The following is a 71,507-nucleotide window of genomic DNA, read 5'->3' as shown; positions in this document are numbered from 1 at the left end:
GGCAGACTCAGAGGCGGCAGGCTCAGAGGCGGCAGGCTCAGAGGCGGCAGGCTCAGAGTCGGCAATCTATGAGGCAGCAAGCTCAGAGGCGGCAGACTCAGAGGCGGCAGGCTCAGAGGCGGCAGGCTCAGAGGCGGCAGGCTCAGAGGCGGCAGACTCAGAGGCAGCAGACTCAGAGACGGCAGGCTCAGAGGCGGCAGACTCAGAGGCGGCAGGCTCAAAGGCGGCAGGCTCAGAGGCGGCAGGCTCAGAGTCAGCAGACTCAGAGGCGGCAGGCTCAGAGTCAGCAGACTCAGAGGCGGCAGGCTCAGAGGCGGCAGACTCAGAGGCGGCAGACTCAGAGGCAGCAGACTCAGAGGCGGCAGACTCAGAGGCGGCAGACTCAGAGGCGGCAGACTCAGAGGCAGCAAGCTCAGAGGCGGCAGACTCATAGGCGGCAGGCTCAGAGGCGGCAGACTCAGAGGCGGCAGGCTCAGAGGCGGCAGACTCAGAGGCTGCAGGCTCAGAGTCAGCAGACTCAGAGGTGGCAGGCTCAGAGGCGGCAGGCTCAAAGTCAGCAGACTCAGAGGCGGCAGACTCAGAGGCGGCAGGCTCAGAGGTGGCAGGCTCAGAGGCGGAAGGCTCAGAGTCGGCAGACTCAGAGGCGGCAGGTTCAGAGGCGGCAGGCTCAGAGGCGGCAAGCTCATAGGCGGCAGACTCAGAGTCGGCAAGCTCAGAGGCGGCAAGCTCAGAGGCGGCAGACTCAGAGGCGGCAGGCTCAGAGGCGGCAGACTCAGAGGCGGCAGGCTCAGAGGCGGCAGGCTCAGAGTCAGCAGGCTCAGAGTCAGCAGACTCAGAGGCGGCAGACTCAGAGTCGGCAGACTCAGAGGCGGCAGGCTCAGAGGCGGCAATCTCAGAGGCAGCAAGCTCAGAGGCGGCAGACTCAGAGGCGGCAGGCTCAGAGGCGGCAGAATCAGAGGCGGCAGACTCAGAGGCGGCAGGCTCAGAGGCGGCAGGCTCAGAGGCGGCAGGCTCAGATGCAGCATCAGAGGCGGCAGGCTCAGAGGCGGCAGGCTCAGAGGCGGCAGACTCAGAGGCAGCAGACTCAGAGACGGCAGGCTCAGAGGCGGCAGACTCAGAGGCGGCAGGCTCAGAGGCGGAAGGCTCAGAGGCGGTAGGCTCAGAGGCGGCAGGCTCAGAGTCAGCAGACTCAGAGGCGGCAGACTCAGAGGCGGCAGGCTCAGAGGCGGCAGGCTCAGAGTCGGCAGACTCAGAGGCGGCAGGCTCAGAGGCGGCAGGCTCAGAGGCGGCAGGCTCAGAGTCGGCAATCTCAGAGGCAGCAAGCTCAGAGGCGGCAGACTCAGAGGCGGCAGGCTCAGAGGCGGCAGGCTCAGAGGCGGCAGGCTCAGAGGCGGCAGACTCAGAGGCGGCAGACTCAGAGACGGCAGGCTCAGAGGCGGCAGACTCAGAGGCGGCAGGCTCAAAGGCGGCAGGCTCAGAGGCGGCAGGCTCAGAGTCAGCAGACTCAGAGGCGGCAGGCTCAGAGTCAGCAGACTCAGAGGCGGCAGGCTCAGAGGCGGCAGACTCAGAGGCGGCAGACTCAGAGGCAGCAGACTCAGAGGCGGCAGACTCAGAGGCGGCAGGCTCTGAGGCGGCAGACTCAGAGGCAGCAAGCTCAGAGGCGGCAGACTCAGAGGCGGCAGGCTCAGAGGCGGCAGACTCAGAGGCGGCAGGCTCAGAGGCGGCAGACTAAGAGGCTGCAGGCTCAGAGTCAGCAGACTCAGAGGTGGCAGGCTCAGAGGCGGCAGGCTCAAAGTCAGCAGACTCAGAGGCGGCAGACTCAGAGGCGGCAGGCTCAGAGGTGGCAGGCTGAGAGGCGGAAGGCTCAGAGTCGGCAGACTCAGAGGCGGCAGGCTCAGAGGCGGCAGGCTCAGAGGCGGCAGGCTCATAGGCGGCAGACTCAGAGTCGGCAAGCTCAGAGGCGGCAAGCTCAGAGGCGGCAGACTCAGAGGCGGCAGGCTCAGAGGCGGCAGACTCAGAGGCGGCAGGCTCAGAGGCGGCAGGCTCAGAGGCGGCAGGCTCAGAGTCAGCAGGCTCAGAGTCAGCAGACTCAGAGGCGGCAGACTCAGAGGCGGCAGACTCAGAGTCGGCAGACTCAGAGGCGGCAGGCTCAGAGTCGGCAATCTCAGAGGCAGCAAGCTCAGAGGCGGCAGACTCCGAGGCGGCAGGCTCAGAGGCGGCAGGCTCAGAGGCGGCAGGCTCAGAGGCGGCAGACTCAGAGGTGGCAGACTCAGGGGTGGCAGGCTCAGAGGCGGCAGGCTCAGAGGCGGCAGGCTCAAAGTCAGCAGACTCAGAGGCGGCAGACTCAGAGGCGGCAGACTCAGAAGCGGCACACTCAGAGGCGGCAGACTCAGAGGCGGCAGGCTCAGAGGTGGCAGGCTCAGAGGCGGAAGGCTCAGAGTCGGCAGACTCAGAGGCGGCAGGCTCAGAGGCGGCAGGCTCAGAGGCGGCAGGCTCAGAGGCGGCAGGCTCAGAGGCGGCAGGCTCAGAGGCGGCAGACTCAGAGGCGGCAGGCTCAGAGTCAGCAGACTCAGAGGTGGCAGGCTCAGAGGCGGCAGGCTCAGAGGCGGCAGGCTCAGAGTTGTTAGACTCAGAGTTGTCAGACTCAGAGGCGGCAGGATCACAGGCAGCATCAGAGAAGGAAGGCTCAGAGGAGGCAGGCTCAGAGGCGGCAGACTCAGAGGCCGCAGACTCAGGGGTGGCAGGCTCAGAGGCGGCAGGCTCAGAGTCAGCATACTCAGAGGCGGCAAGCTCAGAGGCATTAGGCTCAGAGGCGGCAGGCTCAGAGTCAGCAGCCTCAGAGGCGGCAGACTCAGAGTCAGCAGACTCAGAGGCGGCAGACTCAGAGGCGGCAGGCTCAGATGCAGCATCAGAGGCGGCAGGGTCAGAGGCGGCAGGCTCAGAGGCGGCAGGCTCAGAGTAGGCAGGTTCAGAGTCGGCAGGGTCAGAGGCGGCAGAATCAGAGGCGGCAGGCTCAGTGTCAGCAGACTCAGAGGCGGCAGGCTCAGAGTCAGCAGGCTCAGAGTCAGCAGACTCAGAGGCGGCAGACTCAGAGGCGGCAGGCTCAGAGGCGGCAGGCTCAGAGGCGGCAGGCTCAGAGTAGGCAGGCTCAGAGGCGGCAGACTCAGAGGCGGCAGGCTCAGAGGCGGCAGGCTCAGAGGCGGTAGGCTCAGAGGCGGCAGGCTCAGTCGGCAGGCTAAGAGGCGGCACACTCAGAGTCGGCAGACTCAGAGGCGGCAGGCTCAGAGGCGGCAGGCTCAGAGTAGGCAGGCTCAGAGGCGGCAGACTCAGAGGCGGCAGGCTCAGAGGCGGCAGGCTCAGAGGCGGTAGGCTCAGAGGCGGCAGGCTCAGTCGGCAGGCTCAGAGGCGGCACACTCAGAGTCGGCAGACTCAGAGGCGGCAGGCTCAGAGGCGGCAGGCTCAGAGGCGGCAGGCTCAGAGGCGGCAGGCTCAGAGTCAGCAGCCTCAGAGGCGGCAGACTCAGAGTCAGCAGACTCAGAGGCGGCAGACTCAGAGGCGGCAGGCTCAGATGCAGCATCAGAGGCGGCAGGCTCAGAGGCGGCAGGCTCAGAGGCGGCAGGCTCAGAGTAGGCAGGCTCAGAGTCAGCAGGCTCAGAGTCAGCAGACTCAGAGGCGGCAGACTCAGAGGCGGAAGGCTCAGAGGCGGCAGGCTCAGAGGCGGCAGGCTCAGAGGCGGCAGGCTCAGAGTAGGCAGGCTCAGAGGCGGCAGACTCAGAGGCGGCAGGCTCAGAGGCGGCAGGCTCAGAGTCGGTAGGCTCAGAGGCGGCAGGCTCAGAGGCGGCAGGCTCAGAGGCTGCAGGCTCAGAGGCGGCAGGCTCAGAGGCAGCAGACTCAGAGTCAGCAGACTAAGAGGCAGCAGGCTCAGAGGCGGCAGGCTCAGAGGCGGCAGGCTCAGAGGCGGCAGGCTCAGAGGCGGCAGGCTCAGAGGCGGCAGGCTCAGAGTCAGCAGACTCAGAGGCGGCAGACTCAGAGTCAGCAGACTCAGAGGCGGCAGACTCAGAGGCGGCAGGCTCAGATGCAGCATCAGAGGCGGCAGGCTCAGAGGCGGCAGGCTCTGAGTCAGCAGACTCAGAGGCGGCAGGCTCAGAGGCGGCAGGCTCAGAGGCGGCAGGCTCAGAGGCGTCAGGCTCAGAGGCGTCAGGCTCAGAGGCGGCAGACTCAGAGGCGCTAGGCTCAGAGGCGGCAGGCTCACAGGCGGCAGGCTCAGAGGCAGCAGGCTCACAGGCGGCAGGCTCAGAGTCAGCAGGCTCAGAGTCAGCAGGATCAAAGTCAGCAGACTCAGAGGCGGCAGGCTCAGAGGCGGCAGACTCAGAGGCGGCAGGCTCAGAGGCGGCAGGCTCAAAGTCAGCAGACTCAGAGGCGGCAGGCTCAGAGGCGGCAGGCTCAGAGGCGGCAGTCTCAGAGGCGGCAGGCTCAGAGTCAGCATGCTCAGAGGCGGCAGGCTCAGAGGCGGCAGGCTCAGAGGCGGCAGACTCAGAGGCGGCAGGTTCAGAGTCGGCAGGCTCAGAGGCGGCAGAATCAGAGGCGGCAGGCTCAGTGTCAGCAGACTCAGAGGCGGCAGGCTCAGAGTCAGCAGACTCAGAGGCGGCAGACTCAGAGGCGGCAGACTCAGAGGCGGCAGGCTCAGTCGGCAGGCTCAGAGGCGGCACACTCAGAGGCGGCAGGCTCAGAGTTAGCATCAGAGGCGGCAGGATCAGAGGCGGCAGGCTCAGAGGCGGCAGGCTCAGAGGCGGCAGGATCAGAGTCAGCAGCCTCAGAGGCGGCAGGCTCAGTCAGCAGAGTCAGAGGCAGCAGACTCAGAGGCAGCAGACTCAGAGTCAGCAGACTAAAAGGCAGCAGGCTCAGAGGCAGCAGGCTCAGAGGCGGCAGGCTCAGAGGCGGCAGGCTCAGAGGCGGCAGGCTCAGAGGCGGCAGGCTCAGAGTCAGCAGACTCAGAGGCGGCAGACTCAGAGGCGGCAGGCTCAGATGCAGCATCAGAGGCGGCAGGCTCAGAGGCGGCAGGCTCAGAGGCGGCAGACTCAGAGGCAGCAGACTCAGAGGCGGCAGGCTCAGAGGCGGCAGGCTCAGAGGCGGCAGACTCAGAGGCAGCAGACTCAGAGGCGGCAGGCTCAGAGGCGGCAGGCTCAGAGGCGGCAGACTCAGAGGCGGCAGGCTCAGAGTCGGCAGGCTCAGAGGCGGCAGAATCAGAGGCGGCAGGCTCAGTGTCAGCAGATTCAGAGGCGGCAGGCTCAGAGTTAGCATCAGAGGCGGCAGGATCAGAGACGGCAATTTCAGAGGCGGCAGACTCAGAGGCGGCAGGCTCAGAGGCGGTAGTTTCAGAGGCGGCAGGCTCAGTCAGCAGAGTCAGAGGCGGCAGACTCAGAGGCAGCAGACTCAGAGTCAGCAGACTAAGAGGCAGCAGGCTCAGAGGCGGCAGGCTCAGAGGCGGCAGGCTAGGAGGCGGCAGACTCAGAGGCAGCAGACTCAGAGTCAGCAGACTCAGAGGCGGCAGGCTCAGAGGCGGCAGGCTCAGAGGCGGCAGGCTCAGAGTCAGCAGGCTCAGAGTCAGCAGGCTCAGAGTCAGCAGGGTCAAAGTCAGCAGACTCAGAGGCGGCAGGCTCAGAGGCGGCAGGCTCAAAGTCAGCAGACTCAGAGGCGGCAGGCTCAGAGGCGGCAGGCTCAGAGGCGTCAGGCTCAGAGGCGTCAGGCTCAGAGGCGGCAGACTCAGAGGCGCTAGGCTCAGAGGCGGCAGGCTCACAGGCGGCAGGCTCAGAGGCAGCAGGCTCACAGGCGGCAGGCTCAGAGTCAGCAGGCTCAGAGTCAGCAGGATCAAAGTCAGCAGACTCAGAGGCGGCAGGCTCAGAGGCGGCAGGCTCAAAGTCAGCAGACTCAGAGGCGGCAGGCTCAGAGGCGGCAGGCTCAGAGGCGGCAGTCTCAGAGGCGGCAGGCTCAGAGTCAGCATGCTCAGAGGCGGCAGGCTCAGAGGCGGCAGGCTCAGAGGCGGCAGACTCAGAGGCGGCAGGTTCAGAGTCGGCAGGCTCAGAGGCGGCAGAATCAGAGGCGGCAGGTTCAGAGTCGGCAGGCTCAGAGGCGGCAGAATCAGAGGCGGCAGGCTCAGTGTCAGCAGACTCAGAGGCGGCAGGCTCAGAGTCAGCAGGCTCAGAGTCAGCAGACTCAGAGGCGGCAGGCTCAGAGGCGGCAGGCTCAGAGGCGGCAGGCTCAGAGTAGGCAGGCTCAGAGGCGGCAGACTCAGAGGCGGCAGGCTCAGAGGCGGCAGGCTCAGAGGCGGCAGGCTCAGAGTCAGCAGCCTCAGAGGCGGCAGGCTCAGTCAGCAGAGTCAGAGGCGGCAGACTCAGAGGCAGCAGACTCAGAGTCAGCAGACTAAGAGGCAGCAGGCTCAGAGGCGGCAGGCTCAGAGGCGGCAGGCTCAGAGGCGGCAGGCTCAGAGGCGGCAGGCTCAGAGGCGGCAGGCTCAGAGTCAGCAGACTCAGAGGCGGCAGACTCAGAGTCAGCAGACTCAGAGGCGGCAGACTCAGAGGCGGCAGGCTCAGATGCAGCATCAGAGGCGGCAGGCTCAGAGGCGGCAGACTCAGAGGCGGCAGGCTCAGAGTCAGCAGGCTCAGAGTCAGCAGACTCAGAGGCGGCAGACTCAGAGGCGGCAGACTCAGAGGCGGCAGGCTCAGAGGCGGCAGGCTCAGAGGCGGCAGGCTCAGAGTAGGCAGGCTCAGAGGCGGCAGACTCAGAGGCGGCAGGCTCAGAGGCGGCAGGCTCAGAGGCGGCAGGCTCAGAGTCAGCAGCCTCAGAGGCGGCAGGCTCAGTCAGCAGAGTCAGAGGCGGCAGACTCAGAGGCAGCAGACTCAGAGTCAGCAGACTAAGAGGCAGCAGGCTCAGAGGCGGCAGGCTCAGAGGCGGCAGGCTCAGAGGCGGCAGGCTCAGAGGCGGCAGGCTCAGAGGCGGCAGGCTCAGAGTCAGCAGACTCAGAGGCGGCAGACTCAGAGTCAGCAGACTCAGAGGCGGCAGACTCAGAGGCGGCAGGCTCAGATGCAGCATCAGAGGCGGCAGGCTCAGAGGCGGCAGGCTCAGAGGCGGCAGGCTCAGAGGCGGCAGACTCAGAGGCAGCAGACTCAGAGGCGGCAGGCTCAGAGGCGGCAGGCTCAGAGGCGGCAGACTCAGAGGCAGCAGACTCAGAGTCAGCAGACTCAGAGGCGGCAGGCTCAGAGGCGGCAGGCTCAGAGGCGGCAGGCTCAGAGTCAGCAGGCTCAGAGTCAGCAGGGTCAAAGTCAGCAGACTCAGAGGCGGCAGGCTCAGAGGCGGCAGGCTCAAAGTCAGCAGACTCAGAGGCGGCAGGCTCAGAGGCGGCAGGCTCAAAGTCAGCAGACTCAGAGGCGGCAGGCTCAGAGGCGGCAGGCTCAGAGGCGGCAGGCTCAGAGGCGTCAGGCTCAGAGGCGGCAGGCTCAGAGGCGGCAGGCTCAGAGGCGGCAGGCTCAGAGTCAGCAGGCTCAGAGTCAGCAGGCTCAGAGTCAGCAGGGTCAAAGTCAGCAGACTCAGAGGCGGCAGGCTCAGAGGCGGCAGGCTCAAAGTCAGCAGACTCAGAGGCGGTAGGCTCAGAGGCGGCAGGCTCAGAGGCGGCAGGCTCAGAGGCGTCAGGCTCAGAGGCGTCAGGCTCAGAGGCGGCAGACTCAGAGGCGCTAGGCTCAGAGGCGGCAGGCTCACAGGCGGCAGGCTCAGAGGCAGCAGGCTCACAGGCGGCAGGCTCAGAGTCAGCAGGCTCAGAGTCAGCAGGATCAAAGTCAGCAGACTTAGAGGCGGCAGGCTCAGAGGCGGCAGGCTCAAAGTCAGCAGACTCAGAGGCGGCAGGCTCAGAGGCGGCAGAATCAGAGGCGTCAGGCTCAGAGGCGGCAGACTCAGAGGCGGCAGGCTCACAGGTGGCAGGCTCAGAGGCAGCAGGCTCACAGGCGGCAGGCTCACAGGCGGCAGGCTCAGAGGCGGCAGGCTCACAGGCGGCAGACTCAGAGGCGGTAGGCTCACAGGCGGCAGTTTCAGAGGCGGCAGGCTCCCGCATACCTGCAGCTCCCCCTTTCATCGAGGCAGGGAAAAGTAAAATAAGGCGAAAATAGATCAAATGTTGGTGCATACTTGAAATTAAAGTGTTATTACAACCAAAGACACTTGTACTATATATAACTGGATCAGAACCGATAAGGAACCGAATCTATGAGCGATATCGATAATGGAACCAGAATTGCTACATTCTTATCAATTCCCAACCCTAGGGAAGATTACTGAAACTATTAAATACAAACCCTGGGGTGACTCTGGAATAAGCTCCCCATCCAGCTGCGTCTTATTTCTGACCTGGGCCTCTTCAGATTTAGGCTAAAAACCTACTTATTTAGGATTGATTTTAATACCCAGTAGTATGATGACACTTTTATTTTCTTTGATCTTATTAGATTTTGTTGTATTTTATTGCTTTCACTGTTCTTTTATTGCTTTTATTTGTTTTTACTTCTTCTTCTCTTTATTTATTACCTGCTGTAAAACACTTTGGTACATCGTAAGAATTGTCTGTAAAGGGCTGTATTAATAAAGTACATTTACAGTAAATTGGGGTAAGAACTGTCAAATGTGTTGTTAACACTTGGAGGGATAGTGATGAACCATCCTCTTTGAGGAGGACATATGGAAAGGAGGAATTGTGCCCTAATCAAAGCTGGAGTGGTTCCAGTAAAACTTTGAAATAGCCAAAAACTGACAAAAACTTTATTACTAAGTCAGTATTTTTAGATGCAATTTCATTATTTCTCATGTATTTTTACGGTTCTAAGCATTATTTTAAGGTTTCAATCCCTGTTTTGAACTTTTTAGTGTTCTAAATCAAACATGAACACAGGAACAGAGCACTGAAGTTTATCATGATGCTATGAAATGAAAACGCTTTCAGTAAAACTGGTCATGTTTATACAAAAACTGTCGATTCACAACAAAAGGGTTCCTGGTTCCTGGTGTGGATTTGAATGTACTCCCTGTACATGCCTGGGTTCTCTCCGGGAACACTGGCCTCGGCCCCCAAAAGGATGCATATTAGCTTAATTATTATTAACTATTAGCTTAATTTGGGACTCTATGTTTACCCTAGGAGTGAGTATGAACCACAGGAAAGAGCAGGGAGCTGACAGGTGGGTGACCTCATCCTACATTTGTCTTGATCGAATACAGAGCGGTATCTGCAGTCTGCAGTGTGCCCACCCTCCTTATTATTCTGGAACCTACTTAATTAAGTCATGTTAAATTATTTTGTTCAGTTAAAGTTATCAATGTATAACAATAAATTCATTTTGCTGTATTATATTTCTTGTGTGACACATTTCCATTGGGAGAATAGGTTTATATTAAAATGAGTTTCATTTGCCAAGGCCATGATGTTTAATAATATGGACATTAACAACCATGCTAAAATAACCAGTATGTCTTTCGGAATTTGCAGGTTCTGAGCCTGTTGATCGCCAACTAGGCCGAGCAGTGAAATCATCACAGATCCAAAGATTTTGGTTGGAGTTTTCTAGATTTTTCTGTGGAATGAGTATACTGTTTGGTGAACAGAATGGCATATTGACTGATGTCACCATTTGGGGGAATAATCGATTGCCAATGAAGTAAAGATGAAAATATTGGAAAAAAGTGAAAAAACGCCCGATTTCTTTGCATTAAATTGAGATAAAATCATGTAGAAATGTATTTTAAGAGTTATAATTTAACTGGATGTTATCTCCACATGTGTTCTGTGCATCTGGAATGCATTTATTGACAGCTTAACCAACACACTGAGGATTTGTGGAAAATTGTAATTTTCCAACATTTTCTATCAAAAAATGAAGGGTACATACACTAAAATGGCCACAATTTTTTTTCACGATGTTTCCCAGCAGAGCAGACCCTCTGATTATTGCTTCTTAGGGTCAAAGTGAACATAAAAAACACAAATAAAAAAGTATGGCAGACCATGTCAGGTTCAACCCATTTTATTGAGCTTTCGAGACTTTGGCTCCCTGACTATAAATATTTTCTGACATTTTCAGTTGCGACTGAAATAATTAAACAGTCTATGAACTTAAATAAATATGTTTTAAAATGTTTTAGATCCATTTAATCATCATGAGCATATCGAGCTGTTCCTAATATGTACACGTAGCATTTGGAGAGTATATTTGTGGTGTTTTCTATTCATCCGACATGTTTTGTTAAATGTAGGAGTAACATGAAGAGTAAAGTCTTCATGGAGCAGTGTGGAAGCTTGTTTGCAGTACCTGTAATCCACCACTAGATGGGGTCATTGCCGTACTTGTGGATTCAAACGTTGCAGTCGTTGACCTTACTGCTTTAGCTTCACCTTCTGTTGATCATTCGATGGTGTTTTATCTGAGATTACAGCCAACGCTGGAACCCTTAACTGTGGAGTAAAGTGTTCTGTTTCAGAGTGAACCGATAGATGAGGAGAGGTTTAATAAAGTTAGTTTGAAATCAGCCTGTTGGCCGTTGATTTCTTTTTCTCCACTTACCGAGACTCAGTTCTGGGTCCATCTGCAGAGACTTCCATCCATCTTCAGGGGGTTCATATAACCCAGATGTTGGCTTTTAAATATAAACTGAAAGTCTTTACCTGAGGTGTTCTACAGAGAATGCAGCAGAGCAGGTTTTAGATCTTACTGATCAGAGATGTTTCATCGTTTGAATAAATGAGGTCAAACTGAGACAGAATGAACATGCTTTAAATAACATTTATTACCAACTCTACAGAAAACTGAGCCGACATCAGGAACCGAACCGGCAAACATCAGTCCAGAACACTTTCAGAACATGTGACATCAGAGTCCAGAACACTTTTCAGAACATGTGACATCAGAGTCCAGAACACTTTTCAGAACATGTGACATCAGAGTCCAGAACACTTTTCAGAACATGTGACATCAGAGTCCAGAACACGTTTCAGAACATGTGGAAAGCGTCCTAATACTCCTCCCCCGCTTCCTCCCCTTCCCCTTCAGCAGAGTCCAGGCCCACCTCTTCGTAGTCCTTCTCCAGAGCCGCCATGTCCTCCCGGGCCTCAGAGAACTCCCCCTCCTCCATGCCCTCCCCCACATACCAGTGGACGAAGGCCCGCTTGGCGTACATCAGGTCGAACTTGTGGTCCAGGCGAGCCCAGGCCTCAGCGATGGCGGTGGTGTTGCTCAGCATGCACACGGCTCTCTGCACCTTGGCCAGGTCTCCTCCAGGAACCACAGTGGGGGGCTGGTAGTTGATGCCCACCTTGAAGCCGGTGGGGCACCAGTCCACAAACTGGATGGTGCGCTTGGTTTTGATGGTGGCGATGGCGGCGTTGACGTCTTTGGGCACCACGTCGCCGCGGTACAGGAGGCAGCACGCCATGTACTTACCGTGGCGAGGGTCGCACTTCACCATCTGATTGGCCGGCTCGAAGCAGGCGTTGGTGATCTCGGCCACGGTGAGCTGCTCGTGGTAAGCCTTCTCGGCGGAGACGACGGGGGCGTACGTGGCCAGAGGGAAGTGGATCCGAGGATACGGCACCAGGTTGGTCTGGAACTCCGTCAGGTCAACGTTGAGGGCGCCGTCGAAGCGCAGAGAAGCGGTGATGGAGGACACCATCTGGCTGATCAGCCGGTTCAGGTTGGTGTAGGTAGGACGCTCGATGTCCAGGTTCCTGCGGCAGATGTCGTAGATGGCCTCGTTATCCACCATGAAGGCGCAGTCCGAGTGCTCCAGGGTGGTGTGGGTGGTCAGGATGGCGTTGTAGGGCTCCACCACCGCAGTGGAAACCTGCGGAGCCGGGTAGATGGAGAACTCCAGCTTGGACTTCTTCCCGAAGTCGACGGACAAACGTTCCATCAGCAGGGAGGTGAAACCAGAGCCGGTGCCACCACCAAAGCTGTGGAACACCAGGAAGCCCTGAAGGCCGGTGCACTGGTCCGACTGAGGAAAGGAAGGAGCAGACGTCAAACATTACTCACAGGAATGGGATTCACTTTCATGTTCTAATGATCAGCTTTTAAATTAAGAGTTAAATTCACCCACCAGCTTCCGGATCCTGTCCAGAACCAGGTCAATGATCTCTTTTCCGATGGTGTAGTGCCCACGGGCGTAGTTGTTGGCAGCATCCTCCTTGCCACTGATCAGCTGCTCTGGGTGGAACAGCTGGCGGTAGGTCCCTTTGCGCACCTCATCTGGGCAGGGGAGAGAGGAAAAAGTTAACTGCGAGTTTCAGAGATATTTAGAGACAGAAATGTGTCCAAATCAATTTCAGACCACATGAAATGACACTTACCAATGACAGTGGGTTCCAGGTCCACAAAAACAGCTCTGGGGACATGCTTCCCAGATCCAGTCTCAGTGAAGAAGGTGTTGAAGGAATCATCTCCTCCTCCAATGGTCTTGTCACTGGGCATCTGTCCATCTGGCTGGATCCCGTGTTCAAGGCAGTAAAGCTCCCAGCAGGCATTGCCAATCTGGACCCCGGCCTGTCCTACGTGGATGGAGATACACTCGCGCTGGAGGAGAGAACATTACATCAGTGAATCAGGTTCCTTCTTCACTTGTAGTAGTATGATGACACTTTTATCTTATTTGATTTTGTTGTATTTTATTACTTTCACTGTTCTTTTATTGTTTTTACTTCTTCTTCTCTTTATTTATTACCTGCTGTAAAGCACTTTGGTACACACAATTATTTATTTATTTATTCGGTCATCTGTGCAATAATTCACGTCACTACAATGCAATATCTTATCTATTTATGGTCAGACTATGTGCATACAATGTGTAATTAACACATATGTAGTGCAATATGGGCAATAACTCAACCATAGTGCTATAACTTCTTTTATTTAACTCTTTACTTTGTATATCTTGTATAGCCTATATTCTTTTTTACACTTTGTTTTAGCTTATTCTATATTAATTACATATTAATTATATATTATATTAACTATTCTATATTATACTGTATTTTAGATTTATAGAGATCCTATGTGTGTGTTTGGAGCTAATGGGGACTTGAATTTCACTGAGGGAGTCATCCCAAGGGATAAATAAAGTTGAGTCATGGGGCAAATAAACGTGAAATATTTACGTTTTTATTTTCAAAAATAAATATGGACTTCGTCTATAGTGTGATAATTAGATTGCTACTTTGATGTTTATAATAACCTAAACGTTTGAGAATTAAGCAAGTTATTATTGAATGTTTCACCATCAACACAATGTTGTCGGCGAGAGAGCTGCCTGTGGTAAGATGGCGGCCATCTGCGGACGTTCGACTCCGTTGCCCAGCAACGCGGACGAGACAGAGAGCTGCCTGTGGTAAGATGGCGGCCATCTGCGGACGTGCGACTCCGTTGCCCAGCAACGCGGACGATACATATCTAAACATATCTATGGTTTTAGGCGCCAACGGTAACTCAACTGTCAGGAAACACAGGCTTTTCAACCAGTCGCAATGCAGACGGTTTGGCCCATAAACATAATATATACTATTACGTATATAATACATAAATATATAGACATAATATACACATATATATGTATATATATATATTATGTCTACGGTTAGGCCCGTTCACCATTAAACTTGAGGCCGCCGCGTTCGAAGTGAGACCGTTGACCCCCTTAATCACCAAAGTGTGAATCCTGCTTAAAGTAATAACCGTTAGCTACTAAAGCTCAGGCTAACCGTCGAAAAACCTTTACTAGCATCGACGTGTTCATCAGCCAAATAGTGTCCCTTACAAACATGTTTTCTTACACAGTAGTAAATATATATAATATATTAGTGTAATATATTATAATATATAATATACACATCCTCCCTTTCAGTTAATTAGGCTACAGTTGCTCACAGGGGTAGAATCATTTCTAGCTAAAATGCTACGGCGGTTGGACTCCAAACTCCCTTTATTCCGCCTGTTTTTCAATCCCTCAAATCTGCTTTCGTTCATTCTTCCCTTCCTGGACCAAAAAAAAAAAAAGCACACCGGGACATCTCCTAAAAAAACTTTGCTTTAAAAATATATTTACATATTTAACACAGCTAACGAGCTGATTTAAGACGCACTGAGTATCAGTCGGTTTGATTAGCAAATTACACCCAAAAATACATAAAATCAGACCTCGTATATGGCCAGTTAAACTCTCAACAACTTTCAAAATGTTCTTACCATTTTTGTTGAGTTATCGTCGAGTTAAATGTCAGCAGAAAAATCCTCGATAAAGTGAATCCTTCTCAGGCCGACCGTTAGTCGATGGAAGAAGAAGTTCAACCAGACCATACCACTCCACCGACGGGGGGGTTAGGCTAAACCAATAGCAACAATACAGGGGCTCAAATGTACTACTACTTAGATTAAAATAAACTTGAATAAATAAATAAATCTGTGTAAAGCACTGGGTATGTTGTAATATAATGTGATTATTTTTTATATGATTTAATGCCTATTATTTTGAAGTTAGATTTACTTTTTCGCGCCTTGCCGCCATATTGCCATAGCAACAAGGTCACAGGGTTAGTCCTTTCATGCCGTCAAGGATAGCAGGTTGGCTGAAATGAATAGATAGATAGATAGATAGATAGATAGATAGATAGATAGATAGATAGATAGATAGATAGATAGATAGATAGATAGATAGATAGATAGATAGATAGATAGATAGATAGATAGATACTTTATTAATCCCACTTTGGGAAATTGTTTTGTTTCAGCAGCATACAGTAAAGATATGAAAACAATTAAAGTAGTAAAAACAAGCCAATAGAATATAATAAAATAAATATAAAATAAAATAAATAAATAAAAATAGTGAAACATTCGATATGTACAAATGTACAGTTTTTTTTTTTTTTCTTACCTTTTACCTTTTTTTTTTTTTTACCTTCTAATGTGAATATGATGTTGAATTAAGTCTCAAAACTAGAAATAAGTGTTTGCAACCGTCCATGAACATGAAGATTTCATTTTCTGGGACCAGTGGTGCCAAAACACAGGAACCCAAAAAAAGCTTCCAAGTAAAAAGCACTGATAGTGCAGAAACAGGGCGATAATGGTGCAGAAGCAAACCTCAAAGAGTCTCACTAAAGTAAAGGTGGACAAAGGTTCATCAGTCTCAAAAAAAGAAAAACTACATCAGTGAGTAAGAAAGAAAAAAAAAGGAAAACTACATCAATAAGTAAGAAAAACAACAAATACGAGACGTTTTTGCTTGAAATAAGCAAAAAAAAAATTTTTTCCAGTGTGGTTTCCACAGGCGTCCTGAACTGCACACCTGACCCGATCCCTCCCAGATTCCCCAGTTTCCTGGAAGGCTCCATAACCGCCTGGCACCTCGGTGTCCTGGAATTCATATCTCAATGTTTTCCCTGGATGAGCTCACCCACTTGCCCTCTCACATCCTTTTTAACTATCTTTCAGAGGCTTGACCAGAAAGGCAGACCTCGTCACACATTCAATTCAAAAGCCGGCATCTCTGATGGTATGGGGGTGCATTAGTGTGCGTGGAACTGGGAACCAGCAGCTTGCACATCTGGAAAGGTATATACAGTTTTTAGACCAACATGCTCCCATCCAGACATCTTTTGCATATTTTAGTAAGATATAGGCTGTGTTCGAAACCGCATACTTCTCCTACTACTCATACTAACTTTTTGAGTTAGTATGCGAGTTTGAGTAAGCGAGAAGTTCCCAGATGCATACTAGAGATAGAAATGTTGAGTATGCATCATGAGGTTACTACTCATACTCAAACTACCCAAGATGCAACGTAACGTGACGTCGCCAATCATCATTTCCTGTCAAAACGGCAGTTTCAAGCTAGCTACAACGAGGGTAGGTTCACTTCCTGTTTTCAAAACAAAAGCACCAATTGTATCGTAAAGGCTTTCCCTATGATAAAAGGCAACGGGTATTTTATTTTGTGAAAATAACCAGAAGTGCGTTGCTCACTGCGGCTAGCTTTAGTAGCGCCGAATTCGCGGGAACAAAATTGTAAACAGCCGGTATTTTGTCAGGTTTTCAACACGTTGGGGATCTAAACGACTACTTTCTCACCTGAAAATGTTTCAAATGTTGCTAAAGTTTACAGAGTTTAGAGCTTAAGAGAAATCAGCTTCAGGCCAGCTGATTTCGGCTCGGGCAGGAGCGAAATGCATTGTGGGTAAACGCTCGTTTGCAAGTATGTAGTATGCGGGTCGAACACTGCCATAGAAAATTGCATCAGAGTGGGTTTATAGTAGGCGAGTACAGGTGCTGAACTGGCCCGTCTACTGTCCATTTTCTGCATCATGAGACAGAAAATGTGACCCAGGACTGCTGAGCAGCTGGAATTGTATATTAGACAAGACTGGGACAACGTTCCTCTCCCAGAGGTCCAGCAGCTGGTCTCCTCAGTTCGGACATTTAAAGGGGAAGTTGGTTTTTTTTTTTTTTAAACCTGGACCTTATTTCTGGCAGCGGCGCGCGTCGATGACGTCATGCCAGTAGACGCATGTGTAGAAAGCAGAGATGGGACCAAGTCACACATGTGCAAGTCCCAAGTCTTAGCTTTCAAGTCTCAAGTAAGTCCCAAGTCTTAGCTTTCAAGTCTCAAGTAAGTCCCAAGTAATTTTTTCTTGGGCAAGTCAAGTCAAAGTCAAAGTCACCTTATTATTGCAATTTTACCTGCAGAATCTGATCTTAATAAAGTGAAAAGACAAAGATATAAGTAACTGTCAGTAAACATCATTGTCCAATGTGTCCAACCTGTCCACCCCGTATCATATCAAGCTAACGTTAGCTAACTACCGACTAGGCTAACAGGATAATATTAGCTAATTTGACAAGCACTTACTGGTCAGAATGGATCTTCAAATGACGAACAAAGTTGGAAGTTGTCGTCTGGCTGTCTGAGATGTTGATGCCGCATGTCTTGCACTGCGCTGGTAAAATGGTAATTATGAAAAGGCGAAGACGACGACTCTCGGTCCTGCTCCCGCCGACATGTTGATGCATATCTGATATGAGTTTATTCTCTCCAATAAACACGTAAGGTATGTAGAGAGGGCATGACTGATTGACAGGGTAGGGATCCAATCATGACGCCATTCTCAGCCTGAACGGACCAATCGATATTATTTTTTAAATTCATTAATTAAATTTATATTCAAACTAAAAAAATTAACTGTATAACTCTCAAGTCATTCAAGTCATCGTGTCTCAAGTCCAGTCAAGTGCCGAGTCTTTAACTTCCAAGTCCGAGTCGAGTCTCAAGTCTTTTATTTTTTGTCAAGTCAAGACACAAGTCATCAAAACAGCGACTCGAGTCCCCATCTCTGGTAGAAAGCTTCCTATAAGCTCCGGATAACAACAACACGGCAGCTCTGAGCTAACAGTGCAATAGTAAGCGTTCATTCATTCATTGGTCTTAAAGTATTGGTGAAATAAAGACAGATAATGCCTTATTTAGAGGCTGTATTGTCTCTGCCCTGTTCTCTCCCGTTATATGGATATACGCCGAACTCCAGTGATCTAAATATCTTCCGAAGGACGCCGACTTTCACCAAACTGTTATCGGTGAGTAGATGAAGGTATTTTATGCCAGAAATAAGGTCCACCTTTAAAAAAACAAAAACAACTTCCCCTTTAAAGAGATCCTGCCTGTGCATTAGTAATTTACTGAATACAATTTATTTAATGCTGTGCCAGGGAATCCCAGTGCTTTTGACCATTGAAGAAAACCATCTCTAACAGGATCATTCATACAATGTGTCTGAGAAAGACGAGGCCTAACCATTGAAAAAGATTTGTTTATTTTATGCTTGGAACACCCAGAACAAATTCTGTCGCCTCCAAAGTTTCAGAAACACATACTTCTGCACGGCAAGATATCACAACTGTTGGATGTAAGTGAGAAATTCAGGGGAATTTGGCGATCCGATCCCTCAACAGGACGTGCAGTAAAAGCTGCAAGGCGAGCAAACAGAGAAAGACGGGTTTCACTGAAAAAACGTTCAGGAAACTGAGAGTTACTGAGGTGGAAAGTGGCAGAAAGAGGGAGAGAAAAGCATCAGGCAAACATCAGAAAGGAAGAGATGAGTCAGAGACAGACAAAGAGACTGGGTGACAATCAGCTCAGTTCGCTGGTGTGGTTCAGCCGTCTTCCTGTCAGGGACAATAATAGCTCTGTGTGTTCCTCTCTGCGAGAAGCGTGGGAGGAGCGCAGATATGTGACACGTGGGACGGCAACTTGTTTCTGTCACTACAGGGGAAACGGCAACATCCTCTTTAATAAACACAAAAACTTACACACAGCTACAGGCTCTGTGTTGGCTGACTGTTTATGTGCACCTCATTCTCAGAAGTGAAACACGTCATTGCTAAACAGAATAGTCATAAACTTTCTCTGTAACTCCCATTCACAGCAAAACTGCAGAATTGAGCACTTAGTGCAAGCTCCAGCTCTGTGGGAAAGCTTGCCATCTACCAAAGTGGTCACCACAGAAGAAGAGGAGCTGGCTGGGAATCCTGCACATGAACAAAAGTGGCTTTTAAGTGTTGTTTAAGCGTGTGTTTGATAGGCTACGGCATATCTTTGAGCCATCAGATGCTCCAGCAGAGAACATGCTACTGAAAAAAGAGTTTAAGGCTGTGTTCGAAACCGCATACTACATACTACATACTACATACTACATACTACATACTACATACTACATATTACATACTACATACTACATACTACATATTACATACTTCCATACTACATACTATATACTACATATTACATACTTACATACTACATACTACATACTACATACTACATACTACATACTACATACTACATATTACATACTTCCATATTACATACTACATATTACATACTTACATACTACATACTACATACTACATACTACATACTTGCATACTGCATACTCATCGATCAGACAGTATGCAGAGTGTTTACCCACAATGCATTTTGCTCCTGCCCAAGCTGAAATCAGCCGGCCTGAAGCTGATTTCCCTTCAGCTCTAAACTCTGTAAACTTTAGCAACATTTGAAACATTTTCAGGAGAGAAAGTAGTCGTTTAGATCCCCAACGTGTTGAAAAGCTGACAAAATACCGGCTGTTTACAGTTTTGTTCCCACGAATTCGGCGCTACTAAAGCTAGCCGCAGTGAGCAACGCACTTCTGGTTATTTTCACAAAATAAAATACCTGTTACCTTTTATCATAGGGAAAGCCATTACGATACAATTGGTGCTTTTGTTTTGAAAACAGGAAGTGAACCTACCCTCGTTGTAGCTAGTTTGAAACTGCCGTTTTGACAGGAGATGAAGATTGGCGACGCCACATTACGTTGCATCTTGGGTAGTTTGAGTATGAGTAGAAACCTCATGATGCATACCCAACATTTCAGAGAATCTAGTATGCATCCGGGAACTTCTGCTTACTCAAACTTGCATACTAACTCAAAAGGTTAGTATGAGTAGTAGGAGAAGTATGCGGTTTCGAACACAGTCTAAGACTTTCTAAAAACCGCCTGATGTCTTATGAGCAAAATGTGTCTGATGTGGGGCTTTCGCATGAATTTAATTTAATCCATCTGTAGATCATGATAACAGAACATATAGTTACTGTGCACGTCATTTGAGAAGCTGGTTAGTGCTGCGATACTTGAGTGTCCCTAACATGTTATGGGTACTGAAAATGATACTATACTGTCACAAATCTGCACTAATTCCGTGCATTTAAAACCTGAGAGCCCTGTAACGTCAAACTTCCAGGTCCTGTTGATTGGAATAATGTTAGCGGCATGCTGTAGGAATGATTTCCATCTGATATTAACGTTTAGTTGAGGAGGACTGAAAGAGTGAGGCAGGATCACAGGCACGGCAAGTTTATCTGTACAACAAGGTGATTCAAAGTGCTTTACAGATACATTAAAACAGTAGAAATAAAAAGCACGATTTACATTTGCCGTCTGAAAACTGAAAACACTTCAACCAAAGCACCAAAGAGGTGCTTCTTTTCTTTTGTCTGTTTTGAGGAGGATTTAATGCACATTAGAGGGAATTTAAACAACTCTGTAGTCGAACAACTACTCCTTCTATTGATCTTCTACAACCACCATCACCACAGTTTATACCACCACCCTCCGGCAGCTCTACGCAGCCTGGTTTATTTGGTTCAAACCAGTGAATAAACTGCTATGATTCATGTTTTGGGGTTTTTTTTCTGTGGGGGTTTGCAGCTGTTTAAAAAAAAAAAAAATCAGTCCAGATTTCTTTCACTGCTGAACGGATACGTGAGTAATGACTGTGAGAAACAACAAACAACTGGTATGACTGGCTCAGATGAGACCAGAGCAGCTGTAATTCAACATATTACTTTCATTTACTTAAACAAACAATATTAACTGTAGCATTCATACCATAGAATTCAGAATACCAATCTTAACATTAGATAAATAAGAGTTGTATGAGAATGTATCACAACAGTGAAACTTTCACCAAATGTAGATATTTTTAAATCCAGATTAAAAACATCTCTTTTCTCATGTGTCTATGCATGAAATCTGCACGATATCTTTGAATTTATCTAGACTGTTGCTTGTTCCACGACAGGTGTGAAATTGTACATAATCCACGATAGCGATGCCATAATCCACGATAGCGATGCTATGACAGGTGTGAAATTGTACATAATCCGCGATAGCGATGCCATAATCCACGACATCGATGCCATAATCCACGATAGTGATGCCATAATCCACGATAGCGATGCTATGACAGGGGTGAATTTGTACATAATCCGCGATAGCGATGCCATGTGATGCCATGTGATGCCATAATCTGCGATATTGATGCCATAATCCACGATAGCGATGCCACGACAGGGGTGAATTTGTACATAATCCGCGATAGCGATGCCATAATCCACGATAGCGATGCCACGACAGATGTGAATTTATACATAATCCGTGATAGCGATGCCATAATCCATGATAGCGATGCCACAACAGGTGTGAAATTGTACATAATCCACGATAGCGATGCTATGACAGGTGTGAAATTTTACATAATCCGCGATAGCGATGCCATAATCCACGACATCGATGCCATAATCCCCGATAGCGATGCCATAATCCACGATAGCGATGCCATAATCCATGATAGCGATGTTATGACAGGTGTGAAATTGTACATAATCCGCGATAGCAATGCCATGTGATTCCATAATCTGCGATAGCGATGCCATAATCCACGATAGCGATACCATGACAGGGGTGAATTTGTACATAATCCGTGATAGCGATGCCATAATCTGCGATAGCGATGCCACGACAGGTGTGAAATTGTACATAATCTGCGATAGCGATGCCACCTCAGGTGGTATTTTTTACTGTTGCTTGTTTTTAATTATTTTTAGTTATTTTTATTTGTTTCTCTTTATATTATTTTATGTGTTTTTAATGCTTCTTCCACTCTCTGCTGCAATGCTTTTATTTTATGTGAAGCACTTTGAATTGTTTTGTACATGAAATGTGCTACAAATAAACTTGACTTTTGACTTTGACTTTAACAGTTCCTCAAACAAGCAGGATGTTGTCACTGCAGTACATCACTTTGCCTACATGGAAACACAACCACAAACACATTTGTGTATAAGCCCATCTCCCCCCACCCACAGAAATGACTTTCAATTGAGTTAGTGCCCAAAATATATAATTTTGAAAACCACACATCAAACCACTTCAGACGTCACACTTGAAGTGGCATTAAAACGTGTCAAAGGTGATCCAACAACATCCTGTCAGTCTTTCCTTCACCTGCCACGGTGACCCTTACCCTCAGCGAGGACAAGACCGCATCTACGACTGAAGGTGGAGAAGCCTGCACACCAGTGGCGGCTGCTGATTTTTAAAACAGGGGAAACCCATATCACGCGTTCAGGGTTGTAGTGGCTCGTGCCATCCCAAAGCAGAAGATAGCAAAGTTAAAAAGAATTAGTTATAACATAGCTGTGTCTAGTATGTCAAGTATGGCCAGCAAATACACAGAAAGAAGGTATAGACTTTGAAAATTCACACAGGAAGGCCAAAATCAAGTATGATGGAATCTAAGGCCTGTAAATGGCTGGATCAGAATCTGTGGAGTATTTTTCCCCGTCATAATGAATACTTAGAGTTTGATGGTGGTGGTAAGTATTCTTAAAAAAGGTAACATTTGTGATTGGGCAGCATGAATTCTGGAAAGAAACAACTAAAAGTATTACAGCACTTTCACAGACAACCAGTCTCTTTGGTATCCGCTTTGGGACTGAAGTTCCAGCGTGCTTCTCGCCACTTAAAAATTCGGCTGCCACAAGATCTCTCATGTAGGACAAACACTGACTTCAATCATCCCGACACAGCCCCTCATATTGACACGCCCACGTCTAATCTACCCCCAGAGACGCCGAGCAGCCTCGGAAGTGATGAGTTTTTGTTGATTTAGCCAATGATGACCTAGAATTGTAGAAAAAAACTTGACTCTCCCCCCCCCCCTCCTGAAGCCGGGCAGCCCTCGGCTCGGAAGCCTGGCTGCTAGTGGCGGCTTCATAACATGATTTCCTCAGTGAACGGCGGCGATTTCAGAACAAACTTGCGCACCCTGGATTTACAGTATGCTCAAAGGCATTGTGTTTTGGTAACAGGACTGAAACAAATGCAACCATTTTTGGCTTAAAAACCTTGTAAAAAATTAAATAAAAGCACTTGAGATGGACCGATGCACATTTTGAATAGTTACAGATGTGAGTTACGAGATTCAGTTTTGAAAAATGTATAAAAAAATACTTCATTTTGGGAGACTTACAACAAGCAGATGGCACCCATTCGGTGGAATGACCCATAAGAGTCTGCGTCTCCCTTTGTCTGGTGCCAGTGTGTCGTATCTGTTGGTCTAACGTGCTTCACTCTCGCCTTTCTAAGCCATAGTCCAAGTTCCGAGTTACCATTTTGGTTGTTTTTGTTCTGATTAACTTTTATAATATAGTCTTGCTAAAGTCGAGTTTCAGTTTCATAGCATTCTTGTTTTTCCTCCCAGTGGAGTGATTTTTTTTTTGATCATTTTTCATAGATGTACTTCTCTCATTTTGGGAGATTATATATATTAATAGATAACTTCCATAGCCTGCTTTGTTTCTCTCTTGGAGAGCCTTGTGAACTCCTGCTCCTCATTAAAAACTTTTTTGGATATATCATCTCCTGCTCCTGCAAGTTTCAGAGCAACCTGTTGGTTTCCTTAGCGACGCTACTTTCTTTTAACGGGCTTTGTGTGTACAAATTGGACTAATTTGAACTTTAATTAATTGGATTTGATTGGATTGTATCTTAGAAGTGCCTTGAGATGACCCCCCCCCCCTTTTCTTACATGCAGGGCAGCTATGTTGAATTTTCAGATAGAAACTTGTGGTCCCATTGAAAGTTGAACATTTCAGCCTATGCTTTAGGGTTGGCCCCTTTGTGATTTAAGTTGTCAGCGTTTCATGTCCTTGTAAAACATTGCATAGTGTTAGTGAGATTTGCAGTTCCAGGCCTTACTGTCTGTTAAAGTATTGTTCTGACTGCAGGTTTGGCTGAAAAGAATAGCTCAGAGCTAATTTAAAAGAATGAAAGCAACAAATTTGTTTATTTCTGGTGGCTGTGAACGGTGACTTGGTTCAGAGTGATTTATTTATAGTGAGCTTTGATGTGGCTATTTATTATGTGAACATGCAAACGCTGCACATCTGGTTCTAGAGACATACAGCATGCACCATGCTATGAATAGCCATTTCAAACCAGAGTGGTCAGACTGACACACCGGAAGAGCTCAGAAACTGGCGAGCAAAGGCCCGACGCTGACAGAATGTGTGTTAAAGCTGCCGCTCAGGGGCCACGAAGGATCAAAGGAATAGTTTCAGATTCATCTAAAGTTTGATGAAGGGCAGGTGTTAGCTCTGAAGAGGTTTGTTTCTCGCTGCTCTCATGATACAAACGAAATAGTGAATTTTTGCATCTTTTTTTCGATTAAACAGGTCCGATATTCACTGTGTAACAGAAGAAAACCGAGAGAAAGGACCCAGAATCTCTTTGTAGATTCTTGAGTGTGTTTTTCTTAGAAACTGTGCAGCCGCCAAGATAAATGGGAGCACGGATCAAAGCCTCTCTAGACAAAAAAAGCAATGTTATTAGCTTCTTGGAATGTAGAAAGTCTCAAAAAAACATGAAAAATGATAAAATCCTGTCTTATTTCAGACACCACTTCTGACATCCTTTGAACAGACTTTCTAGGAATTAGCTTCAGACTGTTGCTAATCTACATCCTCCCCCATATGCAAACTGACACAATGTTTAAAACCGACAACTCATGAACATCTTCACAAATAAATAGAAAAACTGTGTTATCGTTGAGAAATTCAAAATCCCCAGGCATGACTTTTATCGTTATTTACAGATAAAGTAATTATATAATACACAAATCAATACAGATTAAGATTTTTGCATAGGATGCATGAGTTCAACACCAGTTTGTCTAATGTAAAACAGAAATTGGCACTCTAACTCATTGTCTTTGGTCATAAGCTGCAGAAATATTGGTCTAATGTCTTCACAGAAATTGAAAAGATGCTGGGATTAAAGCTGGGGATGGACCCACTGTCTCTTATAGCAGGCCTTCCTGCTAAAGGTGTGAGCTTAACAAATCAAAGACTGTTTTGTATTCTTACATTTGCAGCGAGGAAGAATATTTTATTGCAGTGGATCAGCAATAAGGAACCAAATGTTAAGGGACGGCATAAAGTGCTGTTTGAGTTGGTGCCTCTGGAATACTTGACTTTTGTATCACATTCAAACTCCAACCAGTTTTATGAGGTTTGGAAATCTTATTTGAAATACTTTCGCCCCATCTTCCATTCTTTTACAGGGATTCCCTGGAAGGTCATAATAATGGGACACACTGTTGTGCTCCCATTCTTCTTTTCTTTTATTTACCCATTTATGTACCTTTTTTTTACTGTCTTTATCAATATGGATACTGATTGTTATTGTGTGTAACTGAGTGTTGTGTTGGAGTTTTGTGTTTGTTTATGTTGAAAAGGGAAAATGAAGTTCCTGAGAGGCGCCTTAGGTTGTACGCAGAAACAAGACAATCCTTTGGGTTTCATTTGAGTGTTAACTGGTCACACAGCTTTACAACTCACAGGATATGCTGTGAGGACTGTTTATATACGGGTGAAAATAGAAAGTAGCCGTTTCAAAGAGTCTTGGAGTGTATGAAATGATTAAATTCAGTCTTTAAATTCAGCTGCATATGCAGCCTCCGTGTTGTCTAAGGACCCCGACACATTCCACTGAGTCCAATGCAATCCACTTTATTTATAAAGCACAGTTTAAATAAACACAAAGGTTTCCAAAGTGCTGTACAATAAAATAAATACAATGAAACATACTAAATAAATAAACAAACTCTCCACCCCGCCCCAAATAAAATATCTGTGTACATAAAATCAACAGCCTACGTGGTATTAAAAGCCAAGGAAAAGAGTGAGACGGGACAACATGATAGTGACATATTTAATAATGTTTCTCTATTTTTTTGCTTTTACAAAGGAAAGATTAGTCCACCAACTTAAATGCACGAGACAAACTCTCACTTTTATGTCTTAAAAACACGTAGTTTAGGATTAGAAGTTACTAAATACATGTTTTCAGGGCTTTAAACGGGGCCGGTATTTAAGAAGGTTTCATAAAAGGATAAACAGATTTAAGTTTGATGACCTGTGTGGATTAAACTTTTGAGTGTTACAAATCAATTACGAACGTGATAATTGAAAAAACTTCAAGTAAAACTAGTCAAGTCGATGTGAAAACTGTTGCTTCACAACAGGAAGGTTTCTGGTCTGACTCTCGGCTGGTGTTTGCATGTTCTCTGCATGCATGGGTTCTCTCTGAGTACTTAGCTTCCTCCTACTGTCCAAAACTATGCTTGTTAGGTTAAATATTGTTTCCGTAGGAGCGTCTGTGAGCAGGAATGTTTGTTTTCCTTCCTCACAGACTGTGATCGCTTCACATCTCCTCTAAACATTCAAGCTCTGTTACATTATTGTCATTTCATATCGTTCTTTAAAGCAGTTTGAAAGGACTTTTTCATTTAGTGGGAATAAAAAGAGTCTGACCAATACTCCGAATAAAAGGCTTTTGAGTGGTTCACTGCCTGTATAGTAAATTGTTCCATGAATGAATAAACAAAAATAGACAGATGTCACACACGGTCATATTTCAGTGGTAGTCCCTAAACAAAAAAATGTGACGTATCAAATGTCTCTCTGCCCACAATTTCTCTAACATTAGAAAAATAAACAGTTTCTGTGCACATCTGCCCTCCTACACGCATCTCTTCACACCTCCCACATTCTCACCGCATGCTTGTGCATACACCTCCACCTTTCTTATGTCTTTCTCCCCCAAATCGCATCTTCAGAGGAAAACTGCAACCCAGAAATCGCCCTTTGCATGTTGCCTCCCACACAGAAATCTTTAATGAATTGTTTCAAGCAACAAGAAGTTTGCAGGCTGGATCAGTGGTTTCCCCATAACTTCACACACAGAGAGGAAGTGGTGTGAGCTGTGGCAGTCCTAGTTTGATCACTTAGGGTGGGAAACTAAACCGGTCGTCATATAAACATGAGAAATGCACAATCTTCACTTTCTCTGCCAAATTTCCACATAAGGGATTGTATATTCTGGTAAAAAGTTGAACTACTGAGCTAAACATTTCGAATGCCAGCCACAGAATTTAGACAAAAGATGTCCGAACCTGTCGGGTCAGAAATATAAAGCCAACGTGAAATGATTGGCTGGTTTGAAAGGTTACTGAGGCCGTGTCCCTTTATACACAGTTTCTGGTTATATAACTATTCCAGGCTCAAGGCAAGTCCTGCATTTTTTTACTGTTTTGAGATGTCAGAGGCCTCCTGCTAAAAAGAGCCGGTAATGTTTTGTTTTGTAGTGGACAAGGAGCAAACTCCAGAGAGATATTCCATTTTAAAAGATATGATTTGGGATTACATAGGTGGTGCGCGTGGGGCTCATGTGCGATCAAAAGTGCTCGGTGAAAAAACTACTCCAGTACTGAGTAACTGTTGAGTAACGTCTGATTTATTTTTTAACACAAGCATTCAATCAGACAGACAAAAATACTAAATAATCATCTTTAGCCAAATTAGAGTTCATCCAATTGATAAAATAAATTAAAATGAATTAATTAATTACAAAATAGCTTAAATTAAAATAATCCAGGTAAATTCAAGTTCTTCAATAAAAAATAAAAGAGACTTAGGAAATGTTTAAAACATATGTAACCCATATGTAACCTAAAAAACAAACATTCATCTATCCATGGGGGGAAAAAACGAGTTTAGGAAACTTAGCGCTACATGTTTCCTCAAGTTAGATGTTGAGTTTCTGCTGAAATGTGCGTTTGTTTTGGTTGACACAGAAGACACATAATATAGCTGCTGTTTCTCACTCTTTGTAAGGTAAACATGCTTTCAGTATGAGGCCTCGTCTGCGTCTTCATTTCCCACCGTTGGTTCTGACATTTTTCATCTGTTTCTTTCTTTGTTTGCTACGACTGCTAATGCTAAAGCTAACCCGTCCCGCCGCTGAGATCGAGTACGGTCACGTGACCAGACCGCACGGCTGCGTCTGATTGGTGGAACACAGTCAGGTGGTAGAGCCTTTGGTGGAAGTCTCTCTCTCTGTCAGAATAAAACATTAAAATGAGGCGTACGCGGGGGGATAAAAATAATGAGGCGTAGAATACCAAAGAGGTAAGAAGAAAAGTAACCAGCTCATTGTAGCCTAATGTAGCGGAGTAAGAGGACAGTTTCTGCTGCACACATCTACTCAAGGAAAAGTAAAAAGTATAGAGATTTAAAACTACTCCTAGAAGTACGATTTTTTCAAAAACTTACTCAAGTAAATGTAACTCGTTAGTACCCACCTCTACTTGAGATGACATTTGTTGTAATTTGGCACTATTGTGGCTGCAGGAGGTCAGCTGCTTCAAAGGAACGAAGAACGCACAGAATATGCCGTGAAAATCCCACTCTGGCGAACAAAAACGGCGCCTTTTATGCAGGTAGCAAAAACTTTAGTCATCCAGCGTTTGATAAGCATCAGTTCAAGCAACTGATGATGAAAACAGACGTAACACCAGAGACCCAGTGGTCCACTCAACAAAATGCATTTAAAATGTAAGGACCGAGCAACAACCCTAGGTTCTCCCCTGAGAACAAGACCAAAAATCTTATGTGCACCCCTGATTATGACATATAAATTGCATTGAAATAAGTTTTTTCACACAGAAACTCGTATTTTTGAAGGAAAGAATGGGCAGTGAGAGTGTGCACGTGCACTCCAGACCACACAGGTGAAGTGGAAGCTGAAAAAAAGGCTTTTAATTTAGTTTGATTTTAAACATTTAGCATACAAATGTGATTAATTGTGATTAATCAGGGAAATCATGTGAATAATTAGATTAAAAATTGTAATCGTTGCCCAGCCCTACTAATAACATGTTACTTACCACTATTATCAACTTCTTTAACTAAACACATTTGCAAAAAAAAAAGATTTTACCCCTAGCTTATGAATAAGTTTAAAAAGAAAGAAAGAAAGGGAGTGGATTTTATTCTATATTTGTCTAAAAAGGGCAACACAAAGCAATGGAGAAAAAAAAGGGAAAATGTTTTCCAAAGAGGACAAAAGTTCTGATTTTCCTGTTAACTCATTAAAGCAGTGAGAGCTTTGCTCCAGAGATGGGAAACTAACCAAAACTCAGAGTTTTGTGGGCACTCTGAGCCACTGAGGTTTACGCAGGCTGATACAAATGAAGAGTTGTAGGATCTATAATGACTGGTTAGAAATCCATGTGCTGTGTCTACTCTGTTTTAGTTGGGTTGCTAGGATACTGGTTTTGAGATGAAAGAGCTAAATTTAAGCAGACCTAAACCCACAACATTCTACAGGCACTGTTATGCTGACTCATAAAATTATTTCTTGGCAAACCGAAACAGAGCAAACTGAGGTTTGTAGAATGATAATTCGAGGTGCACTTTTGCCCTTAAACTTCAGTGTGCACGTGGTTCTCTCTGTCAGCCTCTGACTTTTTATTAGCCACACAACTACAGACGGTTTTACCCCAGTTAATCCCTTTCATCTGTGGGAGTCTTTCATATTACACATCACACATTTAAGAATTGGTTAAACTAAATGACGTTTCAGCAAAAACTTTGGCACAGAAACAAATTACTGCACACACTCTCACTTACAGTCACAGGTTCACCGTACACATGTTTAGGGACTGTGGGAGGAAGCTGAAATGTACCTGGAGAAAAACTAGCCACATGAGAACTCCACAAAGAAACCAGGAATCACCTTATTGTGAGGCTGCAGTACCCTAGGCACGTGCAAACTCCACAAAGAAACCATGAATCACCTTATTGTGAGGCTGCAGTACCCTAGGCATGTGCAAACTCCACAAAGAAACCAGGAATCACCTTATTGTGAGGCTACAGTAACCTAGGCACGTGCAAACTCCACAAAGAAACCAGGAATCACCTTATTGTTAGGCTACAGTAACCTAGGCACGTGCAAACTCCACAAAGAAACCAGGAATCACCATATTGTGAGGCTACAGTAACCTAGGCACGTGCAAACTCCACAAAGAAACCAGGAATCACCTTATTGTGAGGCTACAGTAACCTAGGCACGTGCAAACTCCACAAAGAAACCAGGAATCACCTTATTGTGAGGCTACAGTAACCTAGGCACGTGCAAACTTCACAAAGAAACCAGGAATCACCTTATTGTGAGGCTACAGTAACCTAGGCACGTGCAAACTTCACAAAGAAACCAGGAATCACCTTATTGTGAGGCTACAGTAACCTAGGCATGTGCAAACTTCACAAAGAAACCAGGAATCACCTTATTGTGAGACTACAGTACCCTAGGCACATGCAAACTCCACAGAGAAACCAGGAATCACCTTATTGTGAGGCTACAGTACCCTAGGCACGTGCAAACTTCACAAAGAAACCAGGAATCACCTTATTGTGAGGCTACAGTACCCTAGGAACATGCAAGCTCCACAAAGAAACCAGGAATCACCTTATTGTGAGGCTGCATTACCCTAGGCACGTGCAAACTCCACAAAGAAACCAGGAATCACCTTATTGTGAGGCTACAGTAACCTAGGCACATGCAAACTCCACAAAGAAACCAGGAATCACCTTATTGTGAGGCTACAGTAACCTAGGCACGTGCAAACTCCACAAAGAAACCAGGAATCACCTTATTGTGAGGCTACAGTACCCTAGGCACGTGCAAACTCCACAAAGAAACCAGGAATCACCTTATTGTGAGGCTACAGTAACCTAGGCACGTGCAAACTCCACAAAGAAACCAGGAATCACCTTATTGTGAGGCTACAGTAACCTAGGCACATGCAAGCTCCACAAAGAAACCAGGAATCACCTTATTGTGAGGCTACAGTAACCTAGGCACATGCAAACTCCACAAAGAAACCAGGAATCACCTTATTGTGAGGCTACAGTAACCTAGGCACGTGCAAACTCCACAAAGAAACCAGGAATCACCTTATTGTGAGGCTACAGTACCCTAGGCATGTGCAAACTCCACAAAGAAACCATGAATCACCTTATTGTGAGGCTACAGTAACCTAGGCACGTGCAAACTCCACAAAGAAACCAGGAATCACCTTATTGTGAGGCTACAGTACCCTAGGCATGTGCAAACTCCACAAAGAAACCAGGAATCACCTTATTGTGAGGCTACAGTACCCTAGGCATGTGCAAACTCCACAAAGAAACCAGGAATCACCTTATTGTGAGGCTACAGTACCCTAGGCATGTGCAAACTCCACAAAGAAACCAGGAATCACCATATTGTGAGGCTACAGTAACCTAGGCACGTGCAAACTCCACAAAGAAACCATGAATCACCTTATTGTGAGGCTACAGTACCCTAGGCACGTGCAAACTCCACAAAGAAACCAGGAATCACCTTATTGTGAGGCTGCAGTAACCTAGGCACGTGCAAACTCCACAAAGAAACCAGGAATCACCTTATTGTGAGGCTACAGTACCCTAGGCACGTGCAAACTCCACAAAGAAACCAGGAATCACCTTATTGTGAGGCTGCAGTACCCTAGGCATGTGCAAACTCCATAAAGAAACCAGGAATCACCTTATTGTGAGGCTACAGTACTCTAGGCACGTGCAAACTCCACAAAGAAACCAGGAATCACCTTATTGTGAGGCTACAGTAACCTAGGCACGTTCAAACTCCACAAAGAAACCAGGAATCACCTTATTGTGAGGCTGCAGTACCCTAGGCATGTGCAAACTCCATAAAGAAACCAGGAATCACCTTATTGTGAGGCTACAGTACCCTAGGCACGTGCAAACTCCACAAAGAAACCAGGAATCACCATATTGTGAGGCTGCATTACCCTAGGCACGTGCAAACTCCACAAAGAAACCAGGAATCACCTTATTGTGAGGCTACAGTAACCTAGGCACGTGCAAACTCCACAAAGAAACCAGGAATCACCTTATTGTGAGGCTACAGTAACCTAGGCACGTGCAAACTCCACAAAGAAACCAGGAATCAGCTTATTGTGAGGCTGCAGTACCCTAGGCATGTGCAAACTCCACAAAGAAACCAGGAATCACCTTATTGTGAGGCTGCAGTACCCTAGGCACGTGCAAACTCCACAAAGAAACCAGGAATCACCTTATTGTGAGGCTACAGTACCCTAGGCATGTGCAAACTCCACAAAGAAACCAGGAATCACCTTATTGTGAGGCTGCAGTACCCTAGGCATGTGCAAACTCCACAAAGAAACCATGAATCACCTTATTGTGAGGCTGCAGTACCCTAGGCATGTGCAAACTCCACAAAGAAACCATGAATCACCTTATTGTGAGGCTGCAGTACCCTAGGCACATGCAAACTCCACAAAGAAACCAGGAATCACCTTATTGTGAGGCTGCATTACCCTAGGCATGTGCAAACTCCACAAAGAAACCAGGAATCACCTTATTGTGAGGCTGCAGTACCCTAGGCATGTGCAAACTCCATAAAGAAACCAGGAATCACCTTATTGTGAGGCTACAGTACTCTAGGCACGTGCAAACTCCACAAAGAAACCAGGAATCACCTTATTGTGAGGCTACAGTAACCTAGGCACGTGCAAACTCCACAAAGAAACCAGGAATCACCTTATTGTGAGGCTGCAGTACCCTAGGCATGTGCAAACTCCATAAAGAAACCAGGAATCACCTTATTGTGAGGCTACAGTACCCTAGGCACGTGCAAACTCCACAAAGAAACCAGGAATCACCTTATTGTGAGGCTGCAGTAACCTAGGCACGTGCAAACTCCATAAAGAAACCAGGAATCACCTTATTGTGAGGCTACAGTACTCTAGGCACGTGCAAACTCCACAAAGAAACCAGGAATCACCTTATTGTGAGGCTGCAGTACCCTAGGCATGTGCAAACTCCATAAAGAAACCAGGAATCACCTTATTGTGAGGCTACAGTACCCTAGGCACGTGCAAACTCCACAAAGAAACCAGGAATCACCATATTGTGAGGCTACAGTAACCTAGGCATGTGCAAACTCCACAAAGAAACCAGGAATCACCATATTGTGAGGCTACAGTAACCTAGGCACGTGCAAACTCCACAAAGAAACCAGGAATCACCATATTGTGAGGCTACAGTAACCTAGGCACATGCAAACTCCACAAAGAAACCAGGAATCACCATATTGTGAGGCTACAGTAACCTAGGCACGTGCAAACTCCACAAAGAAACCAGGAATCACCATATTGTGAGGCTACAGTAACCTAGGAACATGCAAACTCCACAAAGAAGCTGATCTCCCTCATGTAACTTTGTGTTACTTTTCTCAAACAGTTAAATGACTGAAAATCAGCCCATTAAAACTATGTGTTCCAGTATTTCCAGACTGTCGCGCTGCTCTAATAAAATCCTGTTTTTATAACTTTCAGCCAGCATCACAGCAGCAGACACCATTGACGTTGACACCCTTCACATGCAGTTGCCTCCACGACCACTGGAGGTTGCATGTTCTTGAAACATAATCGTTGGTCACCCTTCCTTGCATGATTAACCTGTGTTTGAGGAAAGTCTTGAATATTTACGGTTCCATTTTTAGATCATTTGTTTTGTCAGTTAAAAATCACCAAACACTGGAGAAATTTTGAATCCTCACATTTTAGAAGCTGAAACCAGAAAATAGTTGACAGTTTTTGCTAAAGAGGAAACTCGCGGTGCATGGTCCATCACAGCGGGTGTTAGTGTGAATGTAAAGCAACAGATCTCAGGTTATACACAGATGCAACATATTTCCTGATCAAAAGGAGTGGCTTTGCTACACAATAAAGAGGAAGTTTATCATGAATTTCTGGCTTCAGTCACACAACTACTGAAACATGGCCCTGGATATGAGCTGAAGTACATATGATATGTCTTAAGAAACTGTTGCACTATGCACGTGAGTAAGTTTCCCTTTTTTGCACGGCCTCTGTTTGTCTGCCGGTCTGTGTTTGCATGAGGGCTGCAGCCAGTTTCTCTTGTGGTTAAAGGGAGGGTGTTGTGACACTGAGCAGCAGCTCTGAATAGCCGGCCCAGGAAGTGAACTGGGCTGAAGTAGAGCTGTGCGGGGCTCAAACCACCGATGACACAGACAAAGACAGAGGAGCTGGACAGCTGACACAGCAATCCATGGGTGAGTTTCATTGAAAAGTTTTAATGCTTCATCGAAAGTTGTATTTTTATGGACTTTCTGCTCATGTAAAGACTTTCAAATGAGGGATGCATGGCTGCTGAATGCTTTGTAAGAGAGAGCCGGTGCCACTGTCTCTGGTTTGTGTGCTGTTACGGTTCTTTGGATGTATTTCTTAATACTTAACGGGAGCTGCCTTCTTCTCCATAGCACCTAAGGACTATGACTATTTTTTAGGGTTGAAATACCACAAAACACTCGATGTGTGGGGAAGATTTATCCAAAGACTTTGACCGGTCCACTATATCGACATGATGCAGCCAGCAATTCATCCCGTAATCCTGCTTTAGGTATTATATAATTTAGAGATAATGCCATTTCACTCAAACTTCATGCTAACCATTCAAACCAAAGGTTTTCAGTCAGAAGCAGACATGAGCAGCTTCCCGGTTTAAGGCGGCGAGGGTAAATGTTGCTAATTGAAATAAGTTTTATCAGTTGGAAACTGACCAGCTGTCTTCCCCTATAAAAGGATGCAGTAGAGAGGAAGTAGTTTTGATGAGAAGAGCCACTTAGAGTCCGCTGCATTGTGTTCTGTGGCATTGTTCAGATGTGTATTCCAGAAAAACAAGCTAACATCACAAGCAAACTGCCTGTTTATTCACTTTGAAGCATTTTGTTTCCAATTTTATCCCTTTTTTCTTGTTTGTACTGAAGTACTGCATACATTGAAGTACATTGAAAACCACAATGATCCCTTTCCGTTGGAGCTTGAGCACTTGAAAGGCTGGCAGTGTGTTTAATATTGCAGCTGTGCTGCTGTATTTACCCTCTTTTAACTTTTTTAGCAATCAGCTACTGTTTAATTTATTTATATTTTTGCACATATCTCACAAAGGGTATTTGATACTGACATCAGAAAAGATACTGAATAATATTCTGTGTGCACTTGTACCACCCACTCACACAAAAAGCATTTTTTCTGCTTAGTTCATGTAAGATGTATGCAGGGTTTTACTTATAAATGCAAGCATTTACATTAAGCCTGTATCTTTTAGAGGTCCTATGCCATTGGTGGCATCACTGTGGGGTCACAGCAGTGTGTGGATCTGATTTTCACTTTTTATTTTCATGTTAATAGGCCTATTTATGGTAAGAACGTTGTAAACTTTCTTCTTTATTTTGAGGGCCTCTGTTTGAACTTCTGCTTTATATGGAACCATGTGAAGTCAGACAGTGGTTTGATCATTTCATAGCCCTTACTGTAGTCTACCAGATGATTCTGCTGTTGCTTAGCTGCTAGTTATTTACACTCAAACAACATTTTTCCAAGTGAAGCAGCAAAATATATGTTTTATAAAGGAGGTTAGCCAAAAATTAAGACTAATGACAAACTGACAAATGCCAGCATTTACATACCTAGGTTTGCAACTAGCATGATGAGCCTATAGCAGCTAACTGGGCTAGCAACTGGCTCAGCTGGTCATTAGCATGAGTCTACACTGGCCTCTAGCCATCATGCAGCTAGTGACAAGTGCCTGCCAACAGCTGCGCCTGTTACAGTGTTTGCTGCTCGGTCTGCACGGTTTACACAGCAGGCAGTGATACGAAGGGAGAGAAAATAGGGCCAAGCGATTGTGAGGTCTGACTTTTTCCTGGAGAACTCTTTTGTGATGCAAATGTATTACTCTGTTGAACACATATTGTTTTGAGAAGCAAAACACTTTATTTTTGTGGCCCCTCAAACTAGCCAGACAACTTTCATCAACACCAAAACGAGGCTGGAACTCTGCTCACAGGACGCAGCAGGGGGTAAGAAGATGTTCATAAATGATGTTGCTGATATGGGATGTCATACAGCTTCATGTCAAAAGAGGCGAACTATCCCTTTAATCCAGAGGGTTTAATATGAGGTCGGCCCACCCTTTGCAGCTATAACAGCTTCAACCTTTCCACAAGGTTTAGGAGTGTTTATGGGAGTGTTTGACCGTTCTTCCAGAAGCACATTGGTGAGGTCAGACACTGATGTTGGACAGAAGGTGTTCTATCGGGTTGAGGACTCTGTGCAGGCCGGTCAGGTTCTTCCACACCAGTTCTGGAGCTAATCTGAAGGTCCCATGAAGGTTGGAGGTCTGTAGGGATTGACTCTGCAGAAAGTCGGCGCCTCAGCATCCGAATACGAGGCCTACCAGTTCGTGTAGCTCCCAATCACTTCCACTTTGTTCTAACACCACTGACAGCTGAATATTCAGCAGCGACTGGACTTGTTATCCTTTCACGGCACCACGCTGGAATTCACTGAGCTCCTCATCTCCTGAGAGTGACCCATTCTTTAACAGTTGTTTGCAGAAGCAGTCTGCATGCCGAGGGGCTTGAATTCATACGCCTGGGCCATGGAAGAGGTTGGAACTCCTGAATTTAATCATTTGGATGGGTGAGTGAATACAGCGTGAATACATATAAGGTCAGCCAGGTTGTGAATGGTGCGGTGCTTCCTGTTCAAAGGGAGTCGTTCCTCTCCACAGTCGCCTCAGGCACGCTGGACTGAAGACAAGTTTCAGTGCAGTCTGTTGGTTTCCTTAGCTAGGAAATAGTTTTTGAATTGGCTCTACATGAATGAAATGGATTATTTTATAAATAATTATGATTACAATTAATTTAATTCCAATTGGCTTGAATTGGACTTTATTATCTAAGTGCCTTGAGATGACATTTGTTGTATTTGGCGCTATATATAAATAAAAATGAATTGAATTGTTACGGTAACACGATGAGCAGCAACAAAGTCTTTGTGATTTCCTCCGCGCAGCGCTGCTGACATCAAAGCCGTCTCACGCTGCTTTCAGATAAAGATTATAAGTCAATGATAGAACCAAATACAGTATGAGTCGCAGCCCGATGTTTCCTTTGTCGGTTTGTTGAGAGAAAGGTTTTGCTTTGACTCACTCTACTTGCTTTGGCACAGCGGTTAGATGGAGTGGGCGACTAACTAACAGGAACCAGCGGTCCTCACTTTTGTGAATATCAAATGTCACATTGTCTCCATAGTTCTTGACAGTACTGCTCCAACCTTTTGTTTAGCTCATACCGTATGTTACGTTTGACATTCTTATTTTATTGTTTAGCAGCGTTATGGGAGTCCAGCTTTTGGGTGTTTTGGGAGGTGGGGATGTGCTTACGGCCAGCAGAAGCTGCAGATGAGAAATAAAATCATCATTAGACTTCAGATTTTGTGCGTAGCAACTGGATTTATTCTAAAAGGGAAATTGGTTTACTTACTGACTTCTTGATGGTTGTAAAATTGCACAAGCATAGGGTTAATTTGTTTATTTGTAGAGCACGATTCAAAGTGCTTTACAGCTACATAAAATCATTAAAACATGAAAATAATAATTAATTCATTCATTTAAAAGCGCAGAGTGCAGACAAAACACTTTCAGGTGTCATATGCACAGCTAAATAGAACTGTTTTCAGCCTGGATTTAAACATTGTCAGAGTTGAGGCCTGTCTCACATCTTCTGGAAGACTGTTCCAGATTTTAGGAGCATCAAACTGAAACCTTGTTTAGTCCTGACTCTGGGCCCAAGCAGGACACCCCTCCCTGGGGCAGGAGACCCCTCCCTGGGGCAGTAGACCCCTCCCTGGGGCAGGACACCCCTCCCTGAGGCTCTCAGCTGGTTCATGTGGCTCTAACATGTCAGAGATGTGCTTTGGCCCTACACCATGAAGAGCAGAGCTGTTTTAAAGTCTATTCTCTGAGCGACAGGAAGCCAGTGCAGAGACCTGAGCACTGGACTAATATGGTCGTATTTCCTGGTTCTAGTCAGGACTCGAGCAGCAGCGTTCTGGATGTACTGCAGCTGTCTTACAGCCCGTTTAGAGAGCCCAGTGAGCAGGCCGTTACAGCAGTCTAATGCATTCTAGTTTTTCAGTTCGGTAGGGAAAGTTATGGATTTGCTAACTAAGTTTTTGACTTCTTAAGATTAAATGATCTAACAGATCTTACTGTATATTTATCTACTTCTCTGCCAGTTTTATCAGCAACAACAACAGAAAACATCGTATTTGTGAGCCTGCTTTGGGATCAGAGCATATTGGCTGCAAATGTGGGGCACAAGTGTTTGTTAGAGCTTAAACACGGCCCAGTTTCAGGCGAATGAGGCTGTATGAACATACAGTTTATCCTGTAAATAAGTACAGACAGTAAGAGAGAAGCAAACAGATGAAAACCATTGGCAACGTTGCACCCACCGGCGTTCAGATGGGGTGATAACGCACACTGGATTCACATCTAAAGCCACTCAAACTCTTTTGCATCTACTACACTCACACAATCGTCCTCTTTCACACAACGTTGTGCTGCATGTTCATTTTCTATAAACTGCCAAATAAAAACTTTAGATAACTAAAAATAAAAACGCAGAAACAGATCAGCAGCCGCGGTACCTCTGGCTTCACCAGATTGTGAGATTTGCACCTTTAAATACTTCTGCTCTGCCATGAAAATGATCCAAATATTGACTTGCACATTGTGCTTATCTCCCAACCATCCTGCTCTCTAAAGCCAAAAAGCTTTTTGGACCTATATAACACCAATGACATTTTTCCATTACATGGTGTAGTGCAGTACAGTAAAGTTAGGTTCAACTCGACTGCAGTGATTTGTTTTCCCTTACAGACAGAATTCCCCCCTCACTGTGCTGAGTACAATCTGTAAATCCATCCTCAGGTTAATCCACATGCTTGTGTATTTAAGACAAGTTTATTTGTACAGTTTACTTCTCAGAGCTTTACGGCTACATAAAATCCTTAAAACATAAAAATAACAATCACTCAAAAGAGTCATACATCTTCCAAAGTACTCACAGTCAGTGGCAATTGAATTTGTGACTTTTTACTGTTAAATTCAAATAGATTTTCACAGGGTAGATGCTCGGGCTGTAGCGATACACTAATTATATGATAGGATTCGATACAATTCCATACAATTCGATTCAATATGATATGATTCGATACGATTCGATACAATTCGATACGATTCAATTCGATTCAATTCGATACGATTCAATTCGATGTGATACGATACGATTCGATTCAATACAATTCGATTCGATATAATTTGATTCAATATGATTCAATACAATTCGATACAATACAATTCGATACGATTCAATACGATTCAATTCGATACGATACAATTTGATGTGATTCGATACGATACGATACGATTTGATACGATACGATTTGATACGATACGATACGACACAATTCGATACGATTCCATTCGATTCGATACGATTCAATACAATTCGATACAATTCGATACGATTCCATTCAATTCGATGTGATTCGATACAATTCGATACAACACGATACGATAGGATTCGATACACTTACATAATTTTCTGAAAAAAAGGGAGAGTGTGATTTGACATGAATCGTCGCTGATTGGACCAGTGGTCCGACCTTTGAACCGGAAGGACAACACCGCCAGACAAACAGAAACAAACGAACATGTCACAAACGTGAGAGCTGTGCACTTTATACATTTATAAATTTTTATGAACTAATTTATCACTGTTTTGTATAATGTGACCCCCCGGCATTGTATTGTATTACCTTAATGTTCTGTGTTTTCACTAATTGTAACGTCTGACTTTTCAATAAAGTTTGTTTTAAAAAAAAAAGTACTATATTAAAAAAATAAATCGATACTTTATCGGGAAACGAAATATCGATATATATCGCAGTATGGATAAAATTGCTCAGCCCTAGTAGATGCACATAATGATGTGCCTCTATTTATTTTAATTTGCAATAATAGGTACAGAAGGATGTTGCTGCATAGTTGGGCACTTTAGATGCTATAAACTAGTAAAGTAGCTGGAAATCCCACCGGGGCAAAGCGTTTTATCAGGTTGTGTTTGGAGAAGTGTGTGTGTGCGCTTGCTTGACCACTTTATTGTTCCAGTCTGATGAGATGGAAAGTCCCGTCTTTCTCAGGTAATGTGTGTCCGAGAGTGTGAAGTGTGTGTGCGTGGGCTGCGTCCCTCAGCCAATCGTGTGCAGCCTCTGAGGAAGCAGGAAGGAACATGGCAAAGACGGCCCGCCAATCAGAAGCCAGGCCGGGAGGAGGAACCCCCTTCAGGAAACGTCTGGCAGAGTATCAGGGGTTCAGAGCTCCAGCAGACTTCCTAAGCGACCCTGCTGAGACTTCTACCAGCTCGCCTTATGGCTACATGTGTCTTTTAATTTTAAGCTGCATCTCCGTCTCTGGTCCTGTTTGCGTTCCTCTTCGAGATTGAAAATTATGGTGGTACGTTGCACCGTGCTGCTGCAGTCGAGTCCGCCGGCATGTCCGCTCCTTCGATGAGGAAGAAAAAGTCCTTTTCGCAGAGTTCAAAGCTCAGCACCAGGATGTGTATTCGGGAACAGAGGGAATTCATGTAAGTTCTTGCTGTTTTTGTCTCTCCTGAGCCTGGCACAGCCGGTGTCATTTACTTCATCTTCCTGTTTTCATCGCTTTCTTCCTTGATGGATGTGTTCCCAAAAGACTTCCTGCAGGCCCTGGTTTGGAGATAAATCCTCAGACTTCCTCGAGCGATCGAAGGAACATCTCATTGTTGGTCTTTTGGGTTTATCTGGTGCCGGATATTTGGAATTGAATGATTCTATTGGTCAGCCTGGGTGTCGCCTTGAATGGCAGGTGTGCTGTGCAACCACTCGGTTTACATCATTCGGATTGGTTAGTGTTGGCTGTTCATTAGAGCATTCAAAGAGTAGATATTTGGGGGGGAAAAATCTCTAAACTGGTTACTTTTTGTCTTTATTCACGTTGGAAATGTTGCTGATGTCCTAGAATGGTTATAAACTGTTGTGGAATATGTCGGGCTGCGAGCCGGGAAGAGTTCAGCCCTGTTTGTCAGACGTAAACATTTCTATAGACATGTCAAATAGAGTTTTTTCACCTTTTATCAGGTGAAATTAGTCTGGGAACAGACATTAAATCCGACTAATCCCAGCAGGATAGAAAGCAACACCTATGCTGCAGTGTAAGTAAGTTAAAAAATAACTCTTACAATCGTTTCCTGATTGGAAAAAGCACCGTTGATAACGTTCTATAAGTGCTGAAGCAAGACAGCACAAACACCAGAGAGAAGAAAGTAATATTCCAGCTGCACTCAGTGAGGTCCGGCTCGGTCATAGAGGCTGTAAAATACATAAAAGTGGGTTTTTCTGTGGGTCACATCCAATTTTAAGATACTTTTACGACATGAAAGCAGCATCCAGATGCCGAAGGTGAGGATCAAGGGCTGAGAGGTCAGCAGTGAGATGTATTCCCTGGCATTAATGGCAAAATAAAGGACAAAAACATGGATGTCAGACATCGTGATTGGCCAAATCATTACTCCTAACATCACAGCATCGACTCAGTTATCAGGCTTAGTTTTTTACCTTTGATGCAGGTCACTAACTTGTGATTCACTCTTTGAATCTGTGGCTTCACGAGGGTTCAACCGCCATGTAATGAATGACAGGTGACACCTTACAGTGGGTGGCGGAAATCAACCACATCACCTACTCACATGTACACATTTCTGCCAGTGGCTACCCAGATCTGAGCTTCTTTCAGCATTTATGGCTCAGTTATCTGCACTCTTTGTTATTCAGATATATGACGCCCTAAGGGTAAAGCCTCATTTTGCAATTAATCCCACCCAAGTCCTTCATTCAGTTAGTGAGTAACAGCAGCTAAATGTAAAGTGCATACTGGATTCATTCCACAGTAAATGTCCCCTGTGAGTGTAATTAATGTTGCGTTGTGTTGATGATGCATTAATGGGTAAACAGCTGGTAAAGGTGGAGCTGCTTTGGACCACAGAGTGATAAGAACACTCCCCAGGGCTGCAGTGTTGTTGTTATAGGCCTTCAATGGCTCCCTGCCGGCTTTCGGGTGAAATTTAAGGTTTTATTGATTGTTTTTAAGTGTTTAAACTCCATGGGCCCGTCTTACTTAATTGAGCTGCTCTCAGTCTTTAGTCTTCAGTTCAAATCCAGACTGAAAACATCCTTTTCCCTGGCCTTCCACTAGCTGAAATGGAGTTTACCTTGGCTAGCTACTGTTATTGTTATTTTATTGCTAATTTTATCTCAAATTTTATTTTTTATCTGTTATGAAGTTATTCTTATTACTATTTTATTGATGACTCTCTTAACATGTGATGCAGTTGCTATTGTGAAGCACTTTGGTCAGCTGAGGTTGTTTTAATTTGCTATATAAATACATTTTGAATTGAATTGAATGGGTCAAAAAGTGAAATATTACTTCTAAAATCACCAAATAATATCTTGTTTTTCACACAACGGTTAAACTCTAAGTGCAAGAACCTCAGAAGCGAAGTTACTGTTAGTAAAGTACATACAAAGGCTACAGAGTTTAGATTTAAATCGTTTAAATTGGGTATGACAGGTATTGGAGGCAAATGGTGTCCAGTGAATCGTTGGCTTTTCTCAGAAAAACAAACCCACCGTATTTTCCGGCAGAGATGATGAATCTGCCCAAGTCACGTCAGCTGGCAGTTGTTGCCACGGTAATTCCTCTGCAGGGTTTGCATTAGAGACAAAGAGGAGTTTACAGGAAATGTGCGCTCGTTTTCAACCCCAGTTTCGGGGGGAGTAAGAGGGGATTGGGCCTGTAGTCAGAGAGACAAATCTCAAAGCCTTCTCTTCCTGTCTCACAGCCTCGCTGCACCTCTTCTTACCTCTCCATCAGTGCGTTTTTATCTTTATTTTAGACGGGATATGCAGCTACAGCTACGTGTGTTTAGTCTGAGAGGAATCCTTCCTCAGGCCGTTGTTATGGGAGCCTGACGACAGGGCAGTTCCTGTTGAGTGCTTCTGCCATATTTGGACACAGGAAGTGATGATGCGTTGGAGACGCAGGTAGAGAAAGAGGACCCGGTTTTATTGTTCCTGCTTTCTGTGGGTCCACTGCTGCAGGTGTGAGTGTGTGTGTGTGTGTGTGTGTAAAAGTTAACTTTCTGTTTCTGTTCTGTTTTTGTATTTCGAATGAATCATTTGTGCTCTGAAATAATCTCGCCAAATTTATCTCCGGCTATTTTTCACAGGGTTGATGTGCAGTCTTTCTGTATGAAACTCCAGCACACTTTTTTTTCTGTTGCAGCTTCGAGTGTTTTAATGTTGTAAAAACCCTTAAAGGGACATTTCGCCTCTTTTGACATGAAGCTGTATGGCATCCCATATCAGCAACATCATTTATGAACATCTTCTTACCCCCTGCTGCGTCCTGTGAGCCGAGTTCCAGCCTCGTTTTGGTGTTGATGAAAGTAGTTCCGGCTAGTTGGCTGGGGTTTAAAAATAAAGCGTTTTGCTTCTTAAAACAATATGCGTTCAACAGAGTAATACATTTACATCACAAAATCATTCTCCAGGAAAAAGTCAGACCTCACAATCGCTTGGCCCTATTTTCTCTCCCTTCGTATCACTGCCTGCTGTGCAGACTGAAGTGCAGACTGAGCAGCAAATACCGTAACAGACGCGGCTGTCGGCAGCAGGCAGTGATACGAAGGGAGAGAAAATAGCACCAAGCGATTGTGAGGTCTGACTTTTTCCTGGAGAACGATTTTGTGATGCAAATGTATTACTCTTTTGAACGCATATTGTTTTGAGAAGCAAAACGCTTTATTTTTTAAACCCCAGCCAACTAGCCGGAACTACTTTCGGGGGTAAGAAAATGTTCATAAATGATATTGCTAGTATGGGATCTCATACAGCTTCATGTCAAAACAGGTGAACTATCCCTTTAATGTGTGCTTTGAAGATAAGATGTGAAAACCAGCCTGGACCAATTTTCTTTCGGTCACATGTATTTTAGACTCTGGCCATGTTCTAAAGGTCGTAAACCGGCTACATGTTCATAACATCAATTGGAAAGAGCAACTCACTCTGGACAATAAGACGTCTGTAAAAACAGGGACAGTCTTAGAGAAACTGAGCTTCGACCACAACATCAGATTAAAGATTCTGATCTGGACAAGTGGACTGAAGTTGAAAAGGAAGCCTGATGTCCGTCCCTCCTCATGCTCAGTTTCATTTCGTGCGTTCAGACCTGCACAATGAAGTAAAAGAATTGCAATTAAAAAACAATGTGAGAAAGGAAAAGGTTTCAGGCCATTGTGGCTGGAGGACGGGGGACAGGAAGTGAGCTGCAGGTGCAGGCTGAGTCTGTTTCGTGGACGATCTGCTGCAGCGGGGTCTGCGGTTCACCTTTGACTTTTGCGTTGTGCACTTGTGAGAGTTGTGAAGGAAACAGCGGGGGCTTCGTGATTAAGACTAAAACATGCATATTATTCATACGGTTCGCCACATTCTGCTCTTCTGAAGCCGACACCTGGCAGCTGTGGAAATCTGCGCCGTGATGTTGCAGATACTGAAGACTTCGGTTAGATGTGGGAATCTACAGCAGATTTTTGTTTTGATGCTCTGCAGCTTGATTTCCAAAAGCACACAAAGCAGGTGCCTCTGAAACAAGCCTCATGTATTTATTATAGGGCTGGGCAACGATTAAAGTGTTTAATCTAATTAATCACATGATTTCCCTGATTAATCACGATTAATCGCATTTGTACGCAAAATCCAAAAATCCAAAAGTAGTGTATAGCTTTTAGCATTTAGTTTTATTTTAAATGTGCTGCCATATGAATGAAAGTGCCATAACATTTGTTGTGCAAACACACTTTTAACATCAGCATCTTTCTGTAGTTTTTATGTAGAAGCCTCGCTCCACTGTCTGTTTCCTTGAATGACTTGCTGCTATCAGTTGTGTGTTTTGCCTTTAAGTGATATTTTAGACTGGAACTACTACGCTGAGAAGACAATTCAACTTGGCAGTGTTTACAGATGACTTTGGTTCTGTGGACTCCGCCGTCTGGAAGAACTTTAAAATGAAAATGGCCGAGTAAAAGTTCCGTACCCTTCTCCATGTTTGGTGGATCCGCCGATTACTTTCTTTTCCTGTTCCACAGCAGACAGCAGCAGACTTTTACAAAATAAAAGCCTGTGAGTGACAGACTTTTACAATAATAAAATAAATAATTGAAAAAAAATAAAAACGGCCATGTACTGCATGCATTGCAAACCAAACAGTTTAACACACCACTCAGCTTTGTGACTAAACTTGCAACAGTTGTGCTGTAATGAGGTCATTTAACAGAAATACAGTCCTGAGACATGATTCATCGGGGGTTTTCCACCTCACAGCTGCACTAGTTTCAGTTTTAATTATCCACAAACGGTGGTCAGTCTGCTGCTCTTCCTTTTTCTTTGCAACAGATAAGCGTTTTATTTATTTATTCTTTAATGTTTTTGTCATGGTTTTTGCCTTCTCTTGCCATCTTGCACTTGACTTTTTAACCTTTTAAAGAGGAAGATTTGTGCGTTCTGTCCTATTTTTAAAAATTATTATGCTTAATCCTCCATTTTGGGAAATTGAAACTCCCATGAGGGTCACACCCATCCATTTAAATACACAGAGCATACACAGAGGGTTTTTTTTAGAATTAAAAGGAAGGTAATTTAGAGGTTGTCTAAGAGATTCCTAAATAAAGCTATATTAATTGCCTTTTTTACTTATTTATTTAGATAACCATGCTGGTTTTAGCATTCCCACTCCATCAGCTATCAGTCGTCTTGATGAGGTTTCCTCTAATCTGATGATACCGATCAACTCAGTTTCTGATTGGAATCAGAAATTGAATTCACTTGAAATCACAGTTTTAGCTCAGACATTATTGCATTTGTGTGTGTTTTGTGTGTGTGTGAGAGCTGAGAGGAAATATGTTTGAATGCGTCTGGTATGTGTGCAGCCGCTGTGCCTCCCTTCCTATCAAACAGAAGTTCTCTGATTAGCATCTCTGGCTCACAAACATCAGCGGGGTACAGGATGGAGAGATTTAAAAGAGGAGAAAAAAAACAAGAGGCTAGGTGAACGGATTCAAAGCTCGAACACACGTTCCTTTCAAGTAAAGTTAGAAAGCTGGAAAAAGAAAAAGAAAAGGGCCGATCAAGGCTCTGTGATTAAATATTTTAGGTTGTGTTATTCATGGAGTAATGAAAGAGCTGAACTAAAACAGCACACAGGAATCTTCCTTACCAAGAAAGAATTTTTTAAAGCTAGAGATTAATGTACAACAATAGCTTCATTATAAATAACCCATTTTAATAGTTTTATTGAGACAATTAAACATGTGTTTGTATCAAATCTGAGACAATTTGGTTGCTGTTGTGAAAAAAACTACAAGTGTGACTGTTTTATATTCATTTAAAAGAGGTTTTTTAGAGAATTTTTAGTTTTAACTTTCCTTTAAAAAGGTTTTTGCGTAAAATTTAAGCAGTGACCTCGAGAACTACAATACAAAAAAGCAAGAAAAAGTCAAATCTGTTCCAGTGAGTGTATTCAAACATGCAACAACTAACAGAGCTGGGAACAGGCAGGTAGAAACGAAATAACACAGAAAATGTTTGTTCTGGTCTTTGAGTTTGCAACTTTCTTGATTGGAAGCAGCTGAAAAGTTTGAGTCCTGAATTTAAACACTGAAAGTTGTGACCGCTAACGTTAGCTTCCTGCTAACATATGAGCTAATCATGAACGTTCTAGCTTAGTGGGAATCCCCCAGCCTCACTCCATGCCCATCTTCTCCTCTGTCAGTGGACAACTGTAGCGCACTTCCTATGAAAAACATGAAACTGCTGAGCACACAGTGACAACGGCATCGTGTTATTTCAGTATTGCTCGCCGGCTCTGCGTCTGCTGGTGTGGACGAAGACTTCAGGAAATCCTCATGTGGATGATAAGCAGTCGGTGACTCAGATTAGGTTGCTGCAGAGCCGTATATATAAGTTTATCTGTGCGTTTGTGTCTGTGTCGGCTGCTTATCTGTAATCATGGAGTAGTGAGAGAACAGACCTCGCGATAGTCTTTGGATTCCCTCTTGAAGTCCTCGGGTCACCAACAGGCCACAGCTCCACCCTGGTGATTTACTGTTGCAGACAGCAGTAAATCACCATCTTTTATCAACTGCCTGTTCCCACTCCCCCCTCTGTGTCCAGACTCCTATGGCTCAAGCTCCCGCTCTCCATCTTCATGTGAAATTCTTGCCGAGTGACATAATGTTGAACTTTTTGCCAGCATAGTTTGAACCTTGTTGAATTCCATCAGAAGTTGTGGATGGATCGTGATGCTGGTCAGCTGTAGGCTACTATCTCTCATATCAAAATTATCTGTAATAGCCTTTAAATGACTGGAGAGATTTATTTAAAATGTTCTCAGTTTTTATTTTTACCAAGAGAAGAATTTGAAAAAGGAGTAAATGTAGGTGTGGCTGTATTAGCTGATATTATTCACAATTAAATGAGAACCTAAAATAATGATTTCACTGTTTAGACACGGTGCCTAGTTTATCTTGGCTAGAAAAATATCATTTAGCAACCTGCTACATTGTAGCTTCTCCTAACCAGTTGTGAGGTAAGAGCTCTTAAATCTCATGCACTGAGCTTTTAAGCTTTAAAGGGATAGTTCGCCTCTTTTGACATGAAGCTGTATGACATCCCATATGAGCAATATCATTTATGAACATCTTCTTACCCCCTGCTGCGTCCTGTGAGCAGAGTTCCAGCCTCGTTTTGGTGTTGACGAAAGTAGTTCCGGCTAGTTGGCTGGGGTTTAAAAAATAAAGCGTTTTGCTTCTCAGAACAATATGCGTTCAAAAGAGTAATACATTTGCATCACAAAATGGTTCTCCAGGAAAAAGTCAGACCTCACAATCGCTTGGCACTATTTTCTCTCCCTTCGTATCACTGCGTGCTGCCGCCTGCCAACAGCCGCGCCTGTTTCACGGTGTAGACCGAGCAGTGGACACCTTAACATAGCCAACTAGCCGGAACTACTTTCGTAAACGCCAAAACGAGGCTAGAACTCGGCTCACAGGACGCAGCAGGGGGTAAGAAAATGTTCATAAATGATATTGCTCATATGGGATGTCATACAGCTTCATGTCAAAAGAGGCGAACTGTCCCTTTAAGACACAGACAATTCACACTTTTTAAACACTTTTACACCACACACACATTTTCTTACGCAGTAAAAAAGACAAACTGACGTTGCAGCATAATAAGAGTTGACTATTGCTAACCTTGTGATGTAAACAGGTTTCTTACCTGCAAGAAAGGCACAAAAACCAGTCAGCAGTCTCAGGATTGTAATAGACTTCCTTAATAAACACACAGTTTCATCATAATGTAAGTTCCTGTTAACTCAGTAGTGACATAATTCAATGATAAAACTTGGACAATGTAAGGTTTCACTATTCCTGAAGGAATTTACACGGTTTCTGGATGCTGGTTGTGTCTCCCTTCTCCTTATTTGTCCATTTCAGCAGCAGCTGTAGTGACGTTAGTTGAGATCACAGCACAGATGCTGTTTTTAACTCATGTGGATGGGTTTTTTTTTGTCAGATAAGGCTGCTGTTACATTAGGGTTTTATCAGAGCCGAGCACCTGTTTCAGTATACGCTCGAAATAGTGACCACAAAGTCATGTGTAGTCTCAATGGACCAATCAAATGTGTGAACGAGAGCAGCTTAATCAGGCTTTTAGCTGTATTAGTACACAATATATGTCAGTGATAGGAGTAAATTATTTATTATTAGGGCTGGGCAACGATTAAAATAATCTAATTAATCACATGATTTCCCTGATTAATCACGATTAATCGCATTTGTACGCAGAATCCAAAAATGAATTCAAAAGTAGTGTATAGCTTTTAGCATTTAGCTTTATTTTAAATGTGCTGCCATATGAATGAAAGTGCCATAACATTTGTTGTGCAAACACACTTTTAACATCAGCATCTTTCTGTAGTTTTTATGTAGAAGCCTCGCTCCACTGTCTGTTTCCTTGAATGACTTGCTGCTATCAGTTGTGTGTTTTGCCTTTAAGTGATATTTTAGACTGGAACTACTACGCTGAGAAGACAATTCAACTTGGCAGTGTTTACAGATGACTTTGGTTCTGTCGACTCCGCCGTCTGGAAGAACTTTAACATGAAAATGGCCGAGTAAAAGTTCCGTACCCTTCTCCATGTTTGGTGGATCCGCCGATTACTTTCTTTTCCTGTTCCACAGCAGACAGCAACAGACTTTTACAAAATAAAAGCCTGTGAGCAACAGACTTTTACAAAATAAAATAAATAATAAAACAGGGGTGGTCCGTGGCGTAGTGGGCTGAGCAGGCGCCCCATGTACAGAGGCTATAGTCCTCGCTGCAGCTGGCCCTGGTTCGAGTTCCGCATCTGATGGCCCTGTGCTGCATGTCGTTCCCCCTCTCTCTGCCTACTGCTTCCTGTCTCTCTGAACTTTCCTATCCACTAAAAGCATCCCCCAAATTTTTTTTCATTTTTTTTTCATTTGTATGCGTTAATGCGCGATATTTATCGGCGTCAAATAATAAATACATTAACGCGACAATAACGAGTTAACTTGCCCAGCCCTAATTATTATATGGATTTTTATTTCTGTGAAAAAGGTGGTATTTTGGTACTTCAGACACACACAGAGACACACGCCCTCTCTTGGTCTGAGGTCAATAGATGTTGCTGATAAGCTGGAAGTTGCATAAAAGTACGTTAGATGATGAAGACCTTCATTAGGGGGTGTTTACTTTTACTCTCTTTTGCATGCGCGCACACACAAACACACAGTTTGAATCTTAGCCCTAAACTCCTGCAAAAGGGCTCAGGATGTTGTACATTTCCTGTCTGAACTGAATGTGCATTCGTGCATGAATCAGTGTGTACGTGTAGCCCACTATCTCAGTTTGACTGTGTTTATGTGTGTGGGAGAGCGAGAGAGAGATAAAAATCAACCAAAGCAGCCAGAGAGAGAGGCTTCAAAAGACACTGGAAAGAGATTCGGTCTGGGTTTGGATTAGATGAGGTGCAGCAGTGAACCCAGAGAGGGCAGAAAGAACAGAAAGTCCAGCCTGTCATGGACCTCCTGCCGGCTTTAGCTTCGACGGTGTTGTCCTCCACGGTCAGCCTGCTGAGGGAGAGCCCGGCTGTTCAGAGCATTCACAAGAGGCTCAACCGGAGGTAGGCGGCACCTGAGCAGGGCTGATTAAGAGAAGAAAAGACTTTAGAAAAGGTGGGAAATGCCATGTTTCTCATGCCATCGGACTGTCGGGGGTATTACGGAGCACCACATCGAACAGAGAAAGGCTATTATTGTCACATCTTCACTTTTATTTCTCTCCGCTCTGCTCCTACAGAACCATGTCGTCTCCAGAGGTGTGCTGGCCAGTGCCGATGCGAGCCATCGGGGCTCAGAACCTCCTCACCATGCCAGGAGGAGTTTCCACGGCAGGGTACCTGCACAAGAAGGGAGGGAGCCAGTTCAGCCTCATGAAATGTGAGTGCATCGTGAAAAGATTGCTGACGAATGGAGATAAAAAAAAGATCATTATTCTCATATTTAGTTATATAACTGTGTTTTTAGTGATTCTATATCAAGCATTCAAATCAAATTTATTTATATAGCACATTTCATGTACAAACAATTCAAAGTGCTTCACATAAAATAAAAGCATTGCAGCAGGGAGTGTAAGAAGCATTAAAAATACATAAAAGAATATAAAGAGAAACAAATAAAATAATTTAAATGAATTTAAAAACAGGCAACAGTCCAGATAAGTTAAAAGATATTTCATGCATAGACACATGAGAACAGAAATGTCTTTAACTTGGATTTAAAAACGTCTCCATTTGGTGAAAGTTTAATCTCCACTGGCAGTTTGTTCCACTTGTTTGCAGCAGAACAGCTAAATGCTGCTTCTCCATGTTTAGTCTGGACTCTGGACTGGACCAGCTGACCTGAGTCCTTGGATCTCAGAGCTCTGCTGGCTTTATATTCTCTGAACAGATCACAGATTGTAAACCATCAGCAGGCTTTTAAAATCTATTCTGTGACTGACTGGAAGCCATTCAATGGGTTAAAATGATGTTGATATATATGTTCTGTGTTTCAGGGCCGTTGAGGTACATCATCATCCACAAAGGGTGTGTGTACTACTTTAAGAGCAGTACCTCTCCTGCACCGCAGGGGGCGTTCTCTCTAAATGGCTACAACAGGTCAGTATAAATGCATCAGCTGCCAAAAGTCTTCAGTCTGTAACGTTGTTTTTTTTAACTCGCTTCTCGTACATTTGAAATCGGAAGCTTCGGGCTCGTGTCTGACAGAGCCGAGGATTGCAGGTGCATTGGCGTTCGAGTGGGCTCTGGAGTTGAGCCCTTTGCAGGGTTGTTTTAACTTAATTCTGACGAAAGAAACATGGTTTTTGATGTTTTTTTTATGTCAATAAACGTGTAATTTCCTCAGACATGAGACTCACTCTGCTTCGCTTTTGTATTCAAATAGTTAGCTTAGCTAACTAGCCCTGGTGTACTTGGAATGGCACCATTGTGGATTTTTACCTCCATCATTGTGGTTATGCAGAGGGTTTTTTCCTTGTTGACCTCTGACTCACCCAAGATGTGCTTCATGTCCCAGAGGATCCCAATCTTGAGGGTGCTCTCTACTTTTGGGCTCTTTGATTATTGGGTGTAAAAGTCGGGTTAAATATCTTTTTAGCTCTCTGAGACCAGGAAATAACCACTTTGGTTCACATGTGAATTTTGAGCCATTTTGACCCAAAAGTTGCTTAGAACTAGGACTGGGCGAGTTAACTTGTTAATTATTTAACGCCGATAAATATCTTATTGCGCATTAACGTAGGTTTTATTTTATTTTTTTATTTTTTATTTTAAAAAATATATATTTGGGCTTGGCTTTTGTGCCTTTAATGGATCGGAAAGTTCAGAAAGACAGGAAGCAGGGGGCAGAGAGAAGGGGAACGACATGCAGTACAGGGCCGTCCGATGCTGGACTCGACTATAGCCTCTGTACATGGGGCGTCTGCTCAACCCACTACGCCACGGACCACCCCTGTTTTATTATTTATTTTATTATTGTAAAAGTCTGTTGCTCACAGGCTTTTATTTTGTAAAAGTCTGTTGCCGTCTGCTGCGGAACAGGAAAAGAAAGTAATCGGCGGATCCACCAAACATGGAGAAGGGTACGGAACTTTTACTCGGCCATTTTCATTTTAAAGTTCTTCCAGACGGCGGAGTCGACAGAACCAAAGTCATCTGTAAACACTGCCGAGTTGAATTGTATTCTCAGCGTAGTAGTTCCAGTCTAAAATATCACTTAAAGGCAAAACACACAACTGATAGCAGCAAGTCATTCAAGGAAACAGACAGTGGAGCGAGGCTTCTACATAAAAACTACAGAAAGATGCTGATGTTAAAAGTGTGTTTGCACAACAAATGTTATGGCACTTTCATTCATATGGCAGCACATTTAAAATAAAGCTAAATGCTAAAAGCTATACGCTACTTCTGGATTCATTTTTGGATTTTGCGTACAAATGCGATTAATCGTGATTAATCAGGGAAATCATGTGATTAATTAGATAAAAAATTGTAATCGTTGCCCAGCCCTAGTTAGAACCTAAAGATTGTTCCCACCATGAACCAAGTGTCAGTCAGATGTGGATAAGGATCGCGACGACAGTGCCGGCATAAGTCGGTGTGTCCTAAACCCGGAAACCAAATAACCTAAACCTACTTGACTGATTTGTGGAAATGGTTCCCTGTAAAGGCCAATCGATTGTGTGGTTCCCAAACAGAATTGGTAGATGGAATAACCTGCTTTGTAAAGCAGATTTTCCCATATGACCCATTGGTAGAATGGAAAGGTCTATATATACTAATGAGTAGAAATACTTCAGAGCATAACTCCTGAATTTATCTATTTCCTCAGAGTGATGAGAGCCGCAGAGGAGACAACATCCAGTAATGTTTTTCCTTTTAAGATCGTCCACTTCAGCAAGAAACACAGAACGTGGTTATTTTCTGCAGCCAGCGAGGACGAGAGGAGGGTGAGAACAGCACTGGCTTTATATACACAGAAATATATAACAAAATTACATTTAGTCCTCACCAAAGTCTATTTGTAATTGAAATATCACACTGTAATTAATTCAATGCTGGTTCATATAAAAAACAGGGTTATTTAAGTGTGTTTTATATTTTGATTGCTGTCTTTCAGAAATGGATGCGGTACCTGCGAAGGGAGATAGATCACTATAATGACAGAAAAGAGTCCCACCTTCCCAGGTAAACTCACACAATCATAGTTTATCAGGGGATGTTTCGCTCTGAGTGTCCTTAGAAAATAAACTGCAGCTCAGTCGTTATAACCGAGAAAACACGACAATTGAACAGTTTACAAATTCACATACTGAAAAGGAATATGCATTTGGTATAACTCTAATTAAGTGAGTCCAGAGTGATCCCACTGACCTTTAACAATTGAGTGAGACAACAGCAAACAATCTTACAGGTTGTAACAGCCTGGTGCCGTTTTTTCATTCACATATTACCTGTAGTATGACATGAAACATGATTCTGGAGGCAGGTTTTAGCTTCTGGCTAACAGTGTGACTGATATAGTAAATCAGTAATGACACGATAGTGAAAAAATCTAAGTTAGTGACCATAATCGTGTCATTCACGGCAAATATGACAGAAAACTTGATTAAAAATGCTAGTTTATGCCTAAAAAAGTGTGACAAGAGTGACATTGGTCTTTTTTTCTTCCTTTTTTAGCTAGCTAGCAAGATAGCTTGCTAGCTAACTTATTAGCATTTCCAGGAAGCTGCATGGAGAAAATTCTATCTAAAATTCAGGAAAAACTTTCAATTTCAATTTTCTTTTTTAGCTAGCTAGCAAGATAGCTTGCTAGCTAACTTATTAACATTTCCAGAAAGCTGCATGAAGAAAATTACACCTAAAATTCAGGAAAAACTTTCAATTTTCTTTGTTTTTAATTTTTTTATCTAGCTAGCAAGATAGCTCGCTAGCTAACTTCTTAGCATTTTCAGGAAGCTGCATGAAGAAAATTTTACCTAAAATTCAGGATATGTGCATATCAGGCTACTGGACTAATGCTACCTTTTCTTTATCGCTACAGTGACTCAGATTCAGATGCAGACAGCTTCTATGGCACGATTGAGAGGACCATGGATATCAAACATGCTGTTGATAACACAGAAGATGGTAAGACCTTGATGATAGCTACAGAAGTATACAGTCATGTCTCAGGATTTTATGTATCAGGACATAATACGTACCCTTTCAAACAAACCATACTTGTTCAGTCTTTTTCTAGCTGTGCTGCCATGAACTTAAACATTTAACATGCTAACTGAGGCCTGTAGAGTCTTAGATGTAGCTCTTGGGTTTTTTGGCGTTCCTCTGAACGTTGCACAGTCTGACCTTGGGGTGAACTCCTGGGAGTTGTCCAGGCAACTGTCTTAAATGTTTTCCACTTGTAAATAATCTCTCTTATAACCCAGCCTGATGGGCAGCAACAGTTGCTGCTCTGAGATCATTGCTGATGTCTTTCCTCCTTGGCATTGTGCTAACACACACCTGAATGCTCCAGACCAGCAAAAATTCTGATTTTATAGATGAGTTGTTGGCCATACTGTTCTGTACTTTGCCCTAGTTTATGTTCAGTAAACAGTGACACTGTAATATGTCATCTTTCCTTGTTAATCTGAGGTATATATAACCTTAGCATTTTCACACGACTTACGGGAATGGGTGATGTGTGAGACTTCTTTATAACGCTTCCTCTTTTTGTGTGAAGATTACGTCGTTGAGGATGACGACGACGACGACGAAGAAGACTATCTGAAGCCAGACAGTGACTGCTCGCCAACATCTACAGGTGATGTGTTTATGTTTATGTTTATGCATTTGGCAGACGCTTTTATCCAAAGCGACTTACAGGTAGGCAGATTGAATCAAGAATCTTTATTGTCACTATGCAGGCATAATTAAACTTAATTCAGGAGCTCTTGGCTTTGGATACATAAAGGATATAAGGCACACAGTATAAAGATATCTAAATAATATACAAGAAAATAGAAATAGTAAAAGTTAGAGTAAAAAGTTCCATTGCAATCCGATTGTTGTATGACTGTATTGCACATATTGCAGCATAAGTAAGTCAAATAAAACTAAATGAACCTGTGAAGAGTGTTAGCCTAAAAGCAACAAACCATTCGGATTTTCTGACTGACTTTAGATAGAAAGCGCAAAATATACCATCACTGTAAAATACTGAAAAAACATAGACTGTTGGACTGGGATAACTAAGTTAAATATAATGATTCAATTTTACTTTACAAACTTCTTCATGGCCTGGCCCCTCCTCCTCTACAGAAATTTATTACAAAAAGCACAAACAGGGTAACCAGAGCCAGTTCCAGGGGTGATTGCTCTGTCCCATTTAGTCAGGCTGTATTCTCCCACAGAGCCTCTCACACCTGGAACATAATTCCCAGCACAATTAGAGAATTGCCAACATTAAATTCATTTAGTAAACAGGTAAAATCATGGCTACTGGATAAACAATACTGTCAACATAATTCGATATAGTTGGTACTGGCAGTTGTTCTTAACTTATTGTTGTATTGAACTTTGTATTTGTATTTTGTATTATTTATTTTAAAATGAGTGAGATATCTTTGACTTTTTCATTTTACAATTGTGTGCAACACTTGTTTTTTATTTCTTTTTTAAGGAACATCAAACCTGTCAAGGGACTAAAGATGGAAATTAGCCTAATGGCTACAATCTTGTATATTTTGTAGGGGTGGGTATTGGCAAAGAAGTCACAATTCGATTCGAATCACGATTCACATGCCACGATGCGATACTATCACGATGCATTGCGATATTTTCACTGAACATACTTTTGGAGGTATTGCCATTAAAACAAATATTACTGGACACAAATATTACTATTACAGGACACACTCATCACAAAAAGTGCATAGGATTTATAAAACTTAAAATAACAAAATAGGGATGATCACTACAGACAAAAAAAAAGGGCATAGGCTTAAAATATATGTATAGATATAGATATATATCTATATATATCTATATCTATATATATAGATATAGATATATATTGCAATTGTCCCTTGCAGCGAAATGCATCAATTGCATGTGTCCTATCATTAAAGGCATAACCCCCCCAAAAAACATTTTTAAAAAAATTTAAAAAAAAATAAAAAAAATTGATACTTGGCGTCAAGAATCGATGCAGTAGATCGCGAAAATTAGAATCGCGATGCATTGTCATGACGATTATTTTGCACACCCCTAATATTTTGCATTTTGTTTTAAATGCTAGTAATATATGCTGTCCCTTTGTTAAATAAATAAACTTGAAAACTTGAAACTTGAACTTGACTGTCGTTTTTGTACCTCTGCAGGTCGACCCACAGGACCGCCCCCCTCCTACCCTCCTCCCCCGGTGCCGGCAGTGTTCCCGCTCCATCCGGACTCCACTCTAGGCTTCCCTAAAGGCCTTCCTCCGCCCCTCCCACCACTGAACAGAAACCCCACCAGCCCACTCCCCAAAAAGCCCTCGCTTTCTGTCTCCACTTCCTTCTTCCAGAAGGATGTTGCAAAAGGTCCACCTCCTCCGCTACCTTTTGCCCCCCACCGGCAGAATCCTCTGTCTCCCACACCTCCTCCCCCTCAGAGATCTCCTCAGTGCAGGAAAACCACCGTTGGGGGGCCTGGGAACGAAAAGAAAGTCTGGAAGCCTCATTCAGGGGTGTCGATCCACTATCCTGCCACTCTGCCCATCTGTAACGAGTTAGAGACCCGGTTGGCTCTGAATGGTCCGGTCCACAGCGCCCTTAATGTCGGAGAGAGCCAGTCGCTGGGAAGGAACTGCCATCGCAGCAAGCCAAGTATACCGCCTCCACAATCTACGCACATCGAAGGGCCCGCTGCGCTCTTCAGCCAGGCGCCTTTGCCTGGCAAGCCTCCGGTCTCTCCGCTACTTAAGAGTGGACTGCACTGTAAGCCGGGGACGCCCAGACCACCTCCACCAACAGCCAAACCTCCCCTGCCTTCAGTCAAGTCCAAGCCAGCGGCACCTCTTCAGTAAGCTCAACTCAGAATAACCAAGTTAGATTTAGCCGTCTTTTTTAACACAAAACAGAAGTGGAGAGGCAGTTAGAAAAGCTGCATCTGTCTGAGGCCGCCTCTCTAAGAAATGTTTTCTGTCAGAAGAGCATCTCCGGACGGCCAGAGCTTCCGCTCACTGGGAGACGAGAGCCCCCCCGAGTACCGGAGGAAACGGGACTTGGCCAAACACGGCGGCGGAGAAGGAGACGATTCTGACGACGACTACAAGAATGTACGTATAGATCTGGAAAACGCCAATCAGCTTTCATCTTGACTGAATGTTAAAGGGACAGTTCGCCTCCTTTGACATGAAGCTGTATGACATCCCATATCAGCAACATCATTTATGAACATCTTCTTACCCCCTGCTGCGTCCTGTGAGCAGAGTTCCAGCCTCGTTTTGGCGTTGACGAAAGTAGTTCGGCTAGTTTGCTAGGGTCCCGAAAATAAAGCGTTTTGCTTCTCAAAACAATATGCGTTCAAAAGAGTAATACATTTGCATCACAAAATCGTTCTCCAGGAAAAAGTCAGACCTCACAATCTCTTGGCCCTATTTTTGCCTCCCTCCATATCAATGCTTCAGCCACCTAGCGATAGCCGCGCCTGTTACGGTGTTTGCTGCTCGGTCTGCACAGCAGGCAGTGATACGAAGGGAGAGAAAATAGGGCCAAGGGATTGTGAGGTCTGACTTTTTCCTGGAGAACGACTTTGTGATGCAAATGTATTACTCTGTTGAACGCATATTGTTCTGAGAAGCAAAACACTTTATTTTTTAAACCCCAGCCAACTGACCGGACTACCTTCATCAACACCAAAACTCGGCTGGAACTCTGCTCACAGGACGCAGCAGGGGGTAAGAACATGTTCATAAATTATGTTGCTAATATGGTATGTCATACAGCTTCATGTCAAAAGAGGCGAACTATCCCTTTAAGAACTCCTCCATCTTTTCCAAAGCCACGTAAACTACGGTTTTATTCTTCATGAAGTTGTATTAACCGGGTTAAATGATAAATTCTGTCTCGGCCGACCCCAATTTGCATTTATAACTTGTTTACAAAATGTTTATCCAGTTTGTTCTTTTTTTGCAGGTGCAGCTGCCAGACTCCGTGTTCATCGACTCAACTGAAACCAGCTTTGTAGAAAAGTGCGACTCACACACACTTACTTTTAAAATAGATCTGAGAGCTGAAACGTTCCCTTAGCAACAACCAGCAGTGCTGCTCTGTGGAGCGTTTCTGCCCTCTAGTGGGGAAAAGATTTCTTTTTTTTCTTCAGGCTTACTAATATGAAGTATTTCATCACTTGTTACATCATTACAGCCACCAGAAACTGTGTTTATTCACGTAAACTGTAACCTGTGGTGATGTTTGTCCTCACAGGTTATTCAAAGAGGGTCCCGTTGCTCCACAGGACGGGCTGTATGGCATCAGAAACTCAGGAACCAAAACATCAAAGGTGAAAAAAAATGAAATCTGCCTGGTCAATACATAACAGTAGAATAATTCCTCTTATAACTAGATCTGTGTGTACACATGCTGTAGTTGTGACTCAAATCCCAGCCCATCATGAGACCAAACCATGATGGACTGGAATCTTTTACGGAGAAAATCGCAATGAATTTTGGTACAGTACTTAAAAAATAATCTTCCAAATTTTAATGTAGCGCCGTCCCCAAGTTTATCCATTACACTTTGGTTTGCCAAATACATGTATGAATGTAAAATATCAAGAGTAAAGTCACACATATGATACTATATACAGTACTGTTGAAAAGACGTGGTCCATCCCTCGTATGTCTCCTCCAAGGAAGCGGACTTTCTTGTCTATATTATAGTATTTTGAGCAGGAGTTCTCCAGGTTCTCTGAAGGATTTCCAAAGTTTCTCATTGACATCGGCTGCATTTTCACCCATAAGCCCAGTCCTTGTTCTTCACCATTTTCAAAGAGAATCTGCTTAAGTCTGACTTATGAATAAACGCTTTAGGCTTGCTAGCAGCCTGTTGCAAAGACACGTCCTTTGTTCCCATTTCTTTTGGTTCCATTTACAAAAAAAAGGCCAAAGATAACACAGTTTGACAGACATGAAATAGTATTTTTGCTCAAGGAGCTTTTAGCTGAAAACTTTGCACATCTCAGCATCCAAAGAAGAGCTTTGGGATGTCTGGAGAACTATTCCTGAAGACTCCTTAAAGAAAGGACAGACAGCGCGTCTGAGAGGGTTCAGGCTGTGTTGGAGAATAAAGGAGCTCAGACCAGATGTATTGTTCAAACTCTATTTTAGCCTTTTATAATGAATTCACATTTCAGTTTATCTCTAAACTAAAGAAATGAGGTGTGGCTCAAAATGTTTGCACAGTACAGTACTTTCAACACAAACAAACCTCAGCAAGTTGTCAAAGTGAAAACATTAGCCATCTAAAGTCAACATTTGTTTGCCTAAATAGAGCTTAAACTTACACAGAGTGGCTGTATGCACAGATTTCTATCATCAAAGTGTCTACAATCTATCACAATCCAGATAACATCATAACAAAATAGCATTGGCTGCATGTTGTAACACATGTGCAGCATTTCAATAAAGCAGTTAAAATAAAATGATCCTTTCCAGCACCCAATCTAACCAAACTCCAACTAAAAATGAGACGTAATGGAGAAATATAGTGTATACAGGCAGCTTGCCTTGGGGGGAAAGTCCCACGCTTTCCCCTATCGCCCAATGCAGCCATCTGTCTCTCACTGTTATGTCTCTTCTGTTTTCATCTTCCTTATTTCTCTCCACTTCTCAAAAAGATCTAAAACCAACATTTGAACCTTAATAACTAGGGCTGGTTGAGTTAACTCGTTATTATCGCGTTAACTTGTTAATTATTTAACGCCGATAAATATTTTATCGCGCATTAACGCAGGTTTTATTATTGTAAAAGTCTGTTGAATGCATCACATTCACACAGTTACAGCAAACACCACGAAGCATGGAGTAATGAAATAAAGATAAACTAGCAGGTAACATCACCGCTACAGGTGCTAACCGGCGCTACTTCCTGTTTTATTGGTTTCAACATAAAAGCACGTATTTCAAATTAAAATAAGATAAAAACTCCTGCATTTACAGCCAAGTTGAATTGTCTTCTCAGCGTAGTAGTTCCAGTCTAAAATATCACTTAAAGGCAAAACACACAACTGATAGCAGCAAGTCATTCAAGGAAACAGACAGTGGAGCGAGGCTTCTACATAAAAACTACAGAAAGATGCTGATGTTAAAAGTGTGTTTGCACAACAAATGTTATGGCACTTTCATTCATATGGCAGCACATTTAAAATAAAGCTAAATGCTAAAAGCTATACACTACTTTTGGATTCATTTTTGGATTTTGCGTACAAATGCGATTAATCGTGATTAATCAGGGAAATCATGTGATAAATTAGATTAAACACTTTAATCGTTGCCCAGCCCTAATAATAAGTATTGAACACATTGAGTAAATCTGAATAAAACGACTGTTTTGTGTCCTCCAGGTGCTGGTGGTGTGGGACGTCAGCATAAACAAAGCCAGAAACTACAGACTGTTTGAGGAGGTGAGAAACCTACTCATCTATCTTGTATCTTGACTCCATTTCCGCATTTATATTCATAAATAACCTGTTCGCTGTTGGCTTCTCAACAGGATGACTGCATATTTGTGGAAAGTGGAGTGACCTTCCCTAACCTGCCATCTCTGATCGAACACTACTACGGCCATCCTCTTCCTCAGCACGGCTCGCTCTGCCTGCAGAAGCCCTTCTCGAACACACTGGACACATGAGCTCATAAACGGGCAGCTAACACCAAAGCAGAGGATTCTCATTCAAAAAGGGCTGGGCGTTCTTTCTTTATGAGGCAAACTGGACTTCTATTTTTACCTTGTGTGCAATCCTTATAATCAGGGGCGTCGAGAGACCTGGTCAAGCCCCGAATCTCCGGGGTTCAGCCCCGAATCTCTCTGGACTGACATAGAGACCAATAAAAGAAGCGGGAGAGTATTTATTTTATGTTTGCATCGGTAAAGTTTAATGTTCCTGTTGCATTTGAATGCACCGCACAGTTCGTATGACCCCACGTGGGGAGTGCCTCAACAGCCAATCAGGGGCTACGCAGGCCACGTTCAGCCTCTCAGCTCGGAGGTGAACTGCAGGCGCGCGATTTTTACGTTATTTTCTGACCTTAACCAGAGAAGTAAAGCGCAGCTACTTGTGAAAAGGACAGAAAAAGGAGAAAAATCCCGAGTTACACAGAAAGAAAGTCAGAGCACATACCGATTGGAAGTCCGGAGACAAGTACGTCGGTAAGACGAGTCAGTTATCAAAATAAAGGCTTGTTAACGCTTACCGTCGTCCATGCTAATGCTAGCTCTGTGTCTAACAGGCTAACACTCACCTGTTACCTGTAGAGCCGCTGCAAGCTCTGTGGCTAACAGGCTAACACTCACCTGTCATCTGTAGAGCCGCTGCTAGCTCTGTGGCTAACAGGCTAACACTCACCTGTTACCTGTAGAGCCGCTGCAAGCTCTGTGGCTAACAGGCTAACACTCACCTGTCACCTGTAGAGCCGCTGCAAGCTCTGTGGCTAACAGGCTAACACTCACCTGTCACCTGTAGAGCCGCTGCAAGCTCTGTGGCTAACAGGCTAACACTCACCTGTCATCTGTAGAGCCGCTGCTAGCTCTGTGGCTAACAGGCTAACACTCACCTGTCATCTGTAGAGCCGCTGCTAGCTCTGTGGCTAACAGGCTAACACTCACCTGTCACCTGTAGAGCCGCTGCAAGCTCCGATATCGACGTACTTTGAAATACAGAGAGAAACGGTGAGAAACTTGTCTTTTTAGCTGCTCTGAGGCTATTTTTCTGTTGTTTCTCGGTGTGCTAAAGAAAGTTGTGGTGATATAAAAGTCTATGAGAGTGAACTGAGGTTGTTAATGGTGTGATATTTTGGAACTTGTGTTTATTGAGTCTTTTATTTTATGCCGATATATATAGACATATATTTAAGGGGAAGTTGTTTTGTTTTCCTAATGCCAATTTAAAAGGAAAAAGAAAGCAATTTGATATGTCATGATGAATGTAAAAGAATATTTCGCTATAATTGTCCTGTTGATTAAAAGCCAACAAGGCTTTTTTAATTAACACCCCCTTTTTTAATTTTTTTTCATTATTTTCATGTCTGGGCTACAGCCCCGAATGTTTGCTCAAGCTACAGACGCCCCTGCTTATAATTATAATGCATGTAATGTATTTTGTCCACGGGGGGGGGCGCTGTGCTGCTACAGGATAGCTTAAATCCTATTTCCGCAGTTCAGGAACACACTTGTCAGTCTTTATTTGTGTGTAAAACAGACATAGCATCATATATCATAACTGTACCTATAAAAGAGACATTTTATATTCTTTTTCCACAATACACAGATATTTATTAATGGTAACAGTCTCGTGATTTATAGATTTATAAACCTATTATGGCTCTGGAATAAAAAGTGTATTATTTAGCATACTATTTAAAATACACAACGTAACCAGATGTCGGTGGGGGTTCAGGAACAGAGTCCTGATTACGTGCCTCATGTTGATTCCAATCCAGCTCCTTGAAAAGCCAAATGACACCTCAATGTGTCACCTTAAATAGATGCAGATACCGTGAACCTCAACAGCCAAAAGCATGAATGAATGAATATTCAGGCTTATCTTCTCGCATTTAGCAGGCTTTGCTGTTTAGGTGCAAAGTCCAAAAATTGTAACTGGGATTAATGCTTCAGTTAAATCAACAGTGTTCTGACACCTTGAAAGGTGAGAAAAAATATTGTAAACATGGAACTGAGCGTGAACAAAATGCTTGTTTTTGTGTGTGTGTGTGTGTGTGTGTGTGTGTGTGTGTGTGTGTGTGTGTGTGTGTGTGTGTGTGTTGTTGTCAGCTGCAAAATTCTGCAAATACAATTTGTAAAGCACTGAAATTGATCCAGTAAAATGTTTCTATATTTATATGTAAATCTTGTACGTACTGTATAAAAGCATGACTGTAAAAAATGTAAATATATGGTTTTTTACAGAAATATATGTTAAGAATATATAAAGAAACGCATCGAGTGTTTTGTCTCATTTTTAATCTGTTTTCAAACTGAACAGTGTATATATTCATATTAACACACATATATATGTATATAAATGGTATAAGACATATTGATAAACATCCGATGTGATTAACTATTAGCTAATTGTACTTTTTTAACCAGTGATTTCTGTCATTATTAAGACCCTTTCTCTTTTAGGAGACACAAGTAAACACAAGGAATTAAAGTCTGGACTTTAACAACTCAAGAGCAGTCATAAATGTGTCCCTAAGTCTGTCCAGTTTCGTCTGGTCTGTATCATTTGTAGTATCTGCATTTTGCTAAATATGGTCCTTCCCTGAGCTCTGACTATTGCACCTGTTACTCAGACATACCCCCGTTGCATCACACTCCCACCACCATGCTTCACTGTGTAGCTTCATGTCAAAAGAGGCGAACTATCCCTTTAAGGTGAGCACTTCTGATTACCAGCTTTTCATTAATGGATTTGCATTTGCAGATTTCCCAGAATGTTTGTGGTCATGCAAAAAGATGCAGAGCACAATGCACGGGTGCAGAGCAGAGATGTTGCAGTGCACAGTGGGTGTCTTTACTTCTGTTCCAGGAGCATCTATCCTCTGATGGTTAGAAACAATGCATTTTTTATAATGAAGGACAGCCAAATATTCAAAGTTTCAGATTTCATAGTCCACATCCACTTATGTTTAAGTATTCAACCTTGTAACATGTGCATGAGATGGTTTTTATGAGTTGCAAGATATGTGCATGATGAGCTGAATAAGCCATTAATGCTGAGGCTGGGGATTTCTGCTTGGAATTTGTAATGTGGGGAACCGATTAAATCAGAAGCTAGCTCAATCTACAGGAGAAGTTAGCGCATGTTAGATGGAGAAAACATTAAAAACAAGGCCAAGTGAGACCTGAGAGACTGGAAGAGCTGCCATGTTCGCCGATGGGAGGGCTGTGAGAGCCAGGGGAGCTAGCTGGTGATGAGTCGTGCATTCCTGCTACTGCACAAAGCAGCTAAAAACTGATGTTCCTGATGCTAACTTTTACACAGAGTCAAAGTAAACAGGGTGAGCAGCGTCATCTGGTGGCAAGATGATATACGGGCGAGTCAGACCAGCACATGGAATAAAGTAAAGAGTTGTACCCCGAGCCATTTTACAGCCATTTTGTAACTGCTGTAAAAACAAACCTCTGTCTGAACCATGTGCATGTACAGCTGTACAATGCACGTGAATTTGTTGTCATGCTCGAGAGGGTTACAAAACATCTCTAAAGACAGTAATGATGTCAAAAGACAAGGTTGGGTAATATGTTACACACTGCAAAAAGCCAGCTTTCAAAAACAAGAAAAAAAGTACAAAAATTAGGTGTATTTTGCTTAAAAAAAAGCAAAATTATCTGCCAATGGAACAAGAAAATGTGGCTTGTCAAGATTTTTCAAAACAAGTAAAAATATCTAATCTCAATTAACCCACAAATACCTTAGAATTAGTGTATTTTAACTAATAACAAGCACATTTTTCTTGATTCTAATTAAATACACGTGGCCTATTTTCTCAATATATTGAAAAATATTCTTGAATTAAGTAAATGCTAGAGCCATTATCTTGACATAGTGGTATGCACTAGGCCTTATATTTCTTGAAACCAGCTTGGAAACTGTTAATATTCTAGCTTCAAGCATGTACTTACTCAAAACAGGTCATAAAATCTCAGTAACAAGCTGTAAATATCTTATTTAGATTAATTAAGGACAGAAACACTTAAAACAAGTGAAACAGTCTAACATAAAAACTGCTTCCTAAGAAGAACTATCTTATCGGACAAAAAATAAGCATATGTCCCTTTGATCTAAGATATTTCTTTTTACTTAGATTTCACTTTTTGCAGTGCAGGACCTGACAAAAATAAGATTGCATAGTTTCACATACTATGATTACAGAAGCCCAGAGCGGACGTAAACTTTTTTTTGATGGTTTTCTCGAGATAACGAGTTACTTTACCGATGGTTTTCGAGGCCACTTTTTCTCCCCAGTCCGCCCCTGTTTATATGTGTTTATATGTATTTCTGGCAAAGGTTTTTACCCATCTTTGACCCCCTTTCATTGAAAACTGAATAAAGTCGCCTATGAATCAAACATGGAATGTGGAGCGTTTGTGTAACAATTCTGATGTGAAAATGCACAAAGCAAATCGCCCTGTTGTGACAAGCATTTCGTGCATCATCCGGTAACCATGGAGACGGCCTGGTTCCCTCATCTGGTCACTGATGAAGTCGATTATATCAACAGGATCACTGAGGTGTAAACGCCTGCTGAGCTGCAGTCGAGCCGGCCGTCTCCTTAAAGGACGCGGGCCGAAATGAAAGTTATCTCTACAAGACAAACAAACTGCGAACACATAAAACACATATAAACAGGGGCGGACTGGGGAGAAAAAGTGGCCTCGAAAACCATCGGTAAATTAACTTGTTATCTCGAGAAAACCTGGCCTAGAAATCTAGACGCCCCTAGCGACCGCAAATTGAATTTGCTCCCTGGCTAGTCTAGTCACTTGTAGTCGTTTTGCGAGGCTGAAAATCGAATCTTAATCGGGCCAATCAAATCGTGAGGAGCGGGGTCGGAGGCCCGGCTACCCAGTGACGACAGAGGTGCGACGTTTCAGTGTGTAGATCCAGATAGTCGTAAACAATGGCTGCGCCCAGCGAACAGTCTTTCGAGTTGGCTTTGGCAGCGACTCTAGAAGATTTAAATATACATTTTTCTTTGCGAGACGAACAGATAACTGCACTTAAGTTTTTCTTGAAAAAAAAGGACGTTTTCGGAGTTTTGCCCACCGGGTACGGTAAAAGTTTAATTTACCAGCTTGCTCCGTTGGTGGGACGACGCTCTGATTGGTTGTTGCACCATCCTATTGCGTGGCATTGAGTGCAGAGGCAACTTGACAGACAGCCGTTTATCCCGCCCACACTGCTATCCAGCGTCACTAGACCCCTGTACAGCTTTTTGCTGTACGGGTCTGGCTTGCTAGGCTAGAGAAAACCATCAAAAAAAGTTTATACGTACCATGTCCGCTCTGGGCTTCCGTATATGATAGATATAAATGTTCTAGTTTGTCTTTGATACAATTTGCGAGTGGTGTATGTGTCAAATAAAAAACTGTGTAATGTTATACGTAGATATGACAGCGCCATGTATTGCAAGATGGCAGAGAACATTTGGAAAGGCTGCAAAGTTCCAAGAGTTTGGTCTGAAAGGAGGAGGAAAGAGGAGGAAAACTAACTTCCATGTTAGTCTGAAACAAAACTGGAGGCTTGATCTATGAGGAAGAGACAATCATTATGTAACTAACGTATCAATTTCTAAGGAAAAACACAACACGGATGAACACGCTGCTGTTGTAATGTCGTGTATGACATGAAACGGATCGCTTAAATAAATGTCTGGAGAATATAAACATGCTTAATCAGTTTTATTACCGGAATAAACCTGGCTGCAGTATTCTCTCATTGACAGCGTACACGGAGCGGAGGGGGAAATGATCGTGATCATGTATTTTTCACGATCATAAACCAAAGCAAAACAAACATTAATAATAGATTATCATTTACTAATGGCAACAATGAAGCTAACTCTGCATCTGTCTGTCATCCTGCTTCCTTCTCTGAGCTTCTCCAGCAGTAAAATGTAATATTTATCATTCTGTCTCCGGGGAGAAGTCATCGCTTGTCTTGCTTGTGCACTTTTTATCTTGTTCTTCAGTTCCTCTCATACTGTTGTCTTCAGTCTCGGTGCTTTATCTGTCATGATGTTTTTTTGTTTTCCCTTTTAATCTTATTTGAGCTGCTCGGCAGTGTGGTGGTTTGGCCTTCCTCCCACCGTCCAAACATGCATGTCAGGTTAATTGGTGTCTCTAAATTCACCCTAGGACCACCTCACAGTGGACTCGCTGAAGCAAGTAGATGATGGCATCTTCAGCACCAACTAAATAACTTATAATAACTGCTGGAATGAAAGTTATAAACCTTCATTAGAAGTTAGTGGGAATGTAGCATTATGGATCATTGATCGGTGTGGAAGTGTCATTCTTACTGCCACAGTAGTCTCTGGCCTTACACGTAGGATTCCCACCAAGTAAGTGCGATTTTAACCAGGGTAAAATGGAGGAACATGGCACTGAAAGGATCGGATTATTGGCTAAATTACAATCAGACTGAGTTATTAAGTGCATGTAGACACCTTAATCTGACTATGAACTGGATCAGATCGGATTAAGACCCCGAGATAACTGGGTTAAAGTCACTCTAAACCTGTTTGTAGACGCTGAAGCACGTGGTGAATCAGACTTTGCGTTCTGCGCATGCTCCAGATGTTTTCCCGGGGTCGTGACCCGGAAGTCAAAGGAGACGATATTCCTGTTGATATTCCTGTTGTTGTCGCCGTCAGAAAGAAACACACAACGCGATGGAGAATGCTCCGTTGGGCATCGAGTTTGTGCAACAAGCAGCTCATCACAGAGCAAATGTAGAGGGACGTAGCTTCATCTGGCTCTGCGTTCTCCATCTTTTTCCAATGCCTGAGTTTGTTGTTGTTGTTGGTGGTGAAGAGGTCAACAGGAAGTGGCTCTATTAGCAACAGCTGGAATGGGTACAGCGCCACCTATCATACCGGGGTATGACACGCTTTGTGCCTCTGATCCCATTCATTCACCGCCATATATCCAAGGAGAATTACCCTCGCTCAGATAAGGAGCATAACCCAACTATAGCTATAATGGAATTAATCTCACCATGTAGACCCACTGACTGAGTTTTGCATTCAATATCTGCAGATAAGCAACAACTGGAATGAGGTGAGATAGAAGCGAGGCGCATCACAACAGCAGCAGAGGTATCAGGCTCTCATAAGTTCCACGTGTGGCAGCTGAATCCTCAGTGGCTTCAGTTTTTCTGAACTTCTCTGTATATCATCATGAATGCTGGGATCATCTGTTTATCTACACTCTGGAGGCTGCTAAGCAGCAGAATAGAAATCATAGATCAAATGTTATGGGTCTTGTATGTGTCAGTAATGTATTTTCTGTCTGTGGTCACTGCAACATTTTCAGATGAGCTTTGACTGTCGCTGTCTGTGGTGCTGAACTGCATGTCAGGTCCAATAGAAAAACACATTGCGGGTGTCCTAACCCGCAAATTAATCTTCAACTGTATGTTTTGATGAATCCTCGCGTTTGACTTTTCTTTTATTCTCCAGCTGCGCTTTTTCATTATTGATTGTTATATTTATTTGGTGGAAGATAAACGGGGGGGGGGGGGGGGGGGGCTTGTGTTACGGGTCCAATCGGCCACACTTCCAATCAAATCAAATCAAGTCAAATTTAATTGTAGCACATTTGATGTCCAAAACAATTCAAAGTGCTTCACATAAAATAAAAGCATTGCAGCAGGGAGTGGAAGAAGCATTAAAAATACATAAAATAAGATAAAAAGAAAGAAATAAAACCAATAAAATGATTAAAAACAAGCAGATAAGTTCAAAGATATCGTGCAGATTTCATGCATAGACACATGAGAACAGAAATGTTTTTAACCTGGATTTAAAAATGTCTCCATTTGGTGAAAGTTTAATCTCCACTGGCAGTTTGTTCCACTTGTTTGCAGCATAACAGCTAAATGCTGCTTCTCCATGTTTAGTCTGGACTCTGGACTGGACCAGCTGACCTGAGTCCTTGGATCTCAGAGCTCTGCTGGCTTTATATTCTCTGAACAGATCACAGATGTATTGCACTTCCAAACTGGTTTGGGCCAACGCGGAGGATAACAAGTTTGAAAACAGGTCGTTGGGAGTGGAATCTCTTCTCCCCTCCAGAGGAGAAAATGAAAACCCTAAACATTGTGTCCTAGCCAGCTTTCTTCTCTCACATAGAGATAAAAAAGCTCCCCTCTTGGCTATGAGCATCTTCAGAAACTTGGCCCAGATCCGGGCATGATTAAGTATCTGCAGTCAGCTTGTGGTGAGCTCCTGCAGCTTTCTGCTGGTGAGATAATAAAGCTGTTTCGTCGGAGCGAGTGTTGATATCCCCAGGCTGCGTGAAACCTTCCGCTTTATAAATGTGTCCTCTGTGTTAGATATCAACACTTAGTGTGGGTTCATAATTTCACACGATGGAATGAATGTTTTTAAAAACCAAACCCCTCCTGGGAGCCGGTTTCATGAAGAATCTGTTGCAGAACTGCTTATCCTTCACTGTCAGTTTGCTGCTGGACATTTACACTTTTCTATTTTACCGTTATCGACAGTTCTTTTTGCTATGAGACAACAAAGTGGAAGACAAAGCATCCCGGCAGTGTTAAAAAGTAATGAGGACATTTGAGATGGATTAATCAGTCCTAGAAATAGCAAACCTCTGAGGTTAAAAAGGAAAAAAGTGAAAGTTTGTCAAGATCATGACGGTGGCTAGCAAAAAAGCCATTACTACGAAATGGATGAAGGCAGAGGAGCCTAAAAGGGAAGATTGGGTTGACGTAATGCAGAGTATTTATATGATGGAAAGGTTGACATTTTCCATCAGATTAGAATCCGGCAAATTTAAGAATTACTGGAAAAATTAGTTGGACTTTGTTTCACCATTGAGGTCAGATTTTGTTGAATAAAACCCCGGGGACAGGAGGAACCCTTACATAGCTACAGGTTGTTTATGATTAATTTGCAGGTAAATTTAAATGAGAAGAAAGGAAAATTAGGAGACAGGTTGGAAGAACGAACAGTAAATGCCAGGTATTGAAAGTGTTCGGGCAGGTTGAAGTACATAAAGGAGAGAAAGGTTATTAATGCTTCAATACAGATACAGAATGTGGGCACAAAAGTTTGTTGAATACGGGAAGGATATTGTGAAAAATGTGGAATTGTGGTTGTTCACCTGTATGGAAAACAAAAACTCAATAAAAATTTGCAAATTTAAAAGAATAATTTAAAAAAGTGTCGGAATTTTGTGTCGTGCACCCTCACTCTAAATGCTGAGGAAAAAATATCCCTTTTATTCTCTACCATTCAAAAACATTTCGTATTGACTGACAGCTGTTTTATTCCTCATGCAAGAATTAAATGAATTACAAGAATCGAAGAATCGTTTGTTGGTGAAGAAACGGACTTTCCAAACATTCGTGAGGCAAGTTCAACCAACATTTCCTCATTTTTACTTAATTTTTGGCTATCTTTTGCAGTGGAACGGGGGCTTTGTTTGGCTCTCTAGAAATCCTTTGAGCCCGATTGTTGAAACATTTTTGTGACTTAAATGGTTCCTGTTAACTGTTATTTCTTAATGATGTAATGAATTAAGGGCAGAGCTACCTATCTGCTCTGAGACGTTGGTAAAAGTCATCTCCATGCTACATTTTCCCCTTATTCTCCACATTAAACAAAACAACATGCTTATCTTGCTTAAAATTGTGAAATGATCTAAATTCCCGAGCTAATTACCTAATTTATTTCTGCAGGAAAACAGGGACTAAGAGATTTACTGTAATTTGTGGAACCATATATGGAGACTAAAAGGCAAAAAGAACTTGCTTAGTCTGAGCTCCTTTCTCCTCCAGCACAGCCTGAACCCTCTCAGACGAGCTTTCTGTCCTTTCTTTAAGGAGTCTTCAGGAATAGTTCTCCAGGCTTCTTGAAGGACATCCCAAAGCTCTTCTTTGGATGTGGGCTGCCTTTTGTTCCGTTCTCTGCCAACATGATCCCACACTGCTTCAGTAATGTTGAGCTCCGGGCTCTGGGGAGGATTAATCACACTGATTTTCAGCCCACTTCTTATGTCCTTTGGCACAGCTCAGCCTTTTCTCCCTGTTTCCCTTCCTTAAGAACGGCTTCCTGACAGCCACCCTTCCATGGAGCCCATTTCTGATGAGGCTTGGGCCAACAGCAGATGGATCAGCTGAAGGTCCAGATGCATCTCTCAGCTCCTATGTCAGGTCTTTGCTGGATTTTTTCCTCTTTCTTAAGGACATCACTTTCAGATCCTGTTCATCTGCTGTAGATAGTTCTGGGAACAAAAACGAAAAAGCAACAAAGAGACAAAACGACACAAAAGTGAAAACAACAACTAACGAAATAGCAACAAAGAGACAAAATTACACAAAAGTGGGAAAAAAAACTAACGAAATAGCAACAAAGAGACAAAATTACACAAAAGTGGGAAAAAAAACTAATGAAATAGCAACAAAGAGACACAAAATTACACAAAAGTGGGAAAAAAAACTAATGAAATAGCAACAAAGAGACACAAAAT

The 71,507-nt window shown here is 43.8% G+C and overlaps 2 protein-coding genes across 6 annotated transcripts; one reads left to right on the top strand and one right to left on the bottom strand.

Annotated features, from left to right (window-relative positions):
* Positions 1-11,046: 11,046 nt before the first annotated feature.
* On the bottom strand, positions 11,047-12,596 carry LOC142372933 (tubulin alpha-1B chain-like). Its single transcript, XM_075455946.1, has 3 exons — positions 12,380-12,596; positions 12,130-12,278; positions 11,047-12,027 (listed from the first exon to the last, which is right to left on the bottom strand). Exons 1-3 carry the CDS (start codon positions 12,498-12,500, stop codon positions 11,047-11,049), a joined length of 1,251 nt encoding a protein of 416 aa, XP_075312061.1. The 5' UTR covers positions 12,501-12,596.
* A 21,258-nt stretch (positions 12,597-33,854) lies between these two features.
* sh3bp2 (SH3-domain binding protein 2) lies at positions 33,855-63,228 on the top strand. 5 transcript variants are annotated; one of them, XM_075456008.1, is made up of 13 exons: positions 33,855-33,943; positions 50,283-50,422; positions 51,039-51,141; positions 52,874-52,991; positions 53,162-53,229; positions 54,086-54,171; positions 54,767-54,847; positions 56,406-57,087; positions 57,214-57,343; positions 58,203-58,258; positions 58,494-58,569; positions 60,631-60,690; positions 60,780-63,228. In XM_075456008.1, the coding sequence occupies exons 2-13, from the start codon at positions 50,287-50,289 to the stop codon at positions 60,915-60,917; spliced, it is 1,734 nt and encodes a 577-aa protein (XP_075312123.1). In that variant the 5' UTR covers positions 33,855-33,943; positions 50,283-50,286; the 3' UTR covers positions 60,918-63,228. The 5 variants fall into 5 exon arrangements, with proteins under 5 accessions (XP_075312123.1, XP_075312121.1, XP_075312120.1 ...); XM_075456006.1 differs by lacking the exon at positions 33,855-33,943 and adding an exon at positions 40,141-40,387; XM_075456005.1 differs by lacking the exon at positions 33,855-33,943 and adding an exon at positions 49,760-50,106 and having other exon boundaries at positions 57,217-57,343.
* Positions 63,229-71,507: the final 8,279 nt, after the last annotated feature.

The sequence above is a fragment of the Odontesthes bonariensis genome, chromosome 22 (assembly GCF_027942865.1).
Source record: "Odontesthes bonariensis isolate fOdoBon6 chromosome 22, fOdoBon6.hap1, whole genome shotgun sequence".
In the NCBI taxonomy this organism is placed as follows: domain Eukaryota; kingdom Metazoa; phylum Chordata; class Actinopteri; order Atheriniformes; family Atherinopsidae; genus Odontesthes; species Odontesthes bonariensis.
The sequence above is the reverse complement of the archived record's forward strand: the minus strand, read 5'-3'. Positions and strand labels throughout refer to the sequence as shown.

What these genes read in the sequence shown, in the direction of transcription:
- LOC142372933 (XM_075455946.1), bottom strand. Translation starts at nt 12,500, where the DNA reads ATGCCCAGTGACAAGACCATTGGAGGAGGAGATGATTCCTTCAACACC. An exon ending in CCTGGAACCCACTGTCATTG is followed by an intron (nt 12,279 to 12,379) that starts GTAAGTGTCATT and finishes TCCCCTGCCCAG; the next exon opens with ATGAGGTGCGCAAAGGGACC. An exon ending in TGGACAGGATCCGGAAGCTG is followed by an intron (nt 12,028 to 12,129) that starts GTGGGTGAATTT and finishes TCCTTTCCTCAG; the next exon opens with TCGGACCAGTGCACCGGCCT.
- sh3bp2 (XM_075456004.1), top strand. Translation starts at nt 50,003, where the DNA reads ATGGACCTCCTGCCGGCTTTAGCTTCGACGGTGTTGTCCTCCACGGTC. An exon ending in AAAGAGTCCCACCTTCCCAG is followed by an intron (nt 53,230 to 54,085) that starts GTAAACTCACAC and finishes TTATCGCTACAG; the next exon opens with TGACTCAGATTCAGATGCAG. An exon ending in ACTACAGACTGTTTGAGGAG is followed by an intron (nt 60,691 to 60,779) that starts GTGAGAAACCTA and finishes GCTTCTCAACAG; the next exon opens with GATGACTGCATATTTGTGGA.